At 49.6% G+C, this 71,532-nt stretch overlaps 2 protein-coding genes and 2 pseudogenes across 2 annotated transcripts in view; all 4 read left to right on the top strand.

Moving 5' to 3' along the window:
- Positions 1–12,890: 12,890 nt before the first annotated feature.
- LOC123140749 (3-ketoacyl-CoA synthase 5-like) lies at positions 12,891–14,502 on the top strand (annotated as a pseudogene).
- A 28,185-nt stretch (positions 14,503–42,687) lies between these two features.
- LOC123142881 (uncharacterized) lies at positions 42,688–43,167 on the top strand. The gene is made up of 2 exons (XM_044561586.1): positions 42,688–42,770; positions 42,857–43,167. Exons 1-2 carry the CDS (start codon positions 42,692–42,694, stop codon positions 43,078–43,080), a joined length of 303 nt encoding a protein of 100 aa, XP_044417521.1. The 5' UTR covers positions 42,688–42,691; the 3' UTR covers positions 43,081–43,167.
- A 10,362-nt stretch (positions 43,168–53,529) lies between these two features.
- Positions 53,530–53,674, top strand: LOC123146593 (uncharacterized; annotated as a pseudogene).
- A 14,546-nt stretch (positions 53,675–68,220) lies between these two features.
- Positions 68,221–71,532, top strand: part of LOC123143058 (transmembrane protein 120 homolog) — a 4,105-nt gene continuing 793 nt past the window's right edge. Inside the window, exons 1-8 of the mRNA XM_044561833.1 lie at positions 68,221–68,530; positions 69,312–69,390; positions 69,495–69,589; positions 70,065–70,169; positions 70,270–70,349; positions 70,611–70,701; positions 70,793–70,900; positions 71,335–71,421. Coding sequence (XP_044417768.1) covers positions 68,318–68,530; positions 69,312–69,390; positions 69,495–69,589; positions 70,065–70,169; positions 70,270–70,349; positions 70,611–70,701; positions 70,793–70,900; positions 71,335–71,421 — 858 coding nt within the window. The 5' untranslated portion in view covers positions 68,221–68,317. The remainder of the gene's footprint in view (positions 68,531–69,311; positions 69,391–69,494; positions 69,590–70,064; positions 70,170–70,269; positions 70,350–70,610; positions 70,702–70,792; positions 70,901–71,334; positions 71,422–71,532) is intronic.

Here is a 71,532-nt window from a genome sequence, read left to right on the forward strand (position 1 = left end):
GATCTGGCGCTTGACATCTCCAAGTCTTCTCTCCCCTTCGGGTGTAGCTTTGTCAATCTCCAGGTCCTCAAACTCTTGGACTATGTCTTCCACCGTGACACGAGCATAGCCATATGCAATGGGGTTGTTGTGGTGGAGTGCTCCAAGTGTACAGGGTAAAGCACTGCCGGTAGCTACCTTCGTGGAAACGTTCCCCATGGGATAATGCAGATCACATTATTTCATCTCCTTTACATCATCCACGGGGTAGTGAGGCTCCGGTGCACGAATCTCGATCATCGGTGCATTAGCACCAGGCGGGGCATCCGTGGAAGCCACGCTGCTTCTCCGCTGCTGGCTTCCGCGATCCGCTTCATGATCTTCATGCGGCCCTGCAGCCGATTTTTCTTTTACTAGTTCATGCACGGTCTGCTTCAACTCATGGAGTTCCGATGCAAACTTCGCCAAAAGATCTGCATCCCGGTCCGTCTTTCTCTTACGGCTTCTGTAATAGTACGGGTCATTGTCCTGGGAAAACCCTACTTTCCACGGAATTCTGCCTTTGCCTCGTACACGTCCTCCGTGTTCATCATTCCTGAGGGCTGTTGTCAGTGCGTCTTTCTCTCTGTTGAACTTGATCAAGCCCTCTTGAGCTTGGGTCATTGCGTCAATAAGGGCTTGGGTGGGAGCAAACTTTTTCTTCCGGTGAACACACACCCCTGTCTCCGGGTCTAGCGATCCCCCATGCCCGTACCACCAGCTTTTGGCCCTTGGGTCCCATCCCTCTGTACCTAGAGGGATTCCTCGCACCCTCAGGTCCTCCTCCATCTTCTGCCACTTAGGCTCCGAAAGGCGGTATCCTCCTGGCCCCATAATATGATGGAACTTTTTCTTACTCGCATTATCCTTATTTTTTTCGATATTTCCTTGAAATGCTCCGATTTCTTTTGCCTCACAAATTCTGGCCAATCATCTTTCAGTTTCTCATGTTGTCCATTGAAATCCGGAGTCTTGCCCTTGTTGACATAGTCACGGGTTAAATTTTTCTTGAAGTTCCGGAATGCTTCGGCCATCTTCTAAAGAGCGAACTCTTTAACTAGCCTCCTCCTCTCACGTCCACCCGGAACCTCGTTACCGAATTCATCGACTTTGTTGTATTCCGGAGGTAGAATGAAATGTTCCATAAGCTTTCTCCAGCAATCATTTTTCGTTCTCTTGTCGACAAAACTGAAACCAAGACGTGCCTTCTTTGGCTCCTTCCATTCCTGGACGGTGATCGGGACGTTGTCTCTAACAACGACTCCGCATTGGTTGATAAACTTTGAGGTGTGCTGTAGGGGCTTGCCAGTTTCACTGACAAAATCAATGGCATATGTTTCTCCTGTTTTCATCGCCTTGGATTTGCCACGCTTTGTCGTACTCGATCCGGCCAAGGGCTAAAAAAAGAAAGAGAGTCGCGCGCGTTAATACATATGTATTCACATTTTAGTAAGTTTGTATCACGAGAGGCTCAATGTATATATATACCTCGCCGGAGGTGGTTGCTACTTGCAATTCGAGATCGTCGTTTGTTGACGGTTGACCTCCGTCGACAATGTCCGTTCCTTCACCTTCTTGATCATCAACAATGTCTGTTCCACCGTCAAGGTTCAGAAAAGAAGAGACTACATCCTCTTCTTGCTCATATTCTGAGCCCGGCACATAAGGAATCTCGTTGTTTATGATGCCCATTAAATAACGTTCAGCCTCCGGATCCCTAAGCGGCTCGGCTCTATCGTCCGCCATATGTCACTCCTGCATGTAGTAAAAATTAATTAAGTATCAAGGAATTAAAAAATAAGATTAAGGGGACATAGAGGAGGAGCAGCGACGGTTTTTGCTTTCATCGTCCGCCATTTTTGCTTTCATTTCAGCCATTTTTGGAAAACAACAAAAACAGAAATACTTTAGATGTCAAACTGCATGTATAAGGTTGAAAACATGTGCCAAATGTTTCACTGAACATTTTGAGGTATTAAACATAATTTTTGGATAATTATTTAATTAGTTATGCCATTTTCTTTTAACTTTTCTTTTATGACCAGAACAGAAAATTGATGTTTTTCCTTTTCTTTTAATTAGTTATGCCATTTTCTTTTTCCTTTTCTTTTAATTAGGGGCGGTGGCGGCGGCAACTCGTAGGGCAATTGCGGCGGCGGTGGCAGCGCAGGGAAGGGGCGGCAGCACGCGGCGGCGCGGGGGGAAGGGGAGCGGAGCTCACTGGGGGGCGGCGGCGGCAGCGCGCAGGGGCAGGGGCAGCGGTGGCGGCGGCGCGCAGGGCAGGGCAGGGGCGGCGGCGGCAGTGCAGGGCAAGGGCGGCGGTGGCAGCGCGGGGAAGGGGCGGCAGCACGCGGCGGCGCAGGGGGAAGGGGAGCGGAGCTCACTGGGGGCGGCGGCGGCAGCGCGCAGGGGCAGGGGCAGCGGTGGCGGCGGCGCGCAGGGCAGGGCAGGGGCGGCGGCGGCAGTGCAGGGCAAGGGCGGCGGCGTAGGGCAGGGGAAGTGGGGGCAGAGCTCACTGGGGGCGGCGGAGCTCACTGGGGGAGCGTGCAGGCTCGGGGAAGGGCGGCGCAGCAGTAGCCTGGCGGCGTCGGCGTCGATCGGCGTCAGGGCAGGGCGTCGGCGTCGAGAGGAGAATGGGAGGTGGGGGAAAATGTACTAAGTGCTGTATATATAGACAGAACATTGGTCCCGGTTCGTGGCACCAACCGGGACCAATGCCCCCCTTTAGTCCCGGTTGGGGACACCAACCGCGACTAAAGGTACCCTTTAGTCGCGGTTGGTGTCCCCAACTGGGAGTAAAGGTTCTTTCGCGCCGCTTTCGTTCCCGCGCGGAAAGAGCCTTTAGTCGCGGTTCGTGTCACGAACCGCGACTAAAGGTCCTTTTTCATATACTTTTCATTTTAAAATCTTAAAAATACAAATAATATATCAAAAAATTCAGAAAAATAAAACTAATTCATTTTAAAATCTTAAAAATACAAATAATATATCAAAAAATTCAGAAAAATAAAACTAATTCATTTTAAAATCTTAAAAATACAAATAATATATCAAATACAAATCATCCGGATTCGCCATCGTACGTTTTAATTCACATGATCCATTCAACAAAGTTTGGTACAATAAATTATTACACATCAATTCTTCCCTTGTGTCCCTGCTTGCTTACGATTGTGCCGTATCCATGGAGCATCCTCATCATTTAACTTAATGCTTGGGTCAGTGTTCACTTTGAAGGGCGGAATTTCACCAAACATATTATAATCTTCTGACATGTCTGTCTTGTCCTCCACTCCCACGATGTTTCTTTTCCCTGAAAGAACAATGTGGCGCTTTGGATCATCGCATGATGTACTGATCGTTTTCTTATCTTTCCGTTTCCTCGGTTTGCTACTCATGTCCTTCAAATAAAAAACCTGAGCGACATCTTTGGCAAGGACGAATGCTTCGTCAAGGTAACCAAGATTGTTGAAATCCACCATTGTCATTCCGTATTGCTCGTCCACCTTTACCCCACCTCCTGTTAGCTTGAACCATTTGCACCGGAACAAAGGGACCTTAAAGGAGGGTCCATAGTCAAGTTCCCATATCTCCTCTATGTAACCATAATATGTGACCTTTTGCCCATTCTCGGTTGCTGCATCAAAGCGGACACCACTGTTTTGGTTGGTGCTCTTTTTATCTTGGGCGATGGTGTAAAATGTATTCCCATTTATCTCGTACCCTTGGAAAGTCGTTATAGTCGAAGATGGTGTCTTGGCCAACATGTACAGCTGATCTCCAACATCATTGTCATTCATTAAATGTTTTCGCAACCAACTGCCGAAAGTCTCCATCTGGGCCTTTCTAATCCAGGATTCAGGCTTCCCCGGGTTGCCCGAGCGTAAAATATTCTTGTGTTGCTCGAAGTACGGAGCCACCAAGCTGGAATTTTGCAGAACTGTGTGGTGTGCTTCAGTCATAGAATGACCGTCCATACATATCGTTGATTTCCTTCCGATCGTGCCTTTTCCACTTAGTCTCCCCTCGTGCCGCGATTGAGGAATACCAATCGGCTTAAGGTCAGGAACATAGTCAATACAGAACTCAATTACCTCCTCATTTCCATAGCCCTTGACGATGCTTCCTTCTGGCCTAGCACGGTTACGAACATATTTCTTTAATACTCCCATGAACCTCTCAAAGGGGAACATATTGTGTAGAAATACAGGACCGAGAATGGAAATCTCTTCGACTAGGTGGAGCAGGAGGTGCGTCATAATATCGAAGAAGGATGGTGGGAAGACCAATTCGAAACTGACAAGGCATTGGACCACATCGTTCTGTAACCGTGGTAGATCTTCTGGATTGATTACCTTCTGAGAGATTGCATTGAGGAATGCACATAGCTTCACAATGGCTACTCGAACATTTTTCGGTAGGAGCCCCCTCAAAGCAATCGGAAGCAATTGCGTCATAATCACGTGGCAGTCGTGAGACTTCAGGTTTAGGAACTTTTTGTCCGCCATGTTTATTATTCCCTTTATATTCGACGAGAAGACAGACGGGACCTTCATACTGCTCAGGCATTCAAAAAAATGACCTTCTCTTCTTTGGTAAGAGTGTAGCTGGCACGACCTTGAAACCATTCCGGATGCCGGTCATCTGGGTCTTTCAAAAGTTGCTGGTCCTGCCGTGCTTCCTTTGTATCATTTGTCTTCCCATACACGCCCAAGAAGCTTAGCAGGTTCACGCAAATATTCTTCATAACATGCATCACGTTGATTGCAGAGCGGACATCTAGGACTTTCTATTCTAGCTCCCAAAATATAGATTTCTTCTTCCACATGGGTGCGTGCCCGTCAACTCCCCGCGGAACTGATTGTCCGCCAGGACCCTTTCCAAAGATGACTTTCAAATCCTTGACCATATCAAATATCTCAGCACCAGTACGTTCCGCAGGCTTCGGCCAGTGATCTGCCTTGCCGTTGAAATGCTTGCCTTTCTTTCTTACGTTATGATTTCGGGGAAGAAATCGACGATGACCCAGGTACACGTTCTTCTTACAATTACCCAAACGTACACTTTCAGTCTCATGTAAGCAGTGCGTGCATGCATTATATCCCTTATTTGTCTGTCCCGAAAGGTTACTGAGAGCAGGCCAATCGTTGATGGTTACAAAAAGCAACGCTCGTAGGTCAAATTCCTCTTCTTTGTGCTCATCCCAGACACGTACACCAGGTCTGCCCCACAACTGTAAAAGTTCATCAACTAATGGCCTTAGGTACACATCGATGTCGTTCCCGGGTTGCTTTGGACCTTGGATGAGCACTGGCATCATAATGAACTTCCGCTTCATGCACAACCAAGGAGGAAGGTTGTAGATGCATAGAGTCACGGGCCAGGTGCTATGGCTGGAGCTCTGCTCGCCAAAAGGATTCATGCCATCAGTACTTAGACCAAATCTTATGTTCCTTGCGTCAGCTGCAAAATCTTTGAACACTCTGTCGATCTTTCTCCATTGCGTTCCATCAGCGGGGTGTCTCAACTCCCCGTCGGACTTACGGTCCTCTTTGTGCCATCGCAACGACTTGGCATGCTTTTTGTTCCTGAACAGACGTTTCAACCGTGGTATTATAGGAGCATACCACATCACCTTGGCGGGAACCCTCTTCCTGGGTTTCTCGCCCTCAACATCGTCACCAGGGTCATCGCCTCTGATCTTATAACGCAATGCAGTGCATACAGGGCATTCATTCAAATTCTCGTATTCACCGCGGTAGAGGATGCAGTCGTTAATGCATGCATGTATCTTCAGAACCTCTAAACCTAGAGGGCAGACAACCTTCTTTGCTTCGTACGTACTGGCGGGCAACTCGTTATTCCTCGGAAACATATTCTTCAACATTTTCAGCAAATTTTCAAATGATGAGTCAGCTACACCTTCCCGTGCCTTCCATTTTAGCAAATCCAGTGTGCAGCCCAGCTTTTTCAGACTATTATCGCATCCTGGGTACAACGACTTTTTGTGATCCTCTAACATGCGATCCAAATTCTCCCTCTCCTTGTCAGTTTCGCAGCGTCTCCGTGCATCAGCAATGGTCCAACCAAGATCATCAGCGGGCTCATCATGTGCCTCTTCTTCACCTTCACCTAACCCTTCCCCACCTTCAGCATCATCCTCCATGAAAGTATCACCGAAATGATCATGATAGTTGTCATCGATATCATCCCCTTCTTCATCTTCTTCCATTCTAACCCCTCTTTCTCCATGCTTGGTCCAACAATTATAGCTTCGCATGAAACCGTGCCGAAGCAGGTGCACGTGAACGTCTCTTGAGGAGGAGTAACCCTTCTGATTCTTATAGACAGCACATGGACAGATAATAAAACCTCGCTGCTTGTTCGCATTTGCCACTACGAGGAAATCTTTCAAACCCGTAGTGAACTCGCCGGAGAGTCGGGGACCGTACATCCATTGCCGATTCATCTGCATTATTATTATATAAAGTATATAATTAACCATCATGCATTTGTTAAACTAACTAGCTAGAAATAATACAAATTAAACAATGAACTACACACATGCATATTTTATCAATGACACATGAAAGGTTCAAGTGGCTAACCGCGATCGCGGAGGAAAAATAAATGAGAAAGCTCAAGTGTGGCTCGGACACTTCATATCATGTTTGTTTCATGCTCTCGGGCATTTCATCGAACACCTTGTGTGCATAGGAGGAACCAAAAGCAAACCCACCACCCCCCTTCTGAATTGTGGCTAAGTGAAGTGAGCTGAGTCCTATATATAGGGATGGGCCTTTAGTCCCGGTTGGCCTGGTCAACCGCAACTAAAGGCCTTCGGGCCAGCCTGAGGACCTTTAGTCCCGGTTGGCCAGGCCAACCGGGACTAAAGCCCCTCCCGTCCGCCAGCTGTCGACCGAGCGCGCTGGGCCCAGATAGTTGGTCGTGGGTCTCCTCCCGAACCGCGACTAAAGACCCCTTTGGTCGCGGTTCGATTATTTTAGGGACTAATGGGGGCGTATGGAAGCCTCTTTTTCTACTAGTGTGTCCAGCTGCTGTGGCACTCCGTCTTGCTTCGCATGGCCTTGGGGTGATCCTCCTTGTACTTGGTGATGCTCCTTAGCTGTTTGTGGGTGTTCTTCTTCGTACCTAATGACACATAGAGTATTTTGGTGAGGTAGCAACCAAGTTTCATTTGTAAGGCCCTCCACGTGGCCGCTGCCTGGAGGTCCACCTTTAGTCCCGGTTGGTAACACCAACCGGTACTAAAGGAAATTTTATGATTTTTTTTTGAAAAAAAAATTTGAATTTTTTTTTATTTTCAAATTTCTGAATTATTTTAACCTCTAATCTCTAATCACCCCTCATCACTGCTCAATTTTACCTCTAATCTCTAATCACCACTCATCATTCCAAATCATCTAACTTCCCAGACGGTCACCCATCCTCTCACTGAGCACGCTTAACTTCCAGGTTCTATTCTCCCTCGTTTCCAAGTCTGCACTTGTTGTTTTCCTGACAATAGTAAGATGTCAATCCTATTAACCCTCAGGAATTTAGCTTGAGCATGAAGTCACAGATTTCACTGTTTGAGTTTGAAACTATTGTTCTAAAAACAATAATTACTTAGTAACACTAATTTTTCTTGAATAAGTAGTTTGACCATAGTTTGACCACAGTTTCACCATAGTTTGACCAGATTTGACCAAAATTCAAAAAAACTGAAATAATTATTTAGTAACACTAATATTTCTTGAATAATTAGTTTGACCATTGTTTGACCACAGTTTGACCATAGTTTGACCAGATTTGACCAAAATTCAAAAAAACTGAAATAATTATTTAGTAACACTAATATTCTTGAATAATTATTTAGTAACACTAATACTTCTTGAATAAGTAGTTTGACCAGATTTAACAAAAATTCAAAAAAAACAGAAATTTGAGCATAACTTTTTTTCCTTTTAGAATTTGAGGATTCTAAAAATTTGCAAACTGGCCATAGGCTGTCAAAATCGGATGCGGATTTTCGTGCTGAACATTTTGATATATTATACTTTTTTTCTGACATCGTATGCAAAAGTTATAGCCGTTTTACATTTTCCCTACACTTTTTGCAAAACATGTCCAAATTTAAGTTTTTAAATTTTCCTAACTTGTACATGTAGTAACATAACTACATCTGGAAGGATTTTAATTTTTGAAGTTTTTATCATTTGCTTTTGCTTTTTACAAAACTGAAAAGTCGATCAGGGGGGTAGAGTTTGAAAATGGGACCTTTAGTACCGGTTCGTGCCATGAACCGGTACTAATGTCTCAAACCCCATTAGTACCGGTTGGTGGCTCGAACCGGGACTAAAGGTCTATCCTTTAGTACCGGTTGGTGCCACGAACCGGTACTAATGGGCATCGCACCCTTTAGTCCCGGTTCGTGGCACCAACCGGGACTAAAGGTCCCATTTGAACCGGACTAATGCCTGTACGGTGCCCTAGCCGCTCGAACCGGGACTAATGCTCACATTAGTCCCGGTTCGTAATGCAACCGGGATTAATGCTCTTTTCTGGCCGAACCAAAGCCATGTTTTCTACTAGTGTATGCATGTCAACTAGGAAGGAGTTCACCTCGATTTCCATTGCGCGTGCTCTAGCTCTTGTCATGGGTCCATGAGGTGCTTGATGTGTTGGTGTAGAGTCCATGGGGATGATGGAAGGATGCTCCGCATCAGGTTGTTTGGATGGAGTCCTAGTAGGAGCTGCTCCCTTAGGCAGCAATCCTGACCTCAGACCTTCAAAATTCAATGCCTGAGATTTGAGCCTGAGTCAGGCAGCTTTTTGTGGAAGGCAACCAAACAACCCTTATATGTGTATTTTTGAGCATCTGCAATTATACTGTGTTAAAAGAACCAAAATCCATGCGTCCTATTGACAATGACTTCAGTACATGTCCATACACAATGCATTTGAGTGAGAGAGGTAACTAAAAAGTACAATTTAGCTAATTCAGTAGTACTCCCTCTATAAATTAATTTACTTTTTTGATAAAGAGTGGTTTTTAGTAACTCAATATGAAGCATCAAAGTGGATACAAATATAATAAGCACACTCCTAGCCTCTACTTAGCTAGGATGCACACAACTAACACAAACACATACACATAAAAACAACATGCCGATAAATAGCAAAGTCATACAAAACCAAAGCTATGTCTAAGCGAGAATTTTTTTTCGAAGCGATCAAAACAACAATCAACAAAACTACAAAAACGACCATATCCACAACACAACGGCAACGAGGTTCTTCAACAGCAACGCCTTCAGAAAGGGAACGACGCTCAAGCACCGCCGTCACTGAATCCAACCACCAAAGGTCAGATTCTAGGTTTTCACCATGAAGAGAAGTCTGGGCATATCCGAGAAATGCCTTCACCAAGGTAACGACGCAAAGACATCGCCATTGCTAGGTACAACCAACTCAGGTCAGATCTAGGGTTTTCACCCCGAAAACACCACCAAATCCAAGTCAATCATGTGTTTTCGTCGCCACTTTTTCACGACCCTAGCAGCTACATGCGTTGAGCTCCACCGTCGTCGCTGCACAACCATATCCTCTGTGTCAAGCCGCTGTCCGTAGAATGTATGTCACCATCTCACATGCATAGTCTTGACATGAACATCGACATGCAATAAAATACGATGCTAGCATGAGCGGGCCTGTGCTGACGTGTGACGAGAAGATCCGCATATCTGTTAGTGCATAGGCAACATGAGTTGGTGGCTCGATCTGGCTATAATAACACCGGCGGTGCATCCAAGATGGTTTCTTCCTCGGATCGGAGCAAGTCCTGCCATTTAACTGGCACCTCCCTTCGGCATTCAGGGTGGATGGTGCGTTGACAAGCGAATTTCAGTGGAAGCAGTTGGTCTTCAGAGGTGCCGGTATGTGTCGAGACGCAGTGTTGTTATATGTTAGGGCAGACGCTTGTGCTTTGTAGTGTTGTTCGGTCATTGGTGGTTGTCCCTGGACTTGCCTATGTGTGGTGTTCGAGCTACGCTCGTTGTTCGCAGCAAATGGTAATCTTTTTATATTTACAATTCTGCCTTTTATAAAACTATGATATGCCTAGACGTACTCTCGAAAAAAGAGTAGGTCAATGCGAGCAACCAAAGCTCCAAATAAGAAGCATTATGGCAGTTGCGAGACCTCCTCCTCCAAGAAGCCAATGATGGATCTCGTTCTATGCATCATTGATTTGGCCAGATCGAGCCACCGACTACTGAAAAGCTCCGCAGATCGCCGCAGCGGCCAAGTCCGACGACCACTTTCTAGCATCTGGTGTGCATGGGCGCCGCTGCTGTGCATAAAGCCTCGCCACGTCAGCCAACGCCGGTGACACCAAGGCCTCATTCCAGCAGCTTCGATGCCCCGATGCTATGTGTGATCGCCACCAGATACTATGTCTGATCGCCATCGATGCGCCCCAAAGGTGCCGCCGGCCAGATTGATTCCAAAGGCCCACCACCACCGTCAAGCACGCGCGATTCTCCCGGCGGCATCCTCCGGCGGTTGTAGGGGGAGAAGGTCGGAGATGAGAAGCCCACTGAGAGGACGAAGAGATTGCCAGCCGTGTCGCCCGTCCAGAGGACGCGGGGGCAGTTTTTTTTTTGGGCCTAAATACTAAATAAAGGATTTGTGAATAAACTAATATAAAATCACTATGATTGTAATTTTATATTAGCTTACAGAGATAGTAATTGTGTAGTACCATGGTAGTGTACAGTATGTATACGAGTGCCCGGCGATTGAAATGCATCACTAGCCCATGAATTCAAATTGATTGCACATTTTAGGCCGACAACTCGGAAAGCGATTGGACTTAATTAGTCCATAAACACCCATCCACATGGCTGCCACGTCAGCCTCGTAACTGTTCTCTAACTGACTACTTTTTGTAGGGACCTATTTACAAATTGTTTGATTTTTCTAGCAACCTGGCATTTAAGAAATAAATTAATAAAAACATGCGTCCCTTGTGATTCAAACTTACAACCTGTATGCGAACCAACCTGTGGTTTGATGGTTAGAGGGACTGTGGTATCCCAGCCCACCACGGTTCAAATCCTGGTGCTCGCATTTATTCCTGAATTTATTTTAGGATTTCCGGTGATACGCATTCAGTGGGAGGAGACGTTCCCATCGACGACGAGGTGCCTATGGTGAGTGTATGCGCGTATATATGAGCGCTTGCATCTGTACTTCACTAGAACATGATCTGTTTCACGGAATAAGTTGCATCCCACGTTATATATTACAGTAATAACGTTCCTGTAAATAAAACATTGACATTAACCTACCCACGCACCATAGCTTTTTTTTAAATCATGTTTTCTAAACAATTAGTGTCAAAGTCAGAAACGAGCTAACAGGACATGATATAGGATTGTAAATATAATGAAATCCATGGGCCAACATTAGAAGGAAATAGATCAGGTGTTTGCATGGATCTCCTGGTTCTATGTGAATATTTATAGAGTTATCCGCAAAGATTTACAAAAATTAAATTGTGCTCTAGTAGTTAGCAGTGCTTGCTAACTTTCGGTGATTGCAGGTTCCAATCACAAGTGTATCATGTGTTTTAAATTTTTGTTAAGTCTCTATTACACCATTAGCTAAACTAGATTGCGAGAAAAACCCGGTCTGTTTGTAAATAAGTCCCTATAGAAAATATTTTGGTCATGATTGTGAGTAAAACCGGGTCACTTTGTAAATAGGTCCCTCTGGAAAATATTTAGTTCACGAACGGTCTAAGGAATGCTGACATGGCAGCCACAGGGCCAGTTTTTCTCATAGCTAATTAATCTATTTTCACCTTATTTGATCAAATAAATGAGTTTATGGATTAAATCTGATCACTATTCAAGTTGTTGGACTAAAGTGTGCAATCAGTTTGAGTTTGTGGATTAGTGACGCATTTCGCTCTCACCGCCCGGCTGGGTGCATGTGCACGCATCGACATCAGTCCTTCCCAATGCTTAGTTGTACTAACCATGACAGTCAAGTACAGGTACTGCTCCTCGCTCATTCTCATGATTGGTGTCGCTCGTGACGAACTTAACCCATCATTCTTTAGCCGGTTGTAAAAAGAAAAGATTTCTTCAATATGAATGTTACAAAATCATAAATTATAATAATACAGAACATCAATTTCAATATCGTAAATTACAATTTCAGTACCACAGATCGCAATATGAAATATCACAAATTACAATCTCAATACCATACATCATAGATCCCAAATATGAATGACACAATCGATAGTTTCGTCGTCGCAAAGTACAATTTCAATTGCCACATACCAGAATTTCAATATCACAGGTCGTAGTTTCAGTATGGCAAAATACAACAATTTCGAAACCACATAACACAAACTTCAATACCATACACATAACAAAATCACTGTCGTCGGTGCCGCCAAACGACTTTGGCCTGAACCAAACGACTGGCAGTGCGCCGCGCTGGTAAGCCACCGGGAGAAGGTTTGTTCTCTACAGTTTCCGTTGTTGATAGGAAAGCAAATCACATCTAAACACGCAGCTAGTATTACTAGTCGTCTGTCTTGTTTTTGGAAAGCGACTTGTATCTGTTAACAACTTTGTAGTACGTCGTGGAAAAAGGCTGCTCTGCTCTCTGCTCTCGGTAGGCAGGGGTGTGGTGTGCTGTGGACTCTCGAGTAGCAATGCTCCTAGGTTGCCGAATAGAAGGATAGTACTCGCCTCCTAGGAGTATGACGGTTGCACTGGCTGCGCCTTTAAATGAATTCTACACCTTGCATTGTTCCCATGTATACTCTCCTCACCTCCGAGCACGCTCGATCGGTTGCGAACACAATGGCCATGGCCATGGGCTTGCCACCTCTTAGCAAGCAGTTGTTCCCCATTGTTGCCGCCATGGTCCTTGCATGCAGCATCTTCCTCAAAGCTACACGGCTACTTGGCTACTCTTTCTCACCCACCCACCTCCTCCTGCTCTCTCTGGTCCTCCTGGCCATGGTGGCAGCCGTCGTGAACCGCCCACGGTCCGTGTACCTCGTGGATTATGCTTGCTTCCTTCCGAGTCCCACCTGGCGTTTCCCTAACTCCGCATTCATCGAGTACGCTCGCCTCGTACCCGCGTTCGCGGACGATCGCACTGTCGGTTTCGTCACGCGGGTGCTCGGAAGCAGCGGTCTCGGCAATGAGACCAGCCTGCCACCGGGCGACCACTACATCCCGCCAGACAACAACCTTGTCGTAGCCCGAGCCGAGGCGGAGCTGGTCATCTTCTCGACCATCGACGACCTGTTCGCCAAGGCAGGCATCACCCCTGATGCAGTCAGCATCGTCGTCATCAACTGCAGCGTCTTCGCCCCCGTGCCGTCCCTCAGCGACATGATATCGTCAACAGATACAAACTCCGCAGCGATGTCCGCTGTGTAAATCTGTCTGGGATGGGCTGTAGCGCGGGGCTGATCTCGGTGGGGCTCGCTGCCGGCCTACTTCGTGCAGCGCCCCACGGTGCTGCTCCTGCCCACGCTCTGGTCGTGTCCACGGAGACCATCACGCCCAACCTGTACCTCGGCAGGGGGCGTTCCATGCTGCTGTCCAACATGCTCTTTCGGGTGGGCGGCGCCACCGTGCTGCTGTCCACGTCCAAGGATAGGGGGCGGTTTCGACTCGCCCACCTCGTGCGGACGATCACCGGCGGCGCGCAGGACAGCTCCTACCAGTGCATCTTCCAGGAGGAGGACGACGAAGGCAACTTAGGGGTCAAACTTTCCAGGAACCTCATGTGCGTCGCCGGTGACGCGCTCAAGGCCAACATCACAGCCCTTGGCCCGCTCGTGCTCCCCTTCTTCGAGTAGCTGCGCTTCGTCGCCAACAAGCTGCTGCTCAAGCTGGGCCGGCGAGGCGGCGTGAAGGTGAAGCCTTACGTCCCCGACTTGTGCAAGGCGTCCCATCACGTGTGCATCCATGGAGGGGGGCGCGCGGTCGTCGACGAGGTCCAGTCTGGCCTCGGGCTGTCGGACGAGCACGTGGAGCCATCTCGCATGGCGCTTCACCGGTTCGGGAACACGTCGAGCAGCTCGGTGTGGTACGAGATGGCGTACCTCGAGCCCAAGGGCCAGGTGCGGAAGGGCGACCGTGTCTGGATGGTTGGCCTCGGAGCTGGGGTCAAGTGCAACAGCGCCGTGTGGGATTGCATCCGCCCGGCAGCCAGGCTGGACAAGGCGTGGGCGGGGTGCATACATCGCTACCCAATCAACGTCCCTCATGCCGACGTCAACATGGCAGCTGAGAGCGATCCCATAATTGCAGTCTAAATCGTCGGTAGTACAACGTAGAGGAGTACTCATTTCTTTACGGGTGTTTTGTCACGAAAATCGTCAACAATCACAATAAATATCTCGCTTGTTCTAGTATGTGTCATTTACCAAGCGTGCGGTCATGGTGCATGAACCGTACGTATATAAACTTTGATTCTAATGTTCTTGTATTTGTGCAAAGGCTAGGGTTTTGCTTCCTTTTTACCTTGCAGTCTTGTTAGGTCGCTGTGTACATGGCTTGTATTATAATCTTTATGATATATGAATGAGACATGTATTACTATGTGGAAAAAAACTGTTCATCGATTTTCGCAAGCTAGTCTATCCAGGACACATTAATCATTCTTCAAGTGCGACTTGCAGCGGAATATGTCGGCGTTCTGGGAACGGGGTTCCCAGACTTGCCTGCCTGCGGCCCACGGCGTGGCTCCACCCGCGGACCTGTACGGCCCGTCTTCACCAGCAAACACTCAAGACCTTCGCGAGGGGCCAACCCTCGCGAGGCGGACGGCACAAGACCTCCTCGGGGGCGGCCTCACTAGGCTGGCTCGCGAGGGGCGGAGAGATCAAGGCGAAGGGCACCTCGTGAGGTTCCCGTGACGCAAGCCATGACGACCAAGGCCAGGCGGGCGCCAGCACGTGCATTGTACTGGTTTCCACTTTGGTGCTAAAGAGGCAGGCGCAGGCGAGGAGTCCCGAGGCCTTAGGGAAAGGTTTCCATATCAGTGCAACGAGACCAAGGCCAGTAGGACGGCAGGATGGAGGTCACCATGGAGCCCAGGACGGCATCACCACCAGAGCCTTTGGCAGGCGAAGACCACTTTTGTCAGGATAGCTTGTACTAGTTGTCCCCCTTCAAACTTGGCCATTGTGGGATCCCTTCCCGCCTAATATTTGGGAAGAGGGCCAGGGCCTCTATAAATAGGACTAGCCACCACCCTAGCAAGGGGACGGAGGGTTCAGACCACACTTACACCCACAAGCTCATCAAGCTCAAGAACACCTCTCCTCAGGAGGTTGTTCTTCCCTTGTACTAGTTCATCCCTCAGCCCACGAGGCAATCCACCACACCACACTGGGGTAGGGTATTACACGGTGGCCCGAACCAGTATAAACCCTTGCGTCTCTTGTTCTTTGGGTTCGGCGAGCTAGGCCTTGAGATTGTTGTGCGAGCGAGCTTGAGAGGGAGAGAGATCTTCGTGCGCACCCCAGTGTTCGAACCTCAAGGGTTTTGCCGGAACCCGTGATCCGACATTTGGCGTGCCAGGTAGGGGTGTGCCGGAGCCTCCCCTCCATCAGTTGGTTCGTCGGCACTCCACAATCTCAATGTCCGGCGATCCGAGAGCCAACGCCGATCGATGGGCAACTTGGCCCGTAAGGGCAGCACTGTCCGCCCAGGAAGACCTCAACTCCGCACTCCAGGCGGCCCGTGCACCGCCGAACATCACGGGGCGCGGGCGCCGCGGCCCGGCCCCTTCCGCCCTCACGCCGCGGCGCGCACGGGTTGCCGCGAGGGCCTCAAGCTACGCCGCGCCGACAGCACCGCACACCCGACGGGAGCAGGTGAACATGCGGGCCGCGCTCATCGTGGCGCGGGAGCTACTACGGTGCAGGATGGCCAAAAGCGGTCGCGACGCACTGCTGGAGCGTGTTGCCGAACTGCTGGACTATGCCTGTAGGGGTGCGCCGCCTTTCTGCTCCTTGTCCACGCCTCGGGTTGTGGCAGAAGCACGCGCAAGACCCCGGCGAGCTCGCGCATACCTTGAGGGAACGGGGGTGCCAGAAGACGCCAGCATGGACACCGGCGCTGCCCGTCCAACTACAGCAACCTCATCACGGGTAGAGGCAAGCGCCGGCGATCTACCACGAGGCCATGTGGTAGTGCGACCCAGCGGCCGCCTGGGACTAGAGCCGCGGCCAGGAGCTCGAGGCGTGGGGCACTCAGGCGGTGGCCCTAGGGGAATGACCGTCGATGCCTATGTGCCCCGCATGGTGAACCTGGAGTACATGCTCGGGGAGGGCCCCAATGCCCTCCTCGGGCCAGCGTGGGATGGCAGAATGCCGGGAGCGGGAGTTTTACACAAGTCGCCTGAAGGCTCCACCGATCCCTTCAGCGACGACGACGGGGTACATCAGGTAACGCAGGGGAAGGCATGCACTAACCCTGGGCTATAGGTGGACCAGGTCGCAGTGGTAGTCGGGGACCCGAGAGCAGCAGCCCCGTCCCCGACCAGAGCAGAGCGCTGGGGACTGAACATGGGAGGCTTGGAGCCACAGCCTCCCGCACGCCGCGCAGAGCAAGGCACCCAACGGAGGTAGGTCCTCTGCTGGGGGAAGCGCTGGCGAGCCTTTCCCCCCGGCGGAGGGCCCGTGGTCGCCGAGGGCACCACTGGCGTCCCCTTGCCCCTTGGTCTCGTCCTGGTTTCCGGACGCCCCAATGGTGGCTGCGGGTGGTGCAAGGCAGGTCCCTCGTCTGGCGATATGAAGTAAGGCTCGCGCTTGTGAAGGTCTCAGCTCGTGACACTCTCACGTAATAATGAGTGGGGCTGTACACGCCCCGGAGTCTCCGGAGTGCCGCCCTCGGGCCTCGGGGGCTCCCGCCCACGTCCTAGTGGAAGCACCATGCTCCGCGCTGGTGGAAGACCAGAAGACTAGCTAGGTGCCGGACGCGACTAATTGCTCTCGACCCTTTTCTGTAGCTCGAATTTGCAGCCTTTTATCTTGAATCTGAAGTCCTACTTTCTTTGGCAAATCGTGGGAAATGCCTCTCCTCGTTTATGATGGTTTCGTGGGTTTCTAGATTCGCGCATTGCCTTAAGATTTGCGTCTGTTACCCCCCCCTTCGGGCCCCTCGCGAGCGGGGGCCGGGCTTGGCGTGTGCGCATCCTGCGCTACCTCCCCATGGCTGGTGCTCGCCCCTCGCGAGGCCCTCTCGGGTGGACTAGCAAACTCCTCAAGAGCGGCCAAACCTCGCGATCCCGCGGAGGACTCCTCCCCAGAAGAAACGCACGTCCACAACCGCCGGATTAATTTGAAGCTCGGCCGGATAAATGTAAATTACGGCGGTAAGCCCGCAAGGAGCTCATGAGCTCACAAAGGCGCGTTCCAAGCCTAGCCTAGGAAGTAAAATGGTAACCCATTTACATAGGGGTCTCCCCCCATCAAAATGCTCTCATATCCCGAGGGGCCATCTTCAAGTCTTTATGCGCAGGGTCAAAACAGAGGAGCGCAAACCTAGTCCGACATGTCGCTCGCAGCATCGCCCGAGTCACTCTCGTGCACGCTGCCAGTGCTGTCGCTGGCGTCGTCTTCACCGTCATCAACCGCACCGCCTTCGTCCGCCACGACCACGGCCTCGTCGTCCTCGGTGGCAAAGGCCCTGACCAGAGCGTCCATGTTATCATCCACCCAGCATGCCAGGTTGTCCCGGATAACTCCGAGCACTAGGGCGATGGCGGCGTCAAAGTCGAAGTTGGGGTCAACATTCTGAAGATGACTAAAGACGCGCGAGAATGCGCGTCCAAGGAGGCCCCGGCTCCTTTCCTCGACAAGCTCATGAGTCCTCTCGGCCTGGTCCTCCAGGCGCGTCACGATGTCGGTGAAGAAGCGAAGATGGCCGGCATAGTCCTCGGCGTGGGGATGTCGGGCGTGTTCGTCACAGATGGCGCCCAGCACCAGGTTGGCCCTTGTCCTGCGGTCCCGTAGCATGGGGATGTGCTCGCGCAGTAGTGTCTGTCGACGAAGCGCCTCTTCCCTGCTCTACTACGCAAGGGACTCGGCGCTTGCAACTCGCCACTAGAGTGGGAGCAGCTCGGCACGAGCGGAGGCCAACTTAGCCTGAACCGATATCAGGGCCGCAGCGGCAGCCTTCTCGCGTTGCTCTGCTTCATTCAGCTTCGACCGAAGGGCAGCGGTTCTACCCTCAGCTTCGGCTTCCAAGAACTTTAGCTTCAAGGCGTACTCATTAGCGAGACCCTCGCGAGCCTCGGCCACTCTGCGGTTGACCTCTTCCTGGGCCCTCGCCTTGCACGCCGGCCGCGTCCTCTGCTTGGCCCACCTGGCGCTCCCTCATCTCCAGCCGCTCAAGCTCAAGGCTGTGCTCCGTGGCCTCCTATACCAGCGCTTCCTTGCGCCTCAAGATTTCCTTCTCTGCGGAGGGCGTCCCCATCATCGACACCAAGGCAGTTCTGCGCGCCTTCGCCTGCAGTTCCAGGAAAGCATTCATGGCTTGGAGCTCCTGTGTGCGCCTCTCCGTGACCTCGCGGCGATGATCAGCATCTCTAGCCTTCTCCAAGGCCCGGGCGCTAGCCTTGCGTGAGGCCGCAAGGGATGCCAGGGCCTTTGCATTCTCGTGATCGAGCTGGTGACGCCCAAGGTTGATGGCCACCTTCAGTTGATGCCATTCATCCACCAACTGGCAGCCTTCAGCTTCAAGGCGAGCGTCGACATCCACAAGCTCTTCCCCAAGCCGGCTCAGCGCACTCATCGCCTCCTGGAAGAGCTCATGGCGGACAGCGCCCTTCGCGCGCACGCCCTTGAACGCGTAACCAGGTCCATCCACTGCGCCGGAGGCTGGAGCCGTTCCAGCCTTCCTCGAGGTGTCAGCATGGGCCCGAGAATGCGGGACGTCGTCGCACGAGGAGGAGGCTAAAGCCAAGCTCGCTGGGCCACGGTTGATGACCAGGGAGGAGCCCTTGGCACACCTTCCGTGCCCCAGACCGGACCGCGAAGGAAGGGCGGCAGGAACGTGGGATCAAGGTGCCAAGCCGGCACGCCCATCTCTCCCGCCTGCCCCGCGCCGAGCACGGTGGGATGGCGTGAGGCACTCAGCGTCGACGAAGTACTCGAGGTAGGAGGAGGCTGCTCTTAGGGAGATTTCGTCGCCTTGGCGGAAGGGGGCTTGAGAGACCGTGGTCAGGAGGGAAGATGGCACTCAAGAAATTACAAAGACAAGGTACTCACTCGTCCATGGCAATCTACTTCCTCTGCTTCAATGGTCGGAAGGCATCACCATTGCAACTTGGAGACCCCTTCCTCTTGGGTAGCGCGTTGAAGTCCAGTCGAAGCCGGCCGAAGCCTCGGACGCAGCCGCACGCGCTGGGTGCGGCTGGCGAGGCTCCTGAGGGGGCGGCCTCGGGAGCGATGGGCTGCGGGGAGCCCTCGGGCTCCGCTTCACGGCGACCCGCCGAGGCTTCAGGGGTTTCGGCCCCAGGAACAGCTGATTGCGCCGCCCCCTCGACCGTTTCCTCGGAATGATAGCATTGAGCCCCTGGAGATGGCGCCTCGGGGGCCTCGAGCGGCGCCGGTCCAGCGGCGGCCACGTCTCCAGCACTCGGCAACGCTTGCCCCCCGGAGCCCACTCCTAGGGTGAGCTCCGAGCCGGCGGCAGGAGGGGGGAACCACAGAGACGGGGTTCTCGCGAGGCCCTTCAAGACCGCCTGGACGCAGCCGCCACTCATCGAGAGGGGGCATCTGCCCCACGAACTCCACCCTATTCGAGCAGCAGTATAAGAGACAACCCTTCTCTGGCATGTCGGCTGATGATGGGTCGCCCGTCAGGACCTCGAGCACCGGTCGTCGCGTCTCAAGGGAAAGCCCGGACTCGTGAAGTCTCATGCAGTCCTTGCTGCTGTAAAACCCCGCATGTAACATGCCAAATTTGTAACTCCGACTCTTGCCATTTTCGGCTATGTGCTATGATATTCCCTCCGTTGTCGGGTTTTGTCTTTCGTTTTGTATTTTGTCATGTCATGCATTTTCATATCATGTCATCATGTGCATTGCATTTGCATACGTGTTCGTCTCATGCATCCGAGCATTTTCCCCGTTGTCCGTTTGCAATCCGGCGCTCCTATCTCCTCCGGTGCACCCCTCTTGTTTTCTTTCGTGTGCGGGTGTCATACTTTCTCGGAATGGACCGAGGCTTGTCAAGTGGCCTTAATATACCACCCGGAGACTACCGGTCAAGTTTCGTTCCATTCGGAGGTCGTTTGGTACTCCAATGGTTAACCGGGCATCCGCAAAGTCCATTTGAGTGTCCAGCAAAAACCCCCTCAAAAACCAGCCCAAAACCCACCAAACTCTCCTCCATGCTCTAGGTCGTTCGATCACGATCGTGTGGGCGAAAACCGCACCTCATTTGGAGCCTCCTAGCTCCCTCGACCTATAAATATGTGGGCATCCCGAAATACATTCTCAGTCCAACCCTAGAAAAATCCCTCCGCGCCGCGCCGGACGCGTCCGCTCCGACCGGACGAAAACGCCACCGCGCCCGCAGCCAATCCGGGGCCGCCACGTCACCGCCGCCGCCCCCGCGCCGCCGTGGCCCGCCGGGCCCGAGGCCGGCCCGCCCGCGCCGCGACCGGGCCCCGAGCGCCCGCGCCTCCGCCGCCGCAGCGCGCCGCCGCGGTCGTCGCCGCCGGCCGCCGTGCTGCCGCCCCGCCGTCGCCACGCCTTGGATCTCCCGCGCCGCCCCTCCGATCTCCTCCTCCCCCGCCGGTGCTGCCTCTCTGCCCCGCCGCGCCACCTCGTTCTCCCCTTCCTCCCGTCGCCGGAGGCGAGCTCGAGGAACCCGGCCGATCCAGATCTCGATCTGCTCTGTACGTTGACTTTTCTCGCGACCCCAAAATCCTCTAAGCCCTCAGTTTTTCTCAGCATGTGCACTTGTTCGTGATGCTATAACTCCGTGCATGTAGCTCCGATTCACGCGTGTAATATGTCAAATTGTTCGCCTCGTGATGCTCTTCATTTTGTTCAATTGCACCATGTTCATTAGAGGTAATCTTGATGCCTAAATCTCTGTTAGAAGAGGGCTAGTTGCTGTTATTCTCTGGTTCTTGACAGAACTTGGAGATTTGTCATTTTTGTATCATTTATTCTGTGCATCTTTTGGGCATTAGCTCTACATGTGTTTTGAAGTATGCCATGCCATCTTTCCAAGGGTGTATGCCATGTATTTTTGTGATCTCTGTGGTGACTAGCACAAGCATGCAAAGAAGGCTCCATAATATTTCCGATTTCAGGGACTTGGTGATTTCTCCAAGTCTTTGTCTGCTGTAATTTTGTTGCCATGTAAACTTGATGTTACAGAGAGATCCATGCATAGTTTGGAGATGTTCAGTAAGGATATTTTGTAGCTATAGTTGTAATTGATCCATTCCTGCAATTGTTTGCAATTATGGAGTGCCATAGCATGACTCAATATTGCTCTACTTTTGCTATATAATATTTCTGGCAGATTCTTAACATTACATTCAGTTTTTGCCAAGCTTATTGTAGTTGATCCATACATGCTATGCTTTTGTTCTTGCCATGGATAGCTTTAAAAACATGCCATCTTGCTGTAGGTATGCTTGGTTTGTCATGCATTGCTCTGTAGTGAGTGCATCAAGCTCACAAAGAGGCCTACATATTAATATTTCGGCCATGCTCTGTTTTCTGCTAAGTCTGAAACCTGATAACGAAACTTGCTATGTTTACATGCTTGCCATCATATCTTCTGGTCCTTTTTGGCTTATAGTCAGTAATGGACTTTTGTCATGTGCATTTAGTAGAACACTGCATGCCTTGTTTTGCTATGTTAGGTTCCTGTAGCATGTTGATTTCGTGCTCTGAACATTGCTACCTGATGCTGTTTACTGCCATGTCCAGTTTTTCACTAAGTCTGTGAACCTGTAATCTTTTGCACTTTTGCCATGCTTGTTTGAGCTTGATATGTTGTGAACTAGCCGTAGCTCAGTGTTCATCTTTTGTCAAGCATCTCCTGTAGATTACTGCCATGTGCTTTGTTGCTATGTTGGAGTGCTGTAGCATTGTTGCTTGTTGCATTTTAAGTGCTATCTTGCTGTTTACCACAGATTCGTGTCATTCTTGTTTTGCTTGCCATTTGCAAACCGTGCATCCGATTCCGGTGATCTTTATATCGATTTCGACCAAAATCATCGTGGGCGTTACAAGTTGGTAATCAGAGCCATCCCCGACTTAGGAGCCCCTGCTTGATCGAATCGCTGGCGTTGTTGAGTCTAGAATAAAAATGTTTTGAGTCTTAGGATTATATATATATCGGGGAGTAGGATTCTTTTTACTCCCCAGTCCCTTCGTCGCTCTGGTGAGGTCTCCTGACGTAGAAGTTTTGACTATTCTCTCCTCAAATTTCACTAAAAAAAATTTAGGTTCACGCGGGTATCTTGGAATCGTTCCGATGGTTTTGTGACGAGAACATTGTTCTTGGTGCCTCCTGTCATTTAGGGGTTGTGGCAGTGTCCCGGGGAGTTGAGCTCCGAGGTGTTGTCGTCACAATTTTATCGTTGCAGTTCTGGAATACCTGAGTTTCGCCGACATCGAAATCTCTTTTATGCAGTTGTTGGTGAGATCACCTCGACGCCACCCAGTACTGGGGCGGGAGTTCGGGAGTATTGCCATAACTTGTATAACGGATGTTTTTCGAAGGTTGAGGTAAACGATTTCCGAAGATTTCTTGGTTATGTGTTGACGGATGGATACAGCTGGATCTAGGGATTGCTAGTTTGGGTGATATATTTTGTGTCCCCTGTATCCCCTACACCAGATTGCATAACCAGAAAGTTTCGGGAGTTTATAAGTGGGAATTCAAGTAACCTTAGGATATCTTTCCGACAGACGCATGATATGAGATTGGGGTTCGACGTCTAGTGGTCCGCCTTTCCACGGTTGATTTTATAGTGGTCTCGTAGTGTCTTAAAGAGTCCATGGCTTTGCCGACTCGGGGACGCTTCGTATGTCATGTGCACAGCCTTGTACATGATGGTGCTGTACGATTGAGCCCGTGTGGGCCCCACCACGAAAACTTCGGACGAAATATCTATCATATGTTTGTTCCGGCTTATTCTACAAGCCAATACTTTGTTTTTATTGTGTATTGTGGTATTCGAGTTGCTTCGAATTCATATGTTGTTTCCATATCTTTTTCAAGTGGCTTCTCAACTTATGGAAGTGTGATGATTTACTACGGAATTCATTCGTTCATCTTCGTTCGAATGTTTATTGTGAAGACTATATGTTGCAATTTCTATCCGTTGATTCTACTTATCTATTTGTCTATCAAGATGCTAACGGATGTCACCCTCTTCAGGATGGCCCCGCCAACGCGTCAGAATCCGGATCGCAATGAAGGGAGTCAAGCGAACCCTCCGCCACCACCTCCACCTCCGGAGGCATGGCAAGCAATCATGGCAGCCACCAACGCCAATGCTCAGATGATTCTGCAACTCTTGCAAGAACGTACTCAAGGGCAAGGCAATCAAGGCAATCAAGGTCAAGGCAACAATCAGCTTCACTTTGCCACTCTCAACCAGTTTCTCGCAAATCAGCCCAAGTCTTTCAGCTACTGTGCCGAGGCCACGGATGCCGATGATTGGCTCGTGGATATCAACAAGCATTTTGAATGTAGCAATGTTAGTCCTGAGGACTATGTCAAGTTCGCTTCTTTCCAGCTCAAGGACCAAGCTTCTGATTGGTATCAACAATACAAAGATTCCAGAGGAGGTCGTGTGATCACTTGGACTGACTTCTGTCGGGACTTCAAAGCGCACCACATTCCACAAAGTGTTGTTGAGAGCAAGCGTGAGGAGTTCCGCAATCTCAAGCAAGGCAACATGTCTGTGTATCAATACAACATTCAGTTTCAGAAACTTGCTCGCTTCGCTAAACAAGACGTTCCTGATGAGAAGAGCATGATCTATCACTTCAGAGGTGGCCTTAAAGAGGATCTGCAGTTAGCTCTCGTTCTTGTTGAGCCTACTCAGTTTGATCAATTCTACAATATGGCACTGAAGCAAGAGGCTGCTCAGCTCAAGTGTGAGGCTTCTCAGAAGAGAGTCAGAGACGCAGTTCAGTCTTCTTCTTCCTCACTTGTGACAGCTAAGCAACAGAAGTTCTGGTTGCCTCCTCCTCCTCCGTTTCGTCAGCCTTATCAGCAGAAGAACAAAGGTGGCCATGGTTCTTCCAACTCTTCCAACTCTGGCTATCAGAACAAGTCTCAGAATCAAGCTCCAAAGTCCAATGCTCCTTATCACCGTCCACTCTCAGAGGTGACTTGCAACAAATGTCAGCAGAAAGGTCACTATGCTAACAAGTGCTTCAACCAAAGGCGCCTTCCTCCTCCTCCTCCTGTCAGATCTTCCAGCAATGCAGTGGTCAAGCATAATCCAAAGTTTGCAAAGGTGAACATGATGAATGCAGCTCAAGCGGAGGAATCTACTGATGTGATAATGGGTAATCTTCCTGTTAATGATATTCTCGCAAAAGTTCTTTTGATACTGGTGCATCGCTTTCTTTCATATCAAGACCTTTTACATCCAAGCATGAATTGCATTTCCAAGGATTGCCTAGGCCGTTAGCAGTTGTCTCTCCGGGCAAATGCATGAATGCAAGTTCCATGGTTCCGAATGTGTCCATCAAGATGGGTGACTATAAATTCCAGTCTTCTCCAATTGTTCTTGGTGACTCGGATATTGTTTTAATTCTTGGGATGGACTGGCTTTCTAAGCACAAGGCTCAACTTGATTGTGCTGCCAGGGAAATTCAATTGACACACTCGTCTGAGGATGTGATTATTTTTGCCGCTCGTGATGAAACCATTCGGTTTTTCTCTCTCAATGAGAAGGGCGAATTGAATGCCATCTCTCAAATTCCAGTCGTTTGCGAGTATCATGATGTCTTTCCAGAAGAGCTTCCGGGTATGCCTCCTCATCGGCCAGTTGAGTTCGTTATCGAACTAGAGCCTGGCACTGAACCCGTTTGCAAGCGTCCATACAAGCTTGGACCTAACGAGCTGAAGGAATTGAAGAAACAGCTCGATGAACAAGAGCGTCTGGGTTTGATCAGACCGTGTTCTTCTCCATGGGGTTGTGGTGTTCTTTTTGTCAAGAAGAAGGATGGCACGGACCGACTTTGTGTCGACTACCGTCCATTGAACAAGAAGACAATCAAGAACAAGTATCCACTTCCCAACATCAATGAGCTATTTGAGCAACTCAAAGGGGCTAAAGTATTCTCGAAGCTTGACCTTCGTATGGGTTATCATCAGATTCGCATTCGTGAAGAAGATATTCCCAAGACAGCATTCAGAACAAGCTTTGGTTCTTATGAATATACTGTCGTGTCTTTCGGCCTTGTCAATGCTCCTCCGGTGTTCTCTCGGATGATGAATTTCATCTTCAACCCCTATACCAATGAATTCGTTCTGGTGTATCTCGATGATATCTTGGTCTTCTCCAAGAATAAGCAGGATCATGCCAAACATTTGCGATTGGTGCTCGACAAGCTCAGAGAGTATCAATTCTATGCGAAGTTCTCAAATGTGAGTTTTGGCTCGATGAAGTTCTTTTCCTTGGTCACATCATCTCTGCCAAGGGCATCGCTGTTAACCCCGAGAAGGTGTCCGCAGTTGTGGATTGGGAACCTCCTCAAAATGTCAAGCAGCTCCGCAGTTTTCTTGGTCTTGCAAGCTATTGCCGAAGATTCGTTGAGAATTTCTCCAAGATTGCAAAGCCTCTTTCCAACCTCCTACAGAAGCATGTGAAGTATGTCTGGTCTCCTGAGTGTGACGTTGCTTTCAACACTCTCAAAGAGAAACTAGTCACAGCTCCTGTCTTGACTCCTCCTGATGAATCCAAGCCGTATGAAGTTTTCTGTGATGCTTCTCTCCAAGGTCTCGGTGCTGTGTTAATGCAAGAGAAGAAAGTTGTGGCCTATACCTCTCGTCAGTTGAAGCCCAACGAGAAGAACTACCCCACTCACGATCTTGAGTTGGCGGCAGTTGTCCATGCATTAATAACGTGGAGACATCTCTTGTTGGGAAGACAAGTGGACATTTTCACTGATCACAAGAGTCTCAAGTATATCTTCACTCAGCCCAACCTCAACCTCAGGCAGACTCGATGGGTCGAAATGATTCAAGAGTACAATCCGAGTATCGAATATACTCCAGGCAAGGCCAATGTCATTGCAGATGCTTTAAGCAGGAAGGCTTATTGCAACAGCTTAATTCTCAAGCCTTTCCAACCGGATCTTTGTGAAGCTTTCCGCAAGCTGAATCTCCAAGTTGTTCCTCAAGGCTTTCTTGCCAACCTCATAGTATCTCCTACTTTGGAAGATCAAATTCGTGAGGCACAACTCCTTGATGCCATGGTGAAGAAGGTGAAACGTGGTATCGACAAGGGTCTTTCCAAATACAAGTGCTATCGCATTGATGACAGAGACACTTTATTCTTCGAGGACCGGATTGTGGTTCCTAAAGGTGATCTAAGGAAAGTCATAATGAACGAGGCGCACAATTCTCTCCTGTCCATTCATCCTGGAAGTACGAAGATGTATCATGACCTCAAGCAGTCGTATTGGTGGACTCGAATGAAGCGAGAAATTGCTCAATTCGTGAATGAATGTGATGTCTGCCGAAGAGTGAAAGCAGAACACCAACGACCAGCTGGTCTCCTCCAACCTCTTGCTATCCCAGAATGGAAGTTTGATCATATCGAAATGGACTTCGTGACTGGATTTCCCAAGTCCAAGCGCGGAAATGATGCTATCTTCGTTGTCATTGACAAGCTTTCTAAAGTGGCTCATTTCCTTCCAATCAAAGAATCCATCACAGCAGCTCAGCTGGCAGAGCTTTACACCTCCAGAATTGTCTCCTTGCACGGCATTCCACAATTGATTTCTTCAGATCGTGGAAGCATCTTCACCTCTAAGTTCTGGGACTCCTTCCAGAAGGCCATGGGCACAAACATTCGCTTCAGCACAGCTTTCCATCCTCAAACTAGTGGCCAAGTCGAGCGAGTCAATCAAATTCTTGAAGATATGCTCAGGGCTTGTGTCATTTCCTTTGGCATGAAATGGGAAGATTGTCTTCCATATGCTGAATTCTCCTACAACAACAGCTTCCAAGCGAGTTCGGGCAAGGCCCCATTCGAGATTCTCTATGGCAGAAAGTGCCGTACTCCTCTCAATTGGTCAGAGACTGGTGAACGCCAACTTCTTGGCAATGACTTAATCACTGAAGCTGAAGAAATGTGTAAAGTCATCCGTGATAATCTCAAAGCCGCGCAATCGCGCCAGAAGAGTTACTATGATAGTAAGCATCGTGATTTGGCTTTCGAGATCGGAGACCATGTCTACCTCCGCGTCTCTCCAATGAAAGGCACTCGTCGCTTCGGTATCAAAGGGAAGCTTGCCCCTAGATACGTGGGTCCTTTCAAGATCATTGGCAAAAGAGGCGACCTCGCCTATCAACTTGAGCTTCCTTCCAACTTCGCGAACGTGCACGATGTGTTCCACGTGTCACAGCTCCGCAAGTGCTTCAAGACGCCTGAGCGCACTATCAACTTCGAAGAGATTGACCTCCAAGAAGATTTGTCTTATCATGAGCACCCCGTTGCTATTCTTGAAGAAACTGAGCGCAAGACTCGCAACAAGTCAATCAAATTCCTGAAAGTGAAGTGGTCGCACCATTCCGACCGGGAAGCCACCTGGGAATGCGAGGACCATCTCCGTTCCGAATATCCGGAGTTCTTTCAGTCCTAGATCTCGGGACGAGATCCTCTCGTAGTGGTGGAGTGTTGTAACACCCCGCATGTAACTTGCCATATTTGTAACTCCGACTCTTGCCATTTTCGGCTATGTGCTATGATATTCCCTCCGTTGTCGGGTTTTGTCTTTCGTTTTGTATTTTGTCATGTCATGCATTTTCGTAACATGTCATCATGTGCATTCCATTTGCATACGTGTTCGTCTCATGCATCCGAGCATTTTCCCTGTTGTCCGTTTTGCAATCCGGCGCTCCTATCTCCTCCGGTGCACCCCTCTTGTTTTCTTTCATGTGCGGGTGTCAAACTTTCTCGGAATGGACCGAGGCTTGTCAAGTGGCCTTAATATACCACCCGGAGACTACCGGTCAAGTTTCGTTCCATTCGGAGGTCGTTTGGTACTCCAACGGTTAACCGGGCATCCGCAAAGTCCATTTGAGTGTCCAGCAAAAACCCCCTCAAAAACCAGCCCAAAACCCACCAAACTCTCCTCCATGCCCTAGTTCATTCAATCACGATCGTGTGGGCGAAAACCGTACCTCATTTGGAGCCTCCTAGCTCCCTCTACCTATAAATATGTGGGCATCCCGAAATACATTCTCAGTCCAACCCTAGAAAAATCCCTCCGCGCCGCGCCGGACGCGTCCGCTCCGACCGGACGAAAACGCCACCGCGCCCGCAGCCAATCCGGGGCCGCCACGTCACCGCCGCCGCCCCCGCGCCGCGACCGGGCCCCGAGCGCCCGCGCCTCCGCCGCCGCAGCGCGCCACCGCGGTCGCCGCCGCCGGCCGCCGTGCTGCCGCCCCGCCGTCGCCACGCCTTGGATCTCCCGCGCCGCCCACGGGCCCGCCGGCGTCGCCGCCCGCCGGTGCTGCCGCGCCGCCCCTCCGGTCTCCTCCTCCCCCGCCGGTGCTGCCTCTCTGCCCCGCCGCGCCACCTCCTTCTCCCCTTCCTCCCGTCGCCGGAGGCGAGCTCGAGGAACCCGGCCGATCCAGATCTCGATCTGCTCTGTACGTTGACTTTTCTCGCGACCCCAAAATCCGCTAAGTTCTCAGTTTTTCTCAGCATGTGCACTTGTTCGTGATGCTATAACTCCGTGCATGTAGCTTCGATTCATGCGTGTAATATGTCAAATTGTTCGCCTCGTGATGCTCTTCATTTTGTTCAATTGCACCATGTTCATTAGAGGTAATCTTGATGCCCAAATCTCTGTTGGAAGAGGGCTAGTTGCTGTTATTCTCTGGTTCTTGACAGAACTTAAAGATTTGTCATTTTTGTATCATTTATTCTGTGCATCTTTTGGGCATTAGCTCTACATGTGTTTTGAAGTATGCCATGCCATCTTTCCAAGGGTGTATGCCATGTATTTTTGTGATCTCTGTAGTGACTAGCACAAGCATGCAAAGGAGGCTCCGTAATATTTCTGATTTCAGGGACTTGGTGATTTCTGTCTTTGTCTGCTGTAATTTTGTTGCCATGTAAACTTGATGTTACAGAGAGATCCACGCATATTTTGGAGATGTTCAGTAAGCATGTTTTGTAGCTATAGTTGTAGTTGATCCATTCCGGCAATTGTTTATAATTATGGAGTGCCATAGCATGACTCAATCGTGCTCTACTTTTGCTATAAAATATTTCTGGCAGATTCTTAACATGACATTCATTTTTGCCAAGCTTATTGTAGTTGATCCATAAATGCTATGCTTTTGTTCTTGCCATGGATAGCTTCAAAAACATTCCATCTTGCTGTAGGTATGCTTGGTTTATCATGAATTGCTCTGTAGTGAGTGCATCAAGCTCACAAAGAGGCCTACATATTAATATTTCGGCCATGCTCTGTTTTCTGCTAAGTCTGAAACCTGATAACGAAACTTGCTATGTTTACATGCTTGCCATCATATCTTCTGGTCCTTTTTGGCTTATGGTCAGTAATGGACTTTTGTCATGTGCATTTAGTAGAACACTGCATGCCTTGTTTTGCTATGTTAAGTTCCTGTAGCATGTTGATTTCGTGCTCTGAACATTGCTACCTGATGCTGTTTACTGCCATGTCCAGTTTTTCACTAAGTCTGTGAACCTGTAATCTTTTGCACTTTTGCCATGCTTGTTTGAGTTTGATATGTTGTGAACTAGCCGTAGCTCAGTGTTCATATTTTGTCAAGCATCTCCTGTAGATTACTGCCATGTGCTTTGTTTCTATGTTGGAGTGCTGTAGCATTGTTGCTTGTTGCATTTTAAGTGCTATCTTGCTGTTTACCACAGATTCGTGTCATTCTTGTTTTGCTTGCCATTTGCAAACCGTGCATCCGATTCCGGTGATCTTTATATCGATTTTGACCGAAACCATCTCTGTCGGGGATATATCCCGCGGTATGACCCGGCCGGAAGTATGACCCGGCCGGACTTGGCGCTTCACCGTGACCCGCCAGAGGACTGGCGACTCACGGGTCTGGCGGCTCACTGTCAGACGACTCACGAGCCTGACGACTCACGGATGACCCCGACGGCGGGTCAGATAGAAGACTAGGCCCAAGGCCCAGATGGCCGGCTCATATGATGGTGGGCCGGTTTAAGAAGAAAGGGATGACGAATATTTCCTTTACGAGGAAGCAAAACCCGGACTTGTAATTAACTTGTAAGAAAAGATAGACTAGTCCTAGTCCTACTAGGACTCCACATGTAACCCGCCTCTCCAACTTATATAAGGAGGGGCAGGGCACCCCAAAGAGGGACGAGCAACAAGAAACAATCTCTAGGGCTAGACACAAAGAGTCGGCTTACCGGCGACTCTCATAAGCATAATGAGACCTAGCCTCAAACAGCACATAGGGTTGTTACCGGATGATGTTTTCCGGGGCCCGAAGCTGTCTAAACCCTTGTCTTGTGCGTTGATCCGCCCTACGTCTCTCATCCCAATCAACCCCTCTCAAGCTACTACATAGATGCGCTGGCCTCACGACTAAGTCCTTACACCTAGGACATCTGACGTGTTAATTCCACGACAGTTGGCGCCCACCGTGGGGCTAGGCGCACGGTGGTGTTGAGTTCTTGGAGGGATCTCTTCAGGGATCGAAGAGCTCGCGAGTAGACAGATGAAGGTTTACGTTCCAGAAGATTAAGAGTGCGTCGGATGTACTATCGTCGCCGCAAGTTCGAGATGTGTTCGAGATCAAGCAATGCAAGGATCACGTCACAGGGGCCAGCAGGAGTGCAAGAGAAATTTTTTGCAGTATGATTGGAGAGCAGTTGAATCGCAAGTCGCCAGGCCGTGTTTTCCTGTTACAACACGTTTTTTCTGACGCACCCAGACCCGAGGTGTTTTGTCGCTACAGGCGACTTCCAACTCATAGAACGTCCATCAATCGTGCCAACTACTGCTGCATGTTATCGTACAAAGGACAAAACAGGATCTATGCTGCTCACGTGGGTTGAGTGCTAGTTTAATTCTCAGAATTGCTATCTCGGATAGCTATACATACATGGAGGCAGGCTGTACAAGGAAATATGAGCAGAGCCGTCCAATCAACGGCGCTGCACTCGAGAAAGAAAGAAAAGGGCGTGGGGTTGCCGAGTCAAAGTACGACCCGGAGAAAGACAGGGACGTGGCCGCAGATTCGGCCCTGTCCTACGATGCTCAAGCTTCTGCCAGTGAGCCGGCCGAGTGGACATCTGACTCGCCCGCGCCAAATCACCGCCTTCACCTTTAGCCGGGGCTGCCTCCGATGTGCCTCCTCTGCCTCGGCCCACACCTCGACGCTGCTCCATGGCTGTGCTGCTGCCTCGAGACGGCCAAGCTGCTGTTCGCCTGCACACCTCGCCGTTGCTGCTCCTTCTACGAGCGCTACAGCTGCACCTCCACTACGATCTGCCGCTGCTGCTTTGTGCATAAAGACCAAAATCTAGTCATCAACTACTACTCCATCATCCACTATGACGTATGAAGGCACTAGTCAAACTGATGGGTCAAACCAAGCATGACCCGGAGGAGACCTCGGTCGCATGGAGTCGGCCTCGCCTCCTAGCGATCATCAAGATATCGTCGCGCCTCCGGACTAGGTCCTGCCGTCGCCGCTGCTGCACCTCTGAACCATCGCTGCACTGGGTCATCTTCTACCACCGTCATCGACCCTAGGGTGCCGCCGCTGCTACTTTGAGCCGCCGGACCCCAAGCCTCCCAAACACCCGGCCTCCAAGTGTTGCGAGCCGCCCCGACCGAGTTGCCATTGAGCCACCCCGGTCAAAGCGACTTCATCTACGGCCTTCACACCTCTGAACCGGCCAAAGAGTATACTACAATTTGCACGCAGTGAAGATTATACAAACTGCGGCGAACTCTCGCAAGGCCTTTGAGAGGATCAACACAAAAATTCTTGGTTATCTACGGATGCCATATGGTGATCATCTGTCACCTAAAATCAGGTGATATTTATCTTACATATATTGTTAGGTACATGTTGATTTCCTTCGACAAAAAACTACTCCGCCCTGTTGTATGTTTTGTACGCAGGACAATTGTGGTTTATACCATGGGTACGGAGCACGTACTTGCAACATTGCGCCCGGTGTTCGTCCGTGCCTCGTTTCCCGGTAAATGGACGCGCAAGCCGCCACCCTTGCGGCTCAGACTACTTCAACTCATCAGAACCGTCCCTGTGATTGACTTGCCCGTCCGCCCTCGCGGCCGGTTCACGCATCCGCGCCGGCTTACAACGCGGAGGACAACTTGCTCGTCCGCACCTGCTCACAAACACCATGGCCGGTTTATCTGTCTGCTCCCGCGGCCGATTCACCCGTGAAGGATTCCAGTTTCACCTAGGGATCATCAACTTCATGGCGGATTATTTTCGGCCTAAACACATCAGGTGATATCCATCTAAAATATATTTTTAGTACATATTATTTTTGTCAAAGAATAGTTTATCTTTGCCTTCGTCTGCAATATTGCTTATACAGGGCAATTATTTATGACAAAAAGTGATATTATACTACGGAGATGGAGGCACGCCAACATCTTTTGGCACAGGTGGTCTTCGTTATTTAACGGACCCTCGCACCGGCTTACAACGCCGTGGCCGTCTCTCGCGACCGCGCCGGCACGCCGTGGCCGTCTCTCGCGACCACGCCGGCTTACAACAAGGAGGACAACTCACCCGTCCGCACCGGTTTACAATGCCACGGCCGACTCATCTGTCTGTGCCGCCTCTGATGTTAAGGTCGTCTTTACCGTCCGTCTCTCGCGGCCTGATCTACATCAACACACCAGGCCGCACTTGTCCGGATGAGTTGTTTATTGATTATGAGCAAGTCACTACTTGGGAAGCCCGGTTTTCTTCCAACAAACTGGAGGCAAATTATCATACATTATCAGCCGTCGTCTGCACTGGATGGTTCAATGGGCAGGCGCACGAGTCGCCGTCACTACAGTTTGGTTAAACTTCAAATAGCTAGTTGGAAGGAACCATTGGCCGAGTTGCTGACACGGCTCATACGGGATCTTTCCAGTGGCATGCTTGGTTTGCCAAGTTACTGCCATGTTCATCATTTTCCTTCCGGAGCACGCATATGCATCGCATATCATATCTTGCATATCATACATGTTTTGCATCATGTTGCTTGTGCATTTCTCGTGGTTGATTGTGGTTCCGTTTGTTTTGTGTTCTTGTCTTGGGTAGAGCCGGGAGACGAGTTCGTGAACGAGGAACCTGTCGAGTACGCTTACGACGATCAAGCTTTCGACAACTCTGAGAACCGTGCAGGCAAGATGACCACCCCTCGAAATCACTTCTATCTTTGCTATGCTAGTTGTTCGCTCTATTGCCATGCTCCGCTACCTATCACTTGCTATATCATGTCTCCCATTTTAGCAATGTCAGCCCCTAACCATCCTTCCTAGCAAACCGTTGTTTGGCTATGTTACCGCTTTTGCTCAGCCCCTCTTATAGCGTTGCTAGTTGCAGGTGAAGTTGAAGTTTGTTCCATGTCGGAACATGGATATGTTGGGATATCACAATATATCTTATTTAATTAATGCATCTATATATTTTGGTAAAGGGTGGAAGGCTCGGCCTTATCTCTGGTGTTTTGTTCCACTCTTGCCGCCCTAGTTACTGTTATACCGGGATTATGTTCCTTGAGTTTGCGTTCCTTACGCGGTCGGGTGATTTATGGGACCCCCTTGACAGTTCGCCTTGAATAAAACTCCTCCAGCAAGGCCCAACTTTGGTTTTACCATTTGCCGCCTAAGCCTTTTCCCCCGGGTTTTCGCGAGCCCGAGGGTCATCTTTATTTTAAACCCCCGGGCCAGTGCTCCTCTGAGTATTGGTCCAAACTGTCAGTCGCCGGTGGCCACCAGGGGTAACTCTGGGCTGGCCTATCGGAAGCTTGGACAATCCGGTGTGCCCTGAGAACGAGATATGTGCAGCTCCTATCGGGATTTGTCGGCACATTCGGGCGGCTTTGCTGGTCTTGTTTTACCATTGTCGAGATGTCTTGTAAACCGGGATTCCGAGACTGATCGGGTCTTTCCGGGAGAAGGTTTATCCTTCGTTGACCGTGAGAGCTTATGATGGGCTAAGTTGGGACATCCCTGCAGGGTATTATCTTTCAAAAGCCGTGCCCGCGGTTATGAGGCAAATGGGAATTTGTTAATGTCCGGTTGTAGATAACTTGTCACTTGACCCAATTAAAAATACATCAACTGCGTGTGTAGCCGTGATGGTCTCTTCTCGGCGGAGTCCGGGAAGTGAACACGATCTGTGTTATGAATGACATAAGTAGGTGTTCAGGATCACTTCTTGGTCATTGCTAGATGACGTCCGTTCCGTTGCTTCTCTTCTCGCTCTCATTTGCACAAGTTAGCCACCATATATGCTTTTGCCGCTGCAGCTCCACCTCTTTGCACCATCTTTTCCTACAAGCTTAAATAGTCTTGATCTCGCGGGTGTGAGATTGCTGAGTCCCCGTGACTCACAGATTCCACCAAAACAGTTGCAGGTGCCGACGATGCCAATGCAGATGATGGGGTCGATCTCAAGTGGGAGTTCGACGAGGAACGTGGTCGTTACTATGTGTCTTTTCCTGATGATCAGTAGTGGAGCCCAGTTGGGACGATCGGGGATCTAGCATTTGGGGTTGTCTTATTTTCATCTGGATTTTGACCGTAGTCGGTCTATATGTTTGTATTTTGGATGATGTATGATATTTATGTATTGTGTGAAGTGGCGATTGTAAGCCAACTCTTTATCCCATTCTTGTTCATTACATGGGATTGTGTGAAGATGACCCTTCTTGCTACAAAACCACTATGCGGTTATGCCTCTAAGTCGTGCCTCGACACGTGGGAGATATAGCCGCATCGTGGGCGTTACAGCTGCTGAGCAAGGCCCACATCGGTCGAGAATGGCGCTGAAGCGGAGCGACGCGGCGCCGGATGAACTCCTTCACCACCATGGGCGCAGTCATGCCAAGATCCTACAGCCTCTTCAGCCGGAGCTAGACGAAGGCAAGGCGGGTCAGCGAGCCTCTCGTGGCCCCAACCGGAGCTGGGAACGGCGGGCGCTGACGGAAGCGAGAGCAGCGAGCTGAGCACACCGACGTGCACAAACACCCACCGCGTCCGGAACCCGCTCGCGGACGGAGGGAGCTCAATGTCAATCCCCGAGCCGGCCGTCGCAGCCACGGCCTGGAAGCTCAGGCATCCCGAGCATTGCCCAGGATCGGTCAGGTGCAGCGAGAAGAAATGGCGTAATAGGGCCACGGAAGGAGCAATGCCCACCATGGCCTCGCAGACGAAGGAGAAGACGGCAAGAAGGGCGATGGATTGGGGATCTAGGTGCAGCATATGGATTTGATAATGGGAGAGCACGGCGTTGAAGAAGGTGGAAAAGGGAGGAACCAGGCCGGCCCACAGGGCGTCGATGAGGAAGTGGACCTCGGTAGCTGTCCTGTCAATAGAGGCGCGGGATGCAGGCCAAGCCACCGTCTCCCCCATTCGTTGAAACCGGCGGCGAGCGCCGGGCGGACCTTGTCCATGGCTTCTTGGTTGAGCACCAACGACCGACCAATGGCAGGCTCAATGGCCGGAGGTGGTCCGGCTGAGGATTGGGACTTCTTCTTCTTCCCCTTTTCCACCCTGTCGGGCGCCATGGACGGAGAGAGCCGAGCTCAGGTCGGATTGGGAGAGGGGGTTGTTGTTTCGGGGGACAGAGGAGTTGGAGGAGTGAGCCGCCAACAATGAGGGAATAACTGTGTAGATCACGGTGGCCGCCTAGCCAGGCGGATATCAAGGCGGCGTGGGGAAGCGGAGACGCCCACGTCCCGTCAGTCGCCACGCGTCAATCAAGGCCGTAGGCTGTGGGGGCCCGCGGCGCTCCGCACTTGCCCTTTGGCTTCGCCTCAAAGTCAAGTCCGAGCGCGCCTTGGGCCCGGGGGCTACTGTCGGCGTTTTGGGAACGGGGGTCCCCAGACTTGCTTGCCTGCGGCCCACGGCGTGGCTCCACCCGCGGCCCTGTACGGCCCGTCTTCACTAGCAAACACTCAAGACCCTCGTGAGGGGCCAAGCCTCGCGAGGCGGACAACACAAGACCTCCTCGGGGGCGGCCTCACTAGGCTGGCTCACGAGGGGCGGAGTGATCAAGGCGAAGGGCACCTCGTGAGGTTCCCGTGATGCAAGCCATGACGACCAAGGCCAGGCGGGCGCCAGCGCGCGCAGTGTACTGATTTCCTCTTTGGTGCTAAAGAGGCAGGCGCAGGCGAGGAGTCCCGAGGCCTCAGGCAAAGGTTTTCATATCGGTGCAACGAGACCAAGGCCAGCAGGACGGTAGGATGGAGGTCACCATGGAGCCGAGGACGGCGTCACCACCAGAGCCTTTGGTAGGCGAAGACCACTTTTGTCGGGATAGCTTGTACTAGTTGTCCCCCTTCAAACTTGGCCGTTGTGGGATCCCTTCCCGCCTAATATTTGGGAAGAGGACTAGGGCCTCTATAAATAGGACTAGCCACCACCCTAGCAAGGGGACGGAGGATTCAGATCACACATACACCCACAAGCTCATCGAGCTCAAGAACACCTCTCCTCGGGAGGTTGTTCTTCCCTTGTACTAGTTCATCCTCAGCCCACGAGGCAATCCACCACACCACACTGGGGTAGGGTATTACACCTCAACGGTGGCCCGAACCAGTATAAACCCTTGTGTCTCTTGTTCTTTGGGTTCGGTGAGCTAGACCTTGAGATCGTTGCACGAGCAAGCTTGAGAGGGAGAGAGATCTTCGTGCGCACCCCAGTGTTCGAACCTCAAGAGTTTTGCCGGAACCCGTGATCCGACAGAATATAACAGATCATGTATCCGTAGAAAGGTGGAGAAGTTTGGGTGAAAATTGTTGCCAACATATCCGTAAACCTGAAATAAATTTACAAAATCATGTAAACTTGGGCCCAACTTCCCTCTAGTTTAGGGAAAGTGTTGCTTCCCGTAAACTTTTGGCGCCAAGTTAACCATCTGAAACTTCCCGATGCGCCGCCGCCATCTTGTCGCTACCGCACGCCGCCGTCGCCATACCAAGGCCGTCAAGCATCTCACTGACTGGTGGGCCCAAGGCCGTTATCTAGTTTTGTTTAATAAAAATACTATAAAATAGATTTGGGGAAGAAGTTCTATTGGATCTAACAGAAGTAGCTCCAGGGAAGTTTTTTAGAGAAACTGTTGGAGTTGCTCTAATGTTATACGCTAGTTTTTTTTTCCGAAAAGGGGACTACCCCATCCTTTGCATCGCAAGATGCACACATCCATTTTATTGAATATCAAATATGTTCAAGTCATCGAGTGCCAGAGAATAAGACAAATAAGAAGAAAACACAACCACAACCAGCAAGACTCGAGAATATATAGCTCATCCATAAAATCTACTAGTGGCTCGCCAGCCAAATTGGTTGAATAAACTCCACGCAACTGTTTCCAGTAGCCTACACTAAGCGCCTGCATGTCGAAATGTTGCACGGATGACCGCATACAGATTGAAGTTGTGGCCCAGTAGATAACTGTCACATCCCAATTTTTCAAATTCAGGATGTGCATTTAGAAGCATTGCATTTGATCAATTCAGTGCATATTTGGTATCTGAAATGTCTGCTCGTATCTCTCCTACTCCTCCTTCGTCCGCTTTCTACCCTCCTTGTTTTGATTTTTCCCTCCCATATTTGGTTTTTGGCGACCGGCTTTTCTTGAAAAACGCCTTTACTGCCCCACGTTTTATTCCAAAAAATAAGTTTTCCTTGGTAAGCCAATACATGTTGATTCAATTGGCAGCTAAAATCCATTTTTCTGGTAATATAAAACGACAGGTAAATCATGATTATTGGAAACAAAAATATTTGACGCTGATTAAATTGGCACCTAAAATCCATTTCTGTTGGTATAATGGCAGGTAAATCAGGATTATGCAGACAAAATATTTGTGGCCCTTATACAACCCAAAAAAAAAAATCTGGCAAGCGATCATACAGCAATTATAATACCCCAAATGTTTGTTGGAGGCCTACCGTCGTATCTTCATTTCTGTGCTTATATATGTGCACAAGACCATACCACCGATGCAGCGAAACCATCTCACAACACGCATCCGCCTAGTATCCTATTGCTGTGTCGGTCGCCTCGTCGACATCATTCATACGCACCATGGACAAGCACACGGCCCCCATCCGCGCGGCCACGCTTCTCCTCATCGTGTGCCTCCTCGCTACCCAGGCGCGATGTAATAATCCTTGCTCATTCCTCGATCTGTATATTTGCGATTGCTCGTTCTTGTTTGCTTTGTTAATCATGGCGCTAGATTATATTTATTCATCTGTCTCCACATCTGCAGGCCGGATCATGGACGACGGCGGCGAGAAGATTAATTTGCCCAACGGGCTGTGCGTCCACGATGAGAAGTCGTTTGCGTGCAAGGGCGAGCGCTGCTACTGCTGTACCGTGGGTGTGGAAGTTTGCTACTTCTCGATGGCCGAGTGCACCAAGGAGTGCAAGAAATTGGGGGCGCAGCCGCCGGCAGGTGGTGGCAGGGGCAACACCTCTCCGATAGCTTAGCTACCTTGTTCTTTCAAAGAGATGTATGATCCATGAAAATTTGAAAAAAAAATTGAAATAAGAAACAACTATTGATCACTGGTTTTCAACTCTCTCTTTTTTTGAGAATAGATTTTCTACTTTCCTTGTGAGCCGCGTCATAAGATTTTGCACAATGCTTGATCAACTCTAGATCGCAACTTTCTAGAATTCTCAAACCCATGCCATAGAGTTGGTACGGGTATGGAATTGTATAACCCATACCCATATACTCACGTACCCGTATACAACCTCACAAGCATATTGACTACTGCCACGTGGTGATATTTTGCACAGGCCGCCTCTTTGCACGAAGCATACGCAGATTTTGTCTAGCCATCAATTTGACCAAGCAATCCATCTCATTCCCCAGATTCTCCGCGTGATCGTGTGGCCGCCATCCCGCATCTGCATCGCAGCCGGTCTCGCTCTCTCACACGTCGGCCCCGGATCCCCTCACCACGCGACGGCGGCTACTGGTATATTTTACTCTAGTTTAAACACCTTTTACAGCACAAGATTTTACGGTCTCTGCTATAGTTGCTATAAGAGTACTTGGACTCAAGCGACACACGGGGCCTACTACTGACACGTCTAACAAAACCTGACCGGACTTGACATCCTCTACTAGTACTACTCGGACACGGGCTGTAGCTACTACAAAGGTATAGGACTTGTAGTAAAACTCTATTGCAGCTACTCAGTTTGGTCTGTGTAGAAGAGGCAAATTGTCAAATTGTCAAATTGTCAAACTGAGCTTTTTTTAGTTGGAACATAGTAGAGACGCCCTAATTTTCATTGGTACAATACATAATAGCTTCCTCTTCTAGATTATTGAACTGCCCACCTGATAGATAAAAGGAAGGATATGATGAAATAATTGTTATTCAACAAACCCATTAATCCTCTCTTTTTTTCTTAGCGAGGACGCATGCAGAATTTTCGGTGATCCAAGCCCACTATGATCTTAAATTACCCTATATCTATTTACTGTGATGTTAAAATAATCAGTAAATAATTCTATTTTTCTATGACGAGATTATGTACTTGCGCAACACAGGGTGAACCAGGGCAACGGTACCTAACCTAAGGGCTAGCACAAACCTTGATAGAGGGGCAATAACGATGAGGATGTGCTGACATGCTCGCCCCCAATGCTCAAGCCGCCAAAAACACGCTGGAGAGGGAGAGGGAGGAAGGAAGGAGGGAGAGGGACGGAGGGTGGGAGGGAGAGAGGGAGAGAGGGGCCGGGGGGGGGGGGATTGTGGGGTCGAGGGGAAAGAGATAGGGTTTGAGGAGTGGTGGTTGGTGTGTGAAACAACGCCCACACGGGGCGCAAAAACACACAACACACATGCGGCGCACAACAGGGAGGGGGTGTTGCATTGTAGGATCGAGGGGAAAGAGAGATATGGTTTGAAGAGTTGCGGTTGGTGTGTGAAACAACGCCCACACGGGGCGCAAACACACACAACACACATGTGGCGCGCAAGGATAGGCTGGCTCGCACATCCAAACGGCTCACCCAGAAAATTAGCACAAGAGATGAACCCACCAATCATTGGCCAGTGAAAACGACCACTGAAGATCTGACAGTCCATACGACATAGTTGACCAAAACGAGCACGTTCTGACGACCAGGAACGCCCCAATGTCAGTCCACCTTAATAAAGGAATAAGGGCATCTCCAAAGTGGACCGTAAGACCTCTTGACAGCGTCCAGACCGAGCTATATGGATGCGGTTTTCCATCCAACGGCGTCCTGCATTGGACCACGGACCAGTCTAGACGTCCGTTTTCCCGCAAACAAAAAGAAAATTATGGGGACTTTGCGGGAGTCCGTACACCAGCCACATATGACTTTGACACCCACGGCCCACTCAAAACCCACCCCAAAACCCCATCCGGACATCTCGTCTCCAACCTTTGGATAGCGAAAGTCAGCTAGCTTTGGATGGCCGGCACCGGCATTAAATTTCGAGGACTGATCCCCACCGGTCCGCGAATGGATACGGTGTCTGAGTTGGGGGTCAATGTTACAAATGCCGGTTGTTTGGATAGGAGGAATATAGGAAACTAGATCTATATAAAACAGAAAAACTGTTTAACAGACTAAAAACACGTTTGGCTCTCCTAACTAATCCATAGATATGCAAAACTGAATTCCCATAAACCAGGAATTTCGGGTTTGTAGAAAAACGACTAATAGTCGTTTTTCTAAAAATGCGATCTGTATATTTCTTGGCCTGTCCTGCGATTCGTGACGCCTGTGACCGACGACAGCCGCGATAATGGTGTGCCGCACCTTGAGGCCGTCCTCCTCTAGCCGCCAGCCGTCGCTTCTACCGCGTCGTCCGTCTTGGTCGTTGTCGCCGCCGATTTCAGCTCCTTGAGCATTCACGTACAGGTAGCTAGCTTCTACATGGACATGTACGGCCGTCGTTTTGTGCGTTCCGCAGCCGGCCGATGGAACCGATCCAGAAGCTTGCTCTCGGCAGCTACGTTCTACATATGCGTGCGTGTACACCCGTAATTTCGTGCGTTCGGCAGCAGGCGGATCGAATTGATCCAGCGCTTGCTCGGTAGCTAGCTTCTACACGCGCGTTTATGCACCCGTCCGGCGAGATCGATGGGCCTGCTCTCCTGTACTTGTATACCTCGATTGAATGTGACGGAAGAATGAGAAGATCAGGAGAGAATAGGAATAGTCTGAATCGTTATCCTAATAAGGAACTGACAAACACACTTTCCAACCCAAACATAGTCTTATATAAACTGATTCTCAACAAAAAAAATAGTAAAACAGGTTTTGCTAAAAATCAGGTAAAAAATCATTTTCTATAAACCAACGCCTAATACTTGCTATCCAAACAACGCCAATGTCCCTTCAGGGATAAGAACATGTCTCTCCTACTCCTCCCTCCGCTTTCTACCATGCTCATTTTGATTTATTTTTTCCTCCCACATTAGGTATTTTCACTACCGTTTTTCTTTTCAAAACTGCCCAAACATGTCTCTCCTACCGAGCTCATTCGCAAAATCATGATTCGTTTCGTAAGCCAATAAATGCTGATTCAATTGGTAGCTGAAATCTATTTCATGATAATAAGACGACAAGTAAATCACGATTACTGCTGACAAAATATTTGACGCTGATTCGGTTGGCACCCAAAATTCATTTGTGTTAATAAAAGGGTGTGACTAGGTAAGTGACATAACATGCAAGAGAGAAAAAGAAAAAACTGAAAAATAAAATTTTACATGGATTTCAATGTAAGATCTCACGGGTATAGCATCGACTAGGACTTAACCAAATCTCAGTCGACTTAGCAAGACTGGTAATAAAATGGCAGGTAAATCACGATTATCGCATACAAGACTGGTAATAAAATGGCAGGTAAATTACAACGCATGGCAATTGCGTACTACGTATACCCAAGAAAAAAGATCTGGCAAGCGATCACAAAGCAATTACTACCTAAGAACCGGCCCCTCAGATTTTGCACAATCTTCCCATTGCTCGCAAGAAAAGTAAATCACGATAGTAGATTCATTTCCATCCTTATATATATGGACCATGCCCCCAACGCAGCAAAACCATCTCACAGCACTGCCTACTGCTCACTTCGTCGACATCATTCACACCCACGATGGATAAGAACACGGCCCAGGTCCGCGCGGTCACGCTTCTCCTCCTCATCATATGCCTCCTAGCTACCCAGGCGCGATGTAATAATCCCTCTTGATCCCGCTTCGTTGATCATGGCGCTGCTTATAGTTACTCAATTACTTACTATCTGTTGCCACATATGCAGGCCGGACCATGGACGATGGCGGCGAGAAGATCAGTTTGCCCTACGGGCTGTGCGTCCACGATAAGACGTCGTTTGCCTGCAAGGGCGAGCGCTGCTACTGCTGTCGCGTGGCCGTGGAAGTTTGCTATTTGTCGATGGACGAGTGCATGAAGGAGTGCGTCAAGAAAATGGGGCCGCCGCCGGCGGCCGGGGGCGGTGGTGGCAACGCCTCTCCGATAGCTTAGCTACCTTGTTCTTCAAGACAAAATGTATAATCCACCGAGGATGGATGTTTTTGAAATAAGATACGAGTATCGACCACTGGTTTCCTACTTCTCTTGCGAGCGGCGTCATAAGCTTCTGCACAATCTCTTTTTTTTTACGGGGGTGCTTCTGCACAATCTTTGATCGCCTCTAGATCAGAACCTACTGCTTCGCCGCCGGCTTCCTCGTGTTGCTCGGTCACCAGACGTACCTTACTATCAGGAACTAGAACTAAACGACGAGAGTAAGTCATAGTTTAAAAAGCCAAACTGGTAATATCTAATTCATATACATAATTAAAAAATGTGTTGTGCTGCCGCACGGAGCCGGATCGGCGAGGGAGAGGCGGGGTCGCCTCGCCACAGTGCTGAGCAAGGGTGGTTACGGAGGGGGCGGTGGTGCCCGATGGGTTTGTCTCTATGGACAAAATTGAGAGAGAGCTCCCAATCGGCCAAAACCCTACCGAAAGAGGGTTTTTTTCCTTTACTGACTCTACACTCAGCTTGTACGTACAAAAACTAATTGATTGAGGGGCTTTCCTAAAATCAACATCAAACCATATGGTTTTATGTGAACCACCTGGTTTATCGGCTTTTCCAAAAACTGGCCGGTTCGCCATGTTTTTTCCGGTTTGACTGCTCAAACGGCCCACCAGGCTTAAAAAACCGTTCAGATCGCTGGTTTCAGTTTTTTCCGGTCCGGTTTTCAACATTATGGAGTAAGTGTGGCTTCGCCCTGGTAAGGTGAGCGAGCCGCCGGTTGGACCGGACGGTGACGAGCCGAACCGGACCAAGCACCTCATGGTCTGGAACTCTGGATTTCGTGGACTGGATGTTGGAATTCGTCCATGGAACAATCGCATCAAAATGACGAACACACGCACACAAAAAAATTAGGGCAAGTGCACATGTTGTATCCTTCTTTTTCTCTTTGTTCTCTTCTAATTTTTATACACGATTACAATCTCGTAGCATCGTGTTTATCTATACACGTCTTAGACCGCAGACCTAGACTTACTCGGATTGCGTGTAAGACTGTCCTTTTAGCGTTTTGGAGACAAAAAATTGACCAAACTAGATAGGCGTGCATGCTTCCCCGCAAAAAAAAAGATAGGCGTGCATGCTTGATGGGAGGGAAGTTTCAGCACCTCTGCTTCCCGCCCTTGCGGCTGTGCCAGTGCTAGCCTCGCTGCCACCGCACCGTCCCACATTCATCCCACCACCCGCGCAACACCATGGAGCCGCCAAAGCCATCCACCATCAATCCTGAGGTCGTGCCGCCGGAATCGGCCCAGGACTGCCTTCCGTGTAGGCCTTTGCCTCTGCCTACCGCGTCCACGAGGGAAATCATGGCAGTGGCGCCTCAGGCCATCAGGACGCTGCTAGTCAAGAGTTGCTCGACCCCGCGCCATCGGCTGGTCAAGAGCCGCTTGACGGCGAGGCCATGGCGGCAGCCAAGCCGGACGCAATTTTCCCGCGTGTCTGCACAGACTGTCACGCGGATGTTGTCATGCCCCTCATCCTGCGCATCCTCACGGCAGGCTAGGTCGTTTGGCTCTCCTTTGTCACCGGGACCCAATTGTAGTATATATTTGCTATTTTCCTGGTGGGCTCCACATCTGGCTTGAAACGATTTTTATGGCACTTGTTTTGTCAAAACCCGCTCCGTACTGTAAAAATAGTTTTTGGGTATACTTTTTTTTTGCAGAATAGTTTTTGGGTATACTTTAAAGATTAAAATACACAATGGACATAAAACTATTAAGTGAGAGGTTGTGCTATGGTGCCCTGTGTGGGTGCGTCGGTGTTGTGCCTGCGATGTCTGTGTGTTCGCAGGTGCCATGCGTGTTGTACGCCAGTGTCATGCATTTTGTGCATGTGCTTGTGCCGGTGCTATGCCGGCGTGCGTGCACCGGTGCCAAGCGTGTTGTGCTCTTGCGTAGTGACAGAGCCCGGGAAATCAAATGATGGGGCCCAAACGTTGTGAAACCTTGTTATAGAGGGCCAATCCATCAAAATAGTACACAATTGTAACAACAACAAAATCATTGTTTACATTAGTGTTAGGCTTAAATCAGTGACATTAGGGGGCAGGGTGCCAGGACCCTGCAGGTCCTCTGTCTCCCCCACTGCTTGTGCGTGTGCCGGTGTCATGTGTGTCGTGCTCGAGGAGTTGGCGGGGATGAGCGGTGAGCCGATGGCCAGTGGCTATGCAGGATAATGGGGGAGGAAAACCTGGGTAAAACCTTCACTATGTGAAATCCGATACCTAGATCTTCCACGTGTGCATTGCCTCCATAGAAATCCCCAAATCATGTCTATTGCCATGAAACCTTGCGACGGAACTCATTTGGACTCCAGATGACATCCATAATAAGTAGCTAAAGTTCAATTAGATTATATGAAGACAAACTCTAATTAGCTAGGTGGATGAAAAATACAACTACACGTTGTAAATATAATTTCGAATAACTAAATAAAACGTAATCGATAATTTTATTTTAATATAAGCACTACACAAAATCGGTAGTATCTATTTTTGGAAAACCCTTTATATATATACTAATGAATATGAAGTTTATAAGTAGCTCAGTTTGTAATAAATTATAAGAAAAAATAGTATTTTGACTTAGAAATGAAATTTTGACTAAAACTAAAAATCAGAAAATTAAAGTGAAATACGATTAGTAAATTTATTTTCATTAATAACGTCTGGATCAAATGTCAACATGAGTCTGTAGCTTAGATTGAGAAGGACCAACAAAAGTTTATGAATACGGTGTATATGGCATGCTTGGCATCATGGAAGAAGAATTGATGGACGAATGCCAGTATCCTATGGTAAATGCATACAGTACAAACGAAATAACAAGGTCGTGATTGCAGTTAGAGGCAAAAGCCATGCTTTGTCAAACATGCAATAAATCATTTAGCTGTGCTAAAAACGTAACTTGAGTATGATGGGGAGTTTAGGAAATTTGATGACTACACATCTAGGAATACATTGCTCTAGATGGACAAGAAAATGCAATAACATAGAGCAAGGCAAAATATGTGGTAGCATCCCAACATATCCAATTCTGAGAGCATCTCCAACAGGCGCCGAACGCGCCGCGCGCTAAAAACTGCTTTGCCGCGCGCCCATCGCCTGGTTTGGCGCGGCGCGCAGCGCTGGCTCCAGCAGCCGCGCTAAAAAGCAGCGCGCAGCTCCAGCAGTGCGCAAAAATGCAGCGCGCGCGACTCTCGCACAAACAACATATGCATTCCAAAACAGAAGCAAAAAGATCAAACACAAACAAAAATAAATCAAAATAAATAGTTCAATTTCGTTATTACAACTCAAACAAACAGTTTATCGTTCAATACAACAAATAGTAAACACAACAAATAGTTCAACAATACAATATCGAATGCACAAATCATGATGCTCTTTGTCGTTCATTCCATGCCCACCACTCCTCAATGAGATCCTTCTGAAGATCATTATGCGTTGCGGGACGTCGAATGGCATGATAGGAGGCAACAAAACGGGCCACCCTTTCAGCCCTCCGTCGCACTCGCACGGGATGTCCCAAGAGCTCATACTGAGAGTAGTCTACATCTTGGCCACGCTCATTCTCGATGATCATGTTATGCATGATCACACAAGCGTGCATGATGTACCAAAGCATTTTCTGATCCCAAATTCTAGCCGGTCCTCTCACAATAGCAAATTGGGCTTGCAAAATCCCAAAAGCTCTCTCCACATCTTTTCTAGCCGCCGCCTGAGCATTGTGGAAATCAAGATTTTTCTTACCTTCTGGCTTTTTCAACGGCTTGACAAAGGTTTGCCACTTTGGATAGATGCCATCCGCTAGATAATAGCCATAGTTGTATGTACGGCCATTTGCTACAAACTGCACCGGTGGCAACTCACCATTTGCAATCTTATTCATCAGTGGTGACCGGTTGACAACATTGATGTCATTCAAAGATCCAGGCATTCCAAAGAATGCATGCCAAATCCAAGTCTCTTGATCGGCCACCGCTTCAAGGATTATAGTGGAACCCTTTTTTTGGCCGTGGAATTGCCCATGCCATGCCTTTGGACAATTCTTCCAACTCCAATGCATGCAATCTATTGAGCCAAGCATGCCAGGAAAGCCGCGAGCTTTGTTCATTGCCAATAGCCTTGCGGCGTCTTCAGCATTGGGAGATCTCAAATACTCCTCGCCAAACACTTGCACAATTCCGACTGCGAAGCGCTTGACATACATGATGGCTTGGCTCTCACCCATAGCCAAGTGATCATCAACTAGATCAGCCGGTATACCGTATGCCAACATACGCAAAGCGGCTGTCACCTTCTGAAAGATGCTATGCCCGAGCTCTCCGGCGGCATTCCTCCTTTGCTGAAAAAAGCGGTCATGGCTCGCTAGTTTCTCTGCAATGCGCCTGAACAACTCGGTGCTCATCCTAAACCAGCGACGAAAATACGACTCGGGGTATGTGGGATTCTCCGCAAAATAATGCCTGATCAATCTGTTGTGGGCATCGATCCTATCCCTCCAAATTTTCTGCCGACCCATAACCGAACCATCGTGCTTCGGTTTTTTATTGATAAGCATAGCTAGGATCATTGCAAGATCCTCCTCCTCTTCCATATCAAATTCTTCTTCGGAAGAATCATACGATGAACTCATCTACAATGTTCAATACTATGCTATAAAAACTACAATCAACATGCACGAAATTCATGGCTTTTGAGCAATACATACCTTCTAGGCGTTTTGTCGAACACCTTGCGGGCGCCGAGCGCGCGGGCGCTGTTCGACGGAGGACGGACGCGCGCGAGGGGCGGCGGGACTAGATGGGGGGGCGGAGAAGCCGCCGCGGGGCGGGGATAGGCCGGGGAAGCGCCGGAACGGTCGCCGGGTGGCGCGGTAGGCGGCGGCGGCGCGGCTGGATGGGGGTTGGGAGTTGCGAGCGAGCGCGCGAGAGTCCAGCGCGCGGGAGCGGGCGCAGCAAATAAGCGGCGCGCGATTGAGTTTCGGCCCGCGCGCTGAACTACATATGCCGCGCGCGCTGTTTTTGCGCGCCCGCTGGAGCAACTATACCGGTTGCGTGCGCGCTAAAACGGGCAATTTTGTGGCGCGGCGCTAGTTTGGCGCGGCTGTTGGAGATGCTCTGAGCATGGGCAAAATATGTGGTAGCATCCCGAATATCCAATTCTGCACCTGATGAACAGTAAATATGTGGTACTATTTTTTATTTTGAGAATCGAGAAAAATGTACTGTGATATACAAATTATTTATCAAGAGTAAACAATAAATGTTTTCTGGATTTGTTTTCTTCATACTGTTATTTTATACGAATATATTTTATATAAAATAATTGATAAATTGGGTACTTGAGTCATATCAAAATCCTAAATTATATTTAGTCGCGCAAATGTGCGCGGCACCTCGCTAGTTTTAATTAGTATATGCAATAAGTTCATATCTCTCCTACTCCTTCTCCCAGTTTCTACCCTCCCATTTTGATTTTTCCCCTCAACGTATGTTTTTTCACTACCTTTTTATGTTCAAAAATGCCACAAGTACCATTTCATTGGAAAACTCATGTTTTCTGGGGTAAGTCGATATATGTTTATTCAGTCCATAATTAAAAACCATTTTTATGGTAATAAATGACAGGCAAATCACGATTATTGGAGACAAAATATTTGATGCAGATTCATTCCGTAGCTAAAATGTATCTTTTCACAACAAAATGGCAGGCAAATCACGATTATTGGAAACAAAATATTTGATCCCCTACGACGCACGGCAATTGTCAAGTACTCCCTCCGTTTCAAAATAAGTGTCATGATTTTAGTTCAAACCAAAAAAATCCTGCAGTTAGCTAATAAGGCCAAATATTCGGGGCAATTAATAAAATACCCAAATACATAGAGTATGTGAAATGATAGCGTCGCATAAAATTCGCCCGCTGATTAGGTCCATCGGCCATATACTTCCATCGATCCATCCTTATATATACGCCCAATATCACTCACACCGCCGGATGTGGAGCTAAAACATCTCACAACACGCATCCGCCCAGCTGCCTAGCGCTGCATCGATCACGTCGTCATCGTCATCAGACGAGCGATGGCCCCCGTCCGCGCGGCCACGCTGCTTCTCATCCTATGCCTCCTCCTCCCTACCGAGGCGCGAGGTAATACTCCCTGCTGATTGATTCCATTCCTCTGTATATTTGCGGATTCTCATCTCGTTTTGCTTTGTTGATCACGCACGCATGGCGCTAGATATCAGTTATTCAACCACTATCTGTTTCTACGTATGCAGGCCGGACCATCGACGACGACGGCGAGAAGATCAATTTGCCCAACGGGCTGTGCGTGCACGATGAGACGTCGACTGCCTGCAGGGGCGACAAGCCCTACTGCTACTGCTGTCGCGTGGGTTGGGAGTTGTGCTACCGGTCGATGGACGTGTGCAAGACGGAGTGCGTCAAGAAATTGGCCGCGCCGCCGTCGGCCGGGGGCGGCGGCGGCAGCACCCCTCCGCTAGCTTAGCGACCTTGTTCGTTCTCTAAAGAGATGTACGTAGTATAGTCCACGAACCGATGTGACATTTTGAAATAAGAAACTAGTATCACCGGTGTTGCTAGGAGCAGCGTCATAAGCTTTTTGCACAACCTTTTCTCGCCTTGAGATCAGAACCTCCTGCTGCATGCTTCGCTGCCGGCCGGCTTTCTCGTGGCGGCGTTTTGCTCGATCAAAAGACGTAGTCAATCAGATCAAATGAACGAGCGGTCTAGCCGTGGCCGTGGCATCGTCCCGTCGCGCACTTGTTTTGTGGGCACCTCTACCCAACGTCCCAACCACAGCCTTTCCTTGAGCGGCGCGCTCGTGGGCTGGCCTGGTGGCTAATACCGCTGCTTCGTTCGTTAGTTTATTGTGTTCATTATTTTCATACTAGTAAGCACGCACGTGCGATTGCCGAAAATGCAGGAATAATGCGAGCTTCGGGACTTAAACCCTGGTGGGATAGGGATACCACTGTCTCTCTAACCATCCAAGCACGCCTTAACTAATATTATATCATATGTGAAAATGCACATGTATGTAAAAGCATAATCTGATAGTAGTGAAAAATATTTAAAATGAAATTGTTGTATAGAAAATTTTCATTTGCCACCCCAAAAAGCTATTGCATTCCTGTTTCAAATTATTACTACCCTTCTTATTCTATGAATCTTGAATAACATGTTCAAGTACACAGTTACACTAATATTTAATCTTTCTGTCCAACTTTTCATAATCTTCTTTCTATTTTGATGCTGTCATCGCCGCTGAGTGCCACATCTGTATGGAGTAGAGGAACAACCGCTCTGACTTGTGGTGTCCATGGCGATCTTCTCCAAGTGGAAGGCCAACCAGAATGGCACTCCCAACAGAAGTTTGGTTGCTTGGCGGACATACCAGAACTTAGAAGTAGGTTTCTAACTCACCTACAAGTTTGGCTAGCATTTCAAGGAATACTGCAATGTACGCATTAAATTAAATAAATGACCTAGTAGTATTCTAAATAAATGACCTGCTACTATTCTAAATAAAATGACATGGCACTATTGTCCAAGAAGTAAAACAGAAATTTTAGCATATCATCATGTATCAAGATGAAAAGTGAATTATGAAGACAAAAATCGGTCTCTGCTTGATGAGCTTGGGTAGGTAGTTGCATGTTGCATATTCAATCCCAGCTATCATATGGATAACCACATACCAGCAAGAGAAAGAGAAAGTGACAGAACAACAGTAGTTGCCCTTAAACAACGACATTCTCTTCCAACACAACCACGTACAGAGGTCTTAAAGTACACCTACCATGTGATTGTCCCTTAATCTCCCATTTCAGACTTACAAGAGCCGTCAGGATGTCGGAAAGATCATTCCATACTCACCTTCCGAATAAAATGAACTTTTGTTTAAGTTCCAATTGCACCCAAAAAACTTGCATTATTGGTACTTTTTTTTAGAGAATGAGGTTAAATCCCGGGCTTCTACATCAATCGATGCATGCGGCTATTTTTATTAATTATTCCACAAAGGACTGACAAAAATATACATCAATCCACCTGAAGCCACCACTCACACCTACATACTCGATAATGTGGAGTGCTCTCACTCCCCGTATCTAAAACCAGTGTCGTCGCCGATCCATCCACATAACGTATCGGGACCAACGTCTGGTGCAGCCTTACCTAAAGCGCACACCACATGCACATGTTTTAGGAGCCGCCATCATCATCGGACCACTATCCATCTTCAGGAGAGAGATCCGCATCATCCTTGCCAATCCGGACATCTGTTGACGCAACCGCAGCGCCCAACAGCGCCACCGCCCTGCGCTCGTCTGTCCAGATGTGAAGACTCTGGAAGATCAGTCTTGCGTAGCACCTGCCAACCAGGCATGATTCAGCTTAGCACCTGTCGCGGCCAGGCATGACTTGACAGCTTCACCGAAGCTCCGTGCGAGAGGAAGCCGCTCCACCTCCCACCTCTGTCTTCCAGCGCTACTCCACAAACGATGCTCCCAAGAGAGAAACGGCACCGTAGTACCGCCATCGTCCGATCTGGAAGATCAGATCCTAGGATTTCCCCCAAAGCAGCACGAGTGGTTCGACAATAGTTACACGACGATGCCTTCATCAAGGTAACGTCGCAAAACGACGCCATCACCGGCCAACGGCTCGGTTTTCACCAGCAACTATGTCTCCCCGACTCGTAGCCGGGACTAGATGACGAATCTCGAGATCCGACCACCCAGCCGTGGGCCGACCACCTCTGGCGGAAGAGATGACCACCACCGTCGGCTGCACCGGCTAGAACAGATCTGACTGGAGGTGCCGCCGACGCTACCACCAGACCCTCCACGCCGCCGTCGCCGATCCAAAGGCAGATGGCGCGCTGCCGCCGCCGACCGAACAGGGCTTGCCGCCGCGCCCGCGATCGGCGCCACCTCCGACGCTGCCGCGCCGCTGCCGTCGTGCCCGCGGCCTGCGCTGCCTCCGATGCTGCCGCGCCGCAGATGGGATCGGGTGTGCCTCCATACGAACCGGGGCTCCGCACAACCCCATAGACGTGGGAGAGAGGTGATGTCCTTCGCCACCGCCGTCGACCCCCGGGCTTAGACCGGCAGTGTCCCCCGGCGGCGGCGGAGGAAAGGGAGGAGGGAGTGCAGGCTGGCGGCGCCTAGGTTTTTGGGCGCCGCCCGAGTCGCCCTAGCGGAAGGCGACGCGGTGGTACCGCAACAAGTCATTACTCCTAAGAACATTATTGGTACTTATATGCCTAATGAGTTGATGACTTTGAACCGAACGGAAAAAAGCATAACAAGAAAAGCCAACAAACAACATGTCAGGTGGATAGACAGGCATTGAAGAAGAGAATCATTTTTACCGGATAGTATGATAAGATAACATAAAGCCCTAGAGCATCACAATAATACCTTCAAATGGGATATGAAATATTGGTCGATACTAAAAGATAAAGTTGTATAGAGGAACAACAGCCAAACATGTTAAACATAAGATAAGTTCGCCTGTCAGTTTATCTTTCAGAACATATCATGGTTCATATTGTTACAAAATTCCATGAACAAGCATCAGTGTGTACCTGGTATAGCTGAACTGGCAATGGTAGAAGGTGTTAGACTTAATTATGTGTCCTGTCATGTGAACTGACCCAGGCATATGAGGGATCAGTGGTAGGCTCTAGAATATGCAATGGAGTTTTATAGAAGGTCTTTCCATCTCCTCAATCTGTAACGCTTGATGTAAGCTGTTATATAAATCAACACGAAGGCGTCCCTGCCAGGACAGGCAACACGCTTCAATCTCTCGCTCCCAAATCTTCAATATGGTATTGGAGCCCTCTCTTCCATAGACCACATCAAGCTCCTTCCATGGCGTCCTCCTCTATCTTCAATCCTATCATCATCAACCAACAAATCTCGGAGAAAATCACAAGAGAGAACTGTGTGTTGTGGAAAGCACAAGTTCTACCTCCAATCTGAGGGGCGATGCTCGCTGGGTATCTCGATGGATCAACACAAGCGTGTGGAAAAATGATCCAGACAACGACGGACAACGGCACAATGGAGGCTGTTAATCCGGAGTGTGTCCGGTGGATAGGTCAGGACCAAGCCGTTCTGGGTTTCTTGCTCAGTTCCCTGGCAAAGGAAATACTGACGCAAGTAGTGTCAATTCCAACCGCAGCTGAATGTTGGGCGACGCTTGAACAAATGTTCTCGTCGCAATCCAGTGAGCGGGTTATCAACATCCGCATGACCATGGCAAATATGCAGAAGGGGAGCATGACGGCGGCTGAGTATTTCTCCAAGATGAAAGCTCTCGCCGACAAACTCGCCTCCGACGGCAAGAGAATTGATGACGATGATCAGGTGTCTCATTTGTTGGCTGGGCTTCACCTGGAATATAACCCTCTGGTGGCTTCGGTGCTGGGGAGATCAGCAAGAGATCCGGTCTCCCTCAATGATTTGTACGCCCAACTACTCAGTTTTGACACCCGTATGGAGATCCTTCAAGGAGGTCGCAGCTCTGTACTGCAAGCTAACTCTGCTACTCTCTCTGGACGTGGCGGACCAAGCCAGCATGGCCGAGGAGGAGGACGTGGTGGCCGCGGTCCAAACCGTGGAGGTCGTGGTGGCCCAAGGCAAGGTCAAGGTGAAGGCCGTGGAAACCAAGACGGGTCATCTAAGCAGATGTGCCAAGTCTGTTTCAAATTCAGATACCAGACGGCACTTGACTGTTGGCATCGTTTTGATCCAGACTACGTTCCTGATCATGGACGTCAAGCAAATTCCATGATGACCTCTTACGGCGTTGATACTAATTGGTACATTGACTCTGGTGCTACTAACCACATCACCAGAGAACTCGACAAATTAACTGTCAGAGACCGGTACCACGGCCATGACAAGGTTCACACCGCAAATGGTGCAGGTATGGAAATGAGTCACATCGATAGCACTATTATTCATACCCCAAATAACAAACTCCATCTCAAAAATGTTTTGCATGTTCCAAAGACAACAAAAACTCTCGCCACTGCTCAAAAACATGGTATCGATAACAATGCTTTTGTTAAAATTCATCCAAATTTCTTTGTCATCAAGGATCAGGTCATGAGGAAGGCTCTTCTTCAAGGCAGATGTGAAGGTGGTCTTTATCCACTAAAGTCATCCTCTCCAATGTCAATAAATCAAGCCTACGGTGCCATCAAATCATCATCCACGAGGTGGCACTATCGCCTAGGGCATCCGTCTTTGAACATAGTTCATAAAATTATTAGCAATAATGAACTTCCTTGCTCTCAAGAGTCGAGCATTGAGTCGGTTTGTGATGCTTATCAACAAGCAAAAAGTCATCGGTTGCCCGATCTACACAACTCTTCATCAGCGGCGGTTGTTGTTCTAGTGCGCTGATCCTATGAGATTGGGGCTTTAGCATGAAGACTTCCTGATTGTCTACTACCGCAAGTTTTGCCCGGCTCCGGCAAGGGAGGCGCGACGACCGCGGCACGCCTTCCGCTCGCTTCAGTGCTCGTAATTGTCGTTAGGTGGTCTACAGACCTGCATGTAATTTTTATTATTTCTGGTGTTCGTTGTAATGCCATTATTCAAAATGAATGGATCCGAAGTTTTCTCACGAAAAAAACTAAAATATTTTTTGGCAACATAAAAGCGTAGGTAAATCATGAAAAAAATTGCGGGAAGTAAATCACGATTATTGCAGACAAAACATTTGCCCTGTAGTGCGGGGAAAAAAATCTGGCTAACCACTGTACTGCAACGAGTAGCTAATACGGGTATATTCAGAGCAACCAAATGGCCATATTTATGTTGGAATGATAGCGTTGATACAGGTGTAAAAGCACGGCTGATTCCATCGATCATAACACTTAATTTCCATCCTTATACTGAAGAAGATCATGCCTCCATGGAGCATAACATCACATCTCACACTAGTTTTGAATACACCAAGCTACCTAGTGTTCTTGCATCACATGCACGATGGTCAAGCAGACGGCCCCCGTCCGTGTGGTCACACTTCTTCTCATCATATGCCTACTCGCTGCGGAGGCACGAGGTAATACCGTAATAATCCCTACTACTGATTCCTCGTTCTTGTTTGGTGTTAATCCTGGCACTAATTTTCTCAATTACTATCTGTTGCCACATACATATGCAGGCCAGATCATCGATGGCGGCGACGAGAAGATTAGTTTGCCCAACGGGCTGTGCGTCCACGATGAGGGGTCGACTTCCTGCAGTGGCGACAAGCCGTACTGCTACTGCTGTCTCCTTGGTTATTATTGCTACGAGACCATGGACGCGTGCAAGGAAGAGTGCCTTAAGAAACTGTCTCGGTCCCCGTCTTCGGCCCAGAGCGGCGATGGCAACGCCTTCCCTATAGCTTAGCTACCTTGTTCGAAGAAATGTATGAGCCACGAACGATGCCATATTTTGAAATAAGAAACAAGTACTGTCGGTCACCGGTTTTCCTACGAGCAAGGTCATAAACTTTTTGCACAATGCTCTCTTTGATTGCCTCGAGATCAGAACCTACGCGTGCTTCGTCACCCGGGTTCTCGTGTTGGTGTTGCTCGGTCACCAAACAAACTTTTTGTCGGAAATAGGAGCAAACGATCAGACGAAGGAGCGCAGTAGCGGTCGCATCGTCGGCTTCGTCGCCGTCGGGGGAGGTGACTTCATAGTCTGCAAGGATGATGTTGTCATTCATCAGCTGCCTCGAGTCGGAGATGAGGCGCTGGTTCGCTGGCGGGAGTGCCTTTCCTGTTGTAGATCCTCCACTTGATGCCCCGGACGGTCGTGCTGCCGCCGCCCTCGATTTCCAGCGCCAAATATGTATTTTCAAGCTCCAACTCGCAGCGTATGCATTTACCTTACTATGGATTTACTGTGGTTTTCACGCTCCAACTCGCAGCATACAATCAAAGGAAGAAGACGGTTAGTTGTATTGGTTGAAATTTCATTATTTTTTTATGGCTGTTTGGTGTCTTGTTATCTTTTTCATTGTAGTATGTTTTGCTTGAAAATTATCAGATATAAGATTCCCTTTCGTGTCTTTTCTAAAATAAACTTAGAATCATTTTGATTCCTTTAAAACTTAATATGTTGTTCTTAAAAAAGGAGAAAATCACCCTAAAATAGGATATAATCTAACCCAAAGGATTTTGAGGATATAATTCTATCGCAGTAACTGTGAAAATGTCCCTTCCGGGATAAACTACTATTATGCGGCTTCATATCTCTCCTACTCCGCGTTCGTCCACCCCTACGTTCTACCCTCTGTTTTGATTTTGCCCCAACCACATCTGGTTTTTTCACTACTGGTTTTTCTTCAAAAAAAACCATCTCAACCACCACACGCTTTATTTCTTTTTTACAAAACCACACGTTTTATTGGCAAATCATATTTTCGTTGGTAATTCAATAGGTGCTGATTTAGTTGGCGACTAAAATCGGTTTTTTTGGCAACATAAAAGGGCAGGTAAATCACGACTATTGCAGACAAAACATTTGCACCATGTAGTGCTGATTCGGAGCAACTAAATCGATTATGTTGGAATTATAGCGTTGATACAGGTGTTGATTTTAATATATTTTTTCCCACAAAAAAAGAGAAGAAGATCATGCCTACGTGGAGCAAAAACAATCTGGATTATTGCAGTTGCCATGAACCACGTTGTCCATGGCAGGTAAATCAGGATTATTGCAGACAAAATATTTGCGGCCCTTATACAACCCCCAAAATATCTGGCAAGCGATCATATATAGCAATCAATTAATACCCAAATGTATGTTGGAGGCTTCATTTCCATGGTTATATACGTGCACAAGATCATGCCCCCGATGCATCAAAAACATTTCACAACAAGCGTCCGCCTACTGCTGTGTCGATCACCTCATCGACATCATTCATACGCACCATGGACAAGCACACGGCCACGCTTCTCCTCGTTATATGCCTCCTCGCTGTGGAGGCCCGAGGTAATACGCCCTGCTGATTCCTCCCTATACTTGCCATTGCCGCCATTCTTGTTTCGTTTGTTCATCATGGCACTGAATTTCGACTACTCAATTGCTATCTGTTGCCACATACATACGCAGGCCGGATCATCGACGGCGGCGACGAGAAGATTAGTTTGCCCAACGGGCTGTGCGTCCACGAACGAGGCTCCACTGCCTGCGGTGGCGACAAGCCGTACTGCTACTGCTGTCTCCTTGGTTATTATTGCTACGTGTCGATGGACGAGTGCAAGGAAGAGTGCCTTAAGAAACTGTCTCGGTCGCCGCCGTCGGCCCGGAGCGGCGATGGCAACGCCTCCCCTATAGCTTAGCTACCTTGTTCGAAGAAATGTATGATCCACGAACGATGCCATATTTTGAAATAAGAAACAAGTGCTATCGATCACCGGTTTTCCTACGAGCAAGGTCATAAATTTTTTGCACAATCTTTGATTGCCTCGAGATCAGAACCTACGTGTGCTTCGTCGCCCGTGTTCTTGTGTTGCTCGGTCACCAAACAAACCTTTTCCAGAAGAAAAAAGTCCATTTTACTACCCTGAATAAAGTGGGTGATTCACTTTAACCCCTGATCTATTTTTCGGCTTCTTTTACCTCTCCCTCCCCCCCAAACAAACCCAAACCGGACAAAACACCCCTCAGTCTGGTTTTTATCCACCCGCTGCTGATGTGGCACTAGTCAACGGTGGTTTTGACCTGGGTAGGCCCACTTGTCAGGTTTCTCTCTCTCTCTGCTCCTGCCCCTTCTTCTTCCTCGCGCTGCTGCCGCCGTTGTGGGAGCACTTCTCCAGGCTGCAGCAGCCCGCTCCCCGTCCTCCTCCTCCTCCTCGTCATGCTGCTGTTGCTGCGTACCATGACCACGACGACTCTCTCTCCTTGCTCTAAATGCCATGGCCAGCGCTCCGTTCTGCAGATCGGCGATGCTGAGAACCACCGTGGCCACCTGAGACCACCGTCACCGTCTGCCTACAGCGCCCTCGACTTGGATCCCGCCGCCCTACCACAGATCCTCGTCCGTCGTCGCCGCTCGTCACCCAGCACTCGTCCCCGTCGGGCACCGGCTTCGGATCCGGCGAGGACCATGCTGTTGGAACCAGTCTTTCAGGCAGTAGTGCATGCACTAACGTGCGTGCTGTTGTTGCGCCAACAGCCCACTATCTGCATGCTAGCTTCTAGGAGTGGTTAGCCTGTGCATAGCTGCGTTAGTTAGTCTAGCCATGTGCGTGGAGGGTTCCCCCCGCTCCGCCGCCGCTGCCAGCCCCCTCCCCCCACCCTCCCACGCCTCCGGCCGCGCGCGCCACGCCGCGCCCCGCCTCCTCCTCCCTCCCGGCCCGCCCCCCGCGTCGCCTTCCCGAGCGAGGCGACCGGGGGCCCATGTCCCCGCCCTCCAGCGCCTCCCCCTCCCGTTCCCCTCCTCCCGCCGCCGCCGGCCTGCGCCACCGGGCCCTGCCCGCGTGGTGTTGGCGGCGGCGGCGGCCGTCCCTTCCCCGCGCGCGGTGCCACGGCTCGGGTGGTGGCGTCCCGCGGCGGTGCTCCTCGGTCAACGGTGATTCCGGCAGCGGCGGCTGCTCCTGGCGGCGCAGCTCCGGGTGGCCTAGAGGCGGCGGCGCAGCCCCTTGGCGGCGCGCTGGCGCGGTGGATGGTGGCGGCGCCCTCCCGGCCCATATCTGGGCCCTTTTGGGCCCATCTGGGTCTGGGCGGGCCTGACTCGGTCTCGCCTGCGGCGGCTCCGGCGGGGGCGGTGGTGGTGCGGCTCGTGCGGGGGGTGGTGGAGACGGCGGCACGTCTAATGCAGCTCGGCGACGGGTGCTTCACGAGCCCCTTTTGGGCTCGGCCGGGCCTCGAGGGCCTGGTACGCTCCCCTTGCCGCATCCGGTCGGTGACCGCCGATGGCGGTGGAGGTTGTCTCCTCCGGCGTGGCTGCCCTCGCTGTCGTTCCTCGTTCCCGGCTGCTCCCTCTCGTCCTCGTCGGTCTCGCTTCGATGACCACGGTGAGGCAGCGGTGATGATGGCAAGTCCGTGGTGGCGCACGTTCGCGGGTGGCTTGTCTGGTGGTGCGCGTCGGACCGTTCGGGGTTGTGGGTGTTTGGCGGATGGGAGAAATCCGGGCCGGCTTGCCGGCACCGACGCGGTGACGCCCGTGGGCGCCATCGTTCCTTCCTGAAGGGCGTCGGGTCTCCCCCTTCCCCACGCCCCTCCGCGTACCGGGGAAAACCCTAGGACCTGTCCGGGCAGCAGCGCCGTCGTCGTCGTGTTCCTTCCTGAAGGTGCTGCTTGGTATGCGGAGGTTCGAGGTGCTTGGAGCGAGGTGGTACATCTCCGGTGGGCGCAACGGTTTTGGGTTATCATCGTTTTCGTCGACCCGACGCTGTGGACATTTTTCCTCTCTTCTTTCTCTTTTGTTTATTTTGGGCATGCTTGTGCTGTTTGCCCCAGCATTGGACTCTTTGTTGTATCGGGCGGTTGCTATATCAATATAGCGGGACGAAAGCCTTTTTCGTTAGCCATGTGCATGTGTTATCTGTGTATAAGTGTACACCCAGAGGATAATACAATCGTGAGTTCTTCCTCACATTTCTTTCCTTCACATGCAGTCACCACCGTGCAAGCTCCTCTGCCGTGCCGCCAGCGCCGAGGCCGACGGTGGCGTCGCTGGACGGCGGGGAGGTGCTGCAGGAGGCCCGAAGGTGGCCGGCGGCGAGCTCCTTGTCAGAGCAGAAGCGATGAGGCGACCGACAGCGGAGCGGCGCAAGGAGTGAGAGGTCGCCGGCGTGGAGGGCTTCAGCGGCGACACAACGGCGTGGTGGTGCTCAGACGCAGCCGTGCATAGAGGAGGTCGGGGGCTCGGGGCTGTTGTGACCGAGAGAAAGAGAAACCTGACAAGTGGGCCCACCTAGGTCAAAACCACCGTTGACTAGTGCCACATCAGCAGCGGATGGATAAAAACCAGCCTGGGGCGTTTTGTCCGGTTTGAGTTTGTTTGGGGGTAAAAAAAGCCAAAAAATAGATGGGGGTAAAGTGAACCACCCACTTTATTCAGGGTAGTAAAATGGACTTTTTTCTTTCCAGAAATAGGAGCAAACGATCAGACGAAGGAGCGCAGTAGCGGTCGCATCGTCGGCTTCGTCGCCGTCCGGGGAGGTGACTCCAGTCTGCAAGGATGATTGCCATTCATCAGCTGCCTCGAGTCGGAGATGAGGCGCTGGTCCGCCGGTGGAAGTGCCTTCCCTGTCGTAGATCCTCCACTTGACGCCCCACCGGTCGTGGTGGCGCCGCCCTCGATTTCCAGCGCCAACGTATTTCCGGTGAAGGTCTTGATAAAGATCTTCATCTGATCGCCGCCGTTCAAAGGTAGATCAACGACTGCACGCCAGCTAGCGTAGGTAGCTGGTGGCTGGTGCTAGTGGCGGTGGGACATAGGGTTTATTTGACTGGCATATAGGGCCAATTTTTTTGGGCAATTCTCCCACAATTGACCCCCGCCCCAGCTTGTCCCAGAATTGCCACTACATTTTTTCTTACAATTCCTAGCTGGTTAAGGTCTAATTAGTTAGGAATTGTAAAAAAAATAGAGTGGCAATTCTGGGAGAAGCTGGGGAGGGGGTCAACTCTGGGAGAATTGCCAAAAAAACTGTTTGTCAAACTTTGGCAAGTCGGAAGTTAGAGTGTTTGACAAAAAACTACCACTTTAGGGGTTCGCGTCCCACAAAACTACCACTTAAAAAAATGACCGAAAACTACCAAATTTTTTTAATTTTGTGACTAAAAACTACCACTTTCAGATAATGATCAGTTTAGACGATTTAAACATGTTGACCGTCCAGTTGACCATTATTACAGGTGGGACCCACACGTCATTCTTCTTCCTCCTCTCTTTATCTTTCTTTGGCATTTCCACAAACAGCTTCTGTGCATCCTGGCTCCCCGGCGGTCGTCGCCGGAGGCGAGAGGGAGGCCGAAGGGAGGCCACCATCGCGGCGAGCCCTTGTTGCTGGGCGAGACTGCTGCTGCCCGAATTCTGCGTCGTCGGGCACGCGGAGGATGAGGAGGAGGTGGCGCGGCGCAGGCAGGGCAGGTTGACTACGAGGGAGCCGTCGACCAGATCGGAGCGGAGGTCGAAGACGAGCTCCTTCGGCTCGAGCCGCGCGGCGGCGCAGAGCGGCGAGTTGACGCGGGCGGGCCGCGAGGGCGCGCCACCGACGCGGTCCTCGAAAGCACCAACGGCGGGGTGCTAGGTAGGGCCCCCGCGCGGGTGGTGGAGGAGGGCGCTGTGCGGGGGTTCGTCGCGGCCGGAGTCGTGGAGGCTCATGACGTGCGGCGGGCGGCGGCCGACCATGGGGAGGCGCGCGGCTGCGGCTGGCCATGGGGAGGCGCGCGGCTGCAGGCGGCGGCTGGCCATGGGGAGGCGCGCGGCGGCCGGCCATGGGGAGGCGCGCGGCGGCGGCCGGTCATGAGGAGGCGCGCGGCTGCGGGCGACGGCCGGCCATGGGGAGGCGCGCGGCTGCGGGCGGCGGCCGGCCATGGGGAGGCGCGCGGCTGCTTGCCCTCAGGTGCGGGTGCACACGACATGTTTGAGGATATGCCAGAGAGAGGAGGAAGAAGAAGAAGATTGTGGGCCTGCATGTCATAAACGCATTTTAATCGTCTAAACCGGTCATTATCTGAATGTGGTAGGTTTTAGTCACAAAATTAGAAAATTTGGTAGTTTTCGGCCACTTTTTTTGAAGTGGTAGTTCTGTGGGACGCGAACCCCTAAAGTGGTAGTTTTTTGTCAAACACTCCAGAAGTTATGTTCTTTTGATTGGCTTTGTTTCTGCATCTTTCTCCAAAGACCTTAAAATATTTTACGCCACTTTTTAACTATATTTTTCTGTTTCAGTAGTCAGAACACTAAATTAACCAACTTTGGATTGGCTACAGATGATGCACTGAATTAGCATTACTAGGAGAATGCAGTTCTTTTATGCTGGTTATTCTGGGATGACTGACAATGGGAACCAGGTTTCACTATGTGAGCATAAATACAGAGTTTCTCATTGCGTACGTAACTGAATCCTTAACCCGTAGTAGTAGCAAAACCCGTTGAGCTTTGTATTTTGTTACTAAAGATCTGTTTATACGATGGAGAATTAGAAATTGCAGTAATTCTGCATTTTAGTCTTGTATTACTTCATTCACTTGACAATGTCAATATGTGTGCTTCTTATAGCATTTAGTTAGTTGTGTGTGGATTTTTAGAATGCTATTTACTTCTCTCTTTTGTGCAGTTAGTTTTTGAAATAATATACAGAAGCATGTAATATTAGGTTAGAAAAGTAATTATAATATTTGGTCAAAGTATTTATTACATATTTTCGCAAGTGTTGCACAACCTATGTGAACCATCAGACTGATTGGGAAAAGGAAAAATATTTAACCAAACGATCAGAATTTTGTTGCAACTATATTGCAAATTCATAGAAGAATCCATGCTATCCTTGAACTTGGAACTCTATGATCGTTGTAACTTCTCTGAAAATGCTGAACTCATGTTCTTTTGTGACAATCTGAAGCTATCTTGCATAGTTATTAGTTGGGTTAACTGACAAAAGATCGAACTTCTTCTGAAATGCCTCCAAGTCATGGTAACAAATGCGAGCTCTCAGTCAGATGCTTTTTTATGTCTTATACCTTATTTTACACATATGGAAATGAATAAATGTTCACATATTAAAACACACACAATTGTTCACTCGGTTATATCTTATGCTAATGCCCCAATGCTAATACTTCCAGGAACACTTCTTGCCATTGTTTGTGTGTACATAATTACTGCTTTAGTGCACTCATGGTGGACAACTTGTTGCTCGCTCAACTAAAGCCTTTGAATCCACCTGCTGCTCCTCATTGTGTTTTAGGGCCAATCACAGTGAAGATCAATGCAATCCGTGGGATCAGGCCCTTTTGTGTTCCGCAGAATCAAAATTTTACTGCAAATGGAATCTCCGGTGATTGGACACATGCATGTAATTGCTTACTGTGAAAATCCCTGTAATGTCAAGTGTTACAACTGGATGGATGGTTTTTAAGTATTTTTCTTTTAAATAAAGACCAGATCTGAAATTTAGTTACACTCTTTTCATAGAGTTCGCATATACTACAGTGTCCAAAATTTCCGAATTCCCTGATGGTTGTACTCCACTCAATTGGTTGCTGAAATTCAACCCAGCGCAGCAAAGCGCGCTTTCACTTCTAGTATAAATATATTTCCAAATTACTTGCCCTCGTTGAGACACTATTGTGAATAGTCTAACAAAATGATTTGTCAGAAACTTTCTGGAAACTTATGCAGCGATTTAATAAAGAAAGTAGCACTACCCCGAGGGGTGTACTTGTTTTCTTCATCACAATCTGTACTGAACTGAAATTCAGAAAGATAAGAGGAAAATCAATCCTAATTTGACCATCAGCAGGAAGATATTTGAATCAGGTGAAAAAAGCCCCTTGCCCCCGCGCCGTCCCCCCGCGGGCGGCTCGGGCGGCGGCGCCACATCCCGCCGCGGGCTCCCTCCCCTTCCTCCTCCCGCCTCCGCCGCCGGCCGGGACCGCCAGGGCGAAGCCCCTCGCGGTGGCTGGCGGCGGGGGATCTCTCCTCCACGTCTTGGTGCTGGTGGGCGCGGGGCTCCCTCCCTGGGCGGTGGCGTCGGGCGTGCACAAGGCCCGGCGGCGAGGCGGCTCTCCCTCTGGTCGGCGGCGCGCTGCGGTGCTGCGGCGGTGGATAGGTGCTTGGCCCGCGGCGGCTGTGCCCCGTGGTGGCGGCGGGGGCCCGGCTTCGGTCCTCCGGTGGTGCTGCGGGTGGTCTTCCTTCCCCATCGGGGGCGTGCGGTGGTGTTCCTCGGGCAGCGGTGGTTCTGGCGGCGGCGCTGCGCCGGATGGGGAGGAGGCGGCGGCCAGCCACTTGGCTGTGGGCTGGCACGGCGACAGGCGGCGGCGCCCTTCTGGCCCAGACCTGGGCCCTTTTGGGCTCCATCTGGGTCTGGGCGGGCTTGGTCGGCGGCACCGACGGACGGAGGAGCGGCTCATGCGGGGGGTTGCGGAGACGGAGGCACGCGCACTGCAGCGTGGCGATGGGAGCTTCGCGAGCCCTGTTTGGCTCGGTCGGGCCATGGGCCAGGTGTGCTCTCCTTGCTGCGTCCGGTTGGTGACCGCCATGGGCGGTAGAGGTTGTCCCCTCCCGCGTGGCTGCCGATTCTGCCACTCTTCGTTCCCGGTTATCCCCTCTCGGCCTCGTAGGTTTCGCTTCTCCGCTTGTTCGTCTGCGACGGCTTCGACGGACGGAGGTGCGGCGCGTGCGGGGGGTTGCGGAGACGGCGGTGCGCTAACTGCATCGTGGTGACGGGAGCTTCTCGAGTCCTTTCTGGCTCGGCTGGGCCGTGGGCCTGGTGTGCTCCTATTGCCGCGTCCGGCCGGTGACCGCCAAAGGTGGTGGAGGTTGTCCCCTCCCGCGTGGCTGCTGATTTTGCCACTCCTTGTTCCCGGCTGTCCCCTCTCGGATCCGTCGGTCTCGCTTCTCTTTCCATGGTGAGACGGCGGTGGTGATCTAAAGACCGTGGTGGCGCATGTTGGTGGGCGGCAAGATTGGTGGAGTGCGACGGAGCGGCCGGGGCTGTGGTTGTGTGGCGGACGGGAGAAATCCCTGTCGCTTGGTCGGCACCGACGCGGTGACGCCCGCGGGCGCCACTATTCCTTCCTGAAGGGCGTCGGGCTTGCCTCTTGCACACACACCCCTCCGTGTACCGGGGGAAACCCTAGGACCAGTCCGGGCAACAGCATTGGCATCGTCGCGTTCCTTCCTGAAGGTGGTGCTTGGTATGCGGCGGTCCGAAGTGCTAGGAGCGTGGTGGAAATTCTCCGGCGGGCGCAGCGGTTGCGGGTCACCATCGTTTTCGTCGACCCGACTCTGTTGTCATTAGTTTCTTTTTCTTCCTCTGTTACTTCTTTTGGGCTTGCTTTTGCTGTCTGCCCCAGCATCGGACTATCAGTTGTATCGTGTGGTTGTTATATCTATATAGCGGGGTGAAAGCCTATTTCGAGAGATATTTGAATCAAAAACATTTAACAATCCCAAGTGGCAATGTCTAGTTACTACGAAGGTATTGTAGAACAAGATCCTTCCATTATAGGAAGCAACCTTCGGTGTGGTTATTGGCGGATCCACAGTTGAGCGAGCAGGGTGGCCATCCCAGGTCCCCGACGATTGTAAATGGACGTGTCTCGATGGAAATTTATAGAAAAATTGTTGCCAGCGAATGAAGGGGCACTCACTCGCATGTACTAGTTGCTTTCTGTTCATGATACTTATGTGTATGTGCACATCTTATCATATACAGTGGTTGATAAAGAGCTGATCATAATATTTTCTTATGCGTCCCATTTGTCCAGAGAAGACAAATAATAATCATACAATGGGTTGTCACTTAATGTTATCTCCAGTGATTATTGTTTTTTATATTGAACTAGAGAATCTCCAACCGGAATTGCCGAATATGACCCCATATATGTCCACGGACGGGAGCCAATCACCCCCTATATCCTACTAGACATCCATACCCCTCATTTCCAAAACCTCAATTCCATCCAAACAAATTTACGTGTATAACTGAACAATACAAAAAACATGAAACAATTGATATAAACACACACACAAAAATAGTTTAGATTGGAATAATGCATAGTTAAAACGTAAAATTTATTCAGAGTGCATAGTTCAAACTGTAAATTCAATGATTTCCAGTATGGATCCACATATGCTCCACGAGATCACTGAGTAGTTGCATATGTGTCTAGGTATCTCAAAGTTGTCGATGTATCTCTAGGAAGTTCACAACATGCGTTGCATCTTGTTTCATGAGGCGGACATGTACTCCGGTCTTCTCAAAATCATGTGTGCGGACTGCTCCTTCGCCCACATCCGCCACAATCATGTTGTGCAAGATTACACAACAAGTTATGATCTGCCACAAATGTCTTTTGATAACACATATTTGTAGCCCCACGAACGATAACCAACGAGCTAGGAACATTCCAAATGCCCTCTCAACATCCTTCCTAACATATTCTTGCATTGTTGCAAAGATATGTTGTTTGTTACCTTAGGATCAGGTATAGTATTCACAAACGCCTCCCACCGATAGATGCCATTAGACAGATCGTACCCCATGGTGTAGTTGTGTGTGTTGACACTTGATGGTGTAGTTGCACGCTGGAGCCCAGCACAAAGGCTCTTGGACAATGAAGATCGTTGAAGCACATTAATGTCGATGTGAGAACCGGGCATGCCAAAGAAAGCATGTAAAGTCCACAAGTCCTTTGATGCTACTGCTTTAAGTATGATGGCTGCCTCTTTAGTGTGACCTTGGAACTGCCCGCACAAATCTGATGGGTGGTTCTTCCATTGCCAAAGCATGCAATCGGCTGAATTGAGCATACCTGGAAAACCTCTTGCTGTTGCAATTGCCAATAACTTTCTATGTCCTCCGTAGTTAGTTCTCTCAAGTACTCAAGTCCAAACACCTTCACCATGGCGTAGGAAATTTTTTCCATTCCCTCAATGCATGTGCTCTCCCCGTCCAGACGACCCCGTCAATGACATCTCTAGATGTACCATATGCAAGCATCATTAGAGTAAGCGTGCATTTCTGCATAGAAAGAGAACAACAATTTTCCACAACTATACTTCCTCAGCGTGAAGCAGATCATATGCGTTCACACATACACTATGCACAAGATCACATGATTCCTTATCCAAAAGGATTCCCCAAAAACTCATGGAATAGCCGCCCGGGTTTGAAGTAGTTGTCGTAGTGATCTCGTTATCTCTTTATCCTACCACATTATGTTGCCCCGACATCAAACCCTTGAATTTGGGAACATGCTCCTCTTTCTTCTCTACTTCTCCAAGGATGCTCATCATCAGCACTAAGTCAACATCTTTTTCGTCATCATGTCTGAATCCAACGAATTGATGAACTCTTTGAAAATGAATTTATCAAGCTCCGTAAGGAAGCTCATCATCCAATGAATCCATCGTTCCTACAAATGATAAAAAGAACCTAAAAAACAGCTCCGAAGTTTTAGTAAACACATGGCAGGTGAGATGTATATCCGACGGAGTAGGACGTACCGGGGCGAGAGGGGCGGCGAACGTGTCCGAGAAGCAATGAAGCCCAGGAGGGACAAGGGGCGGTGGTGGCGTTGTGGGTTGGGGACGGTGGCGAAGCTAGGGTGGGGATAGCGGTAGAGCTAGGCAATGGTGGTCAAACAAGCATAGAAGTGAGAGGAAGAGGGCAGATCGGGCAAGGGTTGGTCACATTTGAAGGGATTTGGGGCGGGTCTGACCTGTCGGATTTGACGTGTTGTACGCGTCCGGCCGTGCCCAAGCTACCCCAAGTACGCTCCACATATGGGTCAGTCGCCCCAAATTCGCTCCACATATGGGTCAGTCGCCCCAAATTCGCTCCACATATGGATCGGGTTTGAAGGTTCGGTTGGATGGCGATACTTTGTCAGATGGTGTCTGGACTGTGACGTAATGGGATGGAGAGGGGGTTCGGTATAATGCGCAATACTTTTCGGCTAATCGTGCCAACTTTAAGCTTATTTTATGAGCCAAAAATGACGGAAAATAGTAATAGGTGAACGTTCGCCTAGCAGAAACTACTAGCAAACGCCTAAACCGCGGCATGATCTTGATCCTACGGTGCGGATTGGTTGACTTTTTCACACTCAAAACTAAAGAAATGCCATGACAGTTTTGCAAAAAGGCCACCAAGTTTTCTCAATACGCAGAAACTGCCACACAAACGTTCGCAAATGGCATCTCATGTGGCGAACGTTCGCTCGCCAGATATGCCAACCCAAAAACGATGGTCACCCGTACGGTACACCGGCCCCGACAGCTGTCGCCTTCCATGTGGGCCCCGCGCGACCAGATAGGAGGAGGCAGACACGTCACGCGGGCACGGTCACCCACGCGAAGGGAGAAGCTTCTCTCTCTCTCCAACCTCCTCCGCCACCGCCGCGCCGCACCGCCCATCTCTCCTGCTCCTCGTCGGCGGCAATGGACGGCGGAGGTGACGGGGCCCAGGGCCTGGAGGAGCAGGCGGCGGCGGCGGCCGAGGCGGCGCGGGAGCTGCGGGACGCCGCGGCGGCCCTCGCCGTGCGCCGCGCCGCCGACGAGGACGCGCTGCGGCGCCGCGCCGTCGCGATCGACGCCGACGTCCGACGGCTCCAGGGCTCCCTCGCCCCCCTCGACCCCGCCACGCTCGACAAGGTCCGCGTGCCCCCCCTTCGCCCGCCCCCTCCTCTGTCTCTCTCTGCCTGATTCGAAATTCGATCCCCGTCGCCCCCTCCTCGCGCCGCGGCCCACGCTGCGGCCAGCTCTCGAGGCAGCACCGTGTGGCCTCAGGGCGTGCCTTCTCCGCGTCGCTGCTGCCTCGCGCCCGCGCGCGTGCCTAGAGATGCGGGCTCCGCGTGTGTGTGCGGCATCGGAATCTGCTCCCTGATCCGGTTGAATTCGCTGCTGTACGAAGATGTGGCGCTTCTTATTGGCCCAGGAGTGCACGGATTTGTGGCGCGCGCATCGAATTGCTGGATGCTGGCCAATCAGTCGCTGCTTCATCTCGCCTGAGCACTAGGATTTCCTCTTCACCAGTTCTCGAGCTGACACAGTATATAGTTGGGCTAACACCAACCTTGCAGTGCGAAGCTAGAGATTATTACTCCATATGCTAGAGATTATTCATCTGAAGCTAGAGATTATTAAGCCCAGAATTGTTCATCTGAAGCTACAGATTATTGCTCCATATGCTAGCCACACGCATCTTGCAAAGTGCTCCCATGTGTTTATTGTTTTAAGAGTACTTCCATGTATTGTTTCGGCATGTACAAATGAAAGTATACATACTATTTTCTTATGTTCTCGTTTGTATTGTTTCAGTTGCTTAAATAAGAATCGCCGACTCCAGTTCCCGTTATGTTACCACTGCTTATCTTACTAGTATATATACTATTTGTCTTATGTTCTTGTTTGTATTCTGTTGCCATATGTGCAGGTCGAGGAGGAACTGGAGCGTGCCAGGGCAGCAATCTTGGACGGCGACGTGGCTGCGTTTCTCCCAAGCAAGGGAAATGGTCAGTTACATTTTGTTTCCTTCCTGGCCCCCATTTTGTCTGGGCTGAGGTTTAGTTGTTTCTTTATGAGTTGTGGTTGAAGCCCACTATGTCTGAACCTTTAGGAAAGTTCCTTAAGAAGTTTGTTGGCCCTGTGAATGTGCGGGTGGCAAGGAAGGAGGATAAGCTCAAAGTGAAGGACGAGTACAACAATTATAGGGTAATAATCTTCAGATGTTTTTCCTTTAGATATTGTGTGGGTACTTTTTCTGGTATGGTATCAAGAAGTAAATAGATTAAAATTATCTGCTTATATTCTTCACGACCTCCAGTATGATGATTAATGCATTCTGAACTTTTAACGATTTTTGTGGTGAAACATAAACTTCTAATGGTTGTTCCTATTTGTGTTGCATAAATTTTGGTTTATGTTAACAATATGGCCTATGTCACAGTTGCCCTGACACTGCTGACAACGATGTAAGCTAAATTTGAACTATCAACACCCGCAAAATAAAAATAAAAATTGAACTATCAAGATTATACGTCTGTATGTTCAAGCTCACAGTCATGCTAACATTTTTCATTTTTTGTTAGTGAAATATTGTAAGCTTGCTAACATTTTTCATTTTTTATCTTCCGAATTTCTACACCATGCCTGACGATCTAGATGGTTTAACCTTTTCTATTGGCAGGATAGGGCTGCCTATATGTTCCTGTTGTTTCCATCCACTCTCCTGTTACTGAGATGGTGGGTGTGGGATGGGTGCCTTCCAGCATTGGCAGTTCAGGTGTACCAGGTATTTGTTGAGTACTTTCACATACCCTGAGTATATTTCCTGAGCTCATCGCATCATTGTCCGACAGAATTGATCAAAAGACTATGTTTCCACTTTGCAGGCTTGGTTATTATTCCTCTACACAAGTTTTGCTTTGCGGGAGAATGTGTTGCTTGTAAATGGAAGTGATATCCGTCCTTGGTAAGGATCAAAACTTTCATCACTTAATATATAAAATTGTAGACTGCAGCATTCAAGCAATTCGTTTTTTGAAACTTGTCAGTCAAGTGTGCTCAAATTTTAATAAATGTCTTTATTTAGCTCTAAAATCTGGCATCGACACATCTGTTTGTTTTGTTCCAGCAAGGCCATGTTTATTTTGTTCTCCAAATCTTGCAAAATCAATTTCTTCTCCAAAGCATGACTATCTGATAATAATCATAAGTGCTGCTATATTTTCAGGTGGATATACCACCACTATTTAGCAATGCTAATGGCTCTTGTTAGCCTTACTTGGGAGATAAAGGGACAGCCTGATTGCTCGAGTAAGCAGGTATATGATACTTCTGTAGAAGTTGGTATGTTGCTTTGTTGTTAGTCCCAAATTTTAAAGACTATAAACTCACAATCTGGCCTTTTTGCAGAGAGGGGTACAGCTTTTCTTGCGTTGGGCAATCATGCAAGGAATTGCAATGCATCTACAGAATAGGTACCAGCGTCAAAGATTACGCACCCGAATTGCTCTGGGAAAGGTGAGGCCTTTCTTTGATTTAACAAATAGATCGATATGTGCCCTTTGCTCATTTAATATTAGAACTTTGCAACTTGAGTATAAAAAGAGTAACTAGTATTATTAAATAAGATTCTGATCAGTATCAACTGTAGATGATCCTGCATATAATCAAAGTATTCATGGAGATCTATAGTTGGTGCTTGTGAAAAGCAATTCAGTTCGCTTGTTGTTTAGCTAGGATTTGGAGAGAGCACTTGCACAAATAAATGAATATAAGAGTTGTGATCTTCCCTAAAATAAATCTTATGGGAAAATGCTTTTTTGTATACTTGATGGACTGTTAAATCGATGTTGTCATTTCTCTACCTTTTCCACCGTAACTTCTTGTACCAGTAAGAGTAATATTTCCTCTGTCTCTTTTTGATTTACTCTGTTGTCATTGACTACTTGCAGGCTAAAAGAATGGATGTCGTTGCTGGAGAAACAGCTGGTGTGGAAGGGCAGCTATTGCTACTATATCCTGTTCTTTTTGTATTACAGGTAGGTGTCAGGCGAGCCCATAAAACACGTCAGCTCTTAGTTTTCCCATAATATGGCAACTAAGCAGGGCCTTGGGAAACTAATTAGTGGTCGGTAGATGCCCAATTCTTG

This window comes from Triticum aestivum, chromosome 6D (assembly GCF_018294505.1).
Source record: "Triticum aestivum cultivar Chinese Spring chromosome 6D, IWGSC CS RefSeq v2.1, whole genome shotgun sequence".
NCBI lineage: Eukaryota > Viridiplantae > Streptophyta > Magnoliopsida > Poales > Poaceae > Triticum > Triticum aestivum.

Coding starts and splice junctions, on each gene's coding strand:
- LOC123142881 (XM_044561586.1), top strand. CDS start 42,692: ATGGATAAGAACACGGCCCAGGTCCGCGCGGTCACGCTTCTCCTCCTC. Junction 42,771..42,856: donor CCTAGCTACCCAGGCGCGAT/GTAATAATCCCT, acceptor CCACATATGCAG/GCCGGACCATGGACGATGGC.